The sequence below is a fragment of the Manis javanica genome, chromosome 9, assembly GCF_040802235.1.
Source record: "Manis javanica isolate MJ-LG chromosome 9, MJ_LKY, whole genome shotgun sequence".
Taxonomy (NCBI): domain Eukaryota; kingdom Metazoa; phylum Chordata; class Mammalia; order Pholidota; family Manidae; genus Manis; species Manis javanica.
In genome coordinates, this window is record NC_133164.1 from 75,562,579 (window position 1) to 75,627,289 (window position 64,711).

Sequence of the window (64,711 nt, forward strand, 5' to 3'; positions counted from 1 at the left end):
AATGTATGTGGTATTTAGGTAAAAAGATTTCACTCCAGTGCCATGTGGTTATAATATAAATAAAATTCAAAACATCTTTAACACATTTTTTTTTATCACTGGTTTTAAGCCATTCGATTAGAATGTGTGTTGGTATAATTTTTATTTCTTACACTTGTCTTTCATTGAGCTTCTTAGATCTGTGTTTATAGTTTTCATGAAATCTGGAAAATTTTGTCATTATTTTTTCAAATATTTTTTCTGTTATAGGGTCTTGAATTACATGTATATTAGAACACCTGAAGTTGTACCACAGCTCACTGTTGCTCTATTTATTTTTCAGTATTTTTTTCCTTCTGTGTTTTGTCATTTTGGACAGTATATTGTTGAGTCTTTGAATTTACTGATATTTTCTTCTGCAGTGTCTGATTTACTGTTTATCTAATTCAGTTTGTTTTTCATCTCAGACATTGCGTTTTTTCACTTAGAATTTCACTTGGGAATATTTTATCTTCTGTATCTATACTTACCATGCTCAATATTTCCTATACCTTCTGGAACATATGGAATATAGATATAATAACATTTTAATGTCTTTTACTGTTAATTATATTATTTACATCATTTCTTGTTCTGTTTGTATCGATGGATTGATACTCTCACTATGGATTGCATTTTCCTGATTTTTTGCAAGTCTTATAATATTTGACTGAGATGCCAAATTTACCTTATTGAGTGCTAGGCATTTTTATAATCTAATAGAAGTACTTGAGCGTTGTTCTAGAAAAAATTTGATCTTTTCAAGGCCCAGTTTTAAGCTTTCTGAGTAACATGCCCTTCCGTGTGTTCTATCTGAACCTCCATGAATTACAAAGTTTTACCCCCTGGCCGGGAGAACACGAGCTTCTCCGAGGCCCGTGCGGGTCCCGGGGATCACTCCCTCTGCTCCTCTGGCTTCCTCACCCAGGATGATGGCCTTGAACACAGCTGGAGACCCTCCGGGGAGTGTTCTGGGCTGCTCCCCACCTCCTGCTCTCTCGCAGTTACCCTGCTCCAGCTGCTCGGGTCAGGGGGATTCCTGGGTGATTTGAGGGGTGATACAGGACTTTTCCCAGGTGGACACTCTGGGCAGTCAAATGGGGCGATGTCGGGCTCCCCTCATTTGTTCTCCTCTGCCATCAGCCTGTCTGATGTCTGGTATATAAAAACTATTGTTTCATGTTTTTACCTGGTTTTTAGTTGTTTTATGTGGGAAAAAGTCTGGCCCCTGAGGTGCTGAAAAGAATGACGTTCTTAAGGAAAACTGCTTGTGTTAGTTTTAGAGGAAGCTCCGAGTCTCTCGCATAAATACCCACCCTCCTGATATTCTGCAGACACAATGTATATTTGGCATTTCATGTGATAAGCTTATAGAAAGGGAAAAAGACAGTATTTTTTGAACAGAATGACAGTATTTCAGTAAAGGAAAATGAAACTCCTCTTAAGACTAAATAACAGCATTGTGAAGGTATAGTTCTTTGTTAACATTGGAAAAATATAAGAACAAAATATAGATTAATTGTGGCCAGTTAGTTGGTTTTAACTTTACAGTATTCAGAATTCCCTTACTTGGGGAATTATTTTTCTATTTATGTATAATAACATTTATGCAATGAATTAATTTTCCTTGTATTATTTAGAGATCACCCAATGAAAATTCATACATGTTCCTGGAATGACTTAAAAAAGGGTTTTGTTGACATGGTAAAATGGGTAGCCTGCTAAAAGTAGAGGAACAAGTTTATTAGAAATACATTTATTATTTCTTAAATAGATAAAATCTGTCAGGGGCAATGGTAAATGGCTTCAATTTTCTATCTTTTTAATCCTGACTTGTCCGAAATTTCCAAATATTTAATATAAAGAAAATTAAAATTGTGGCCAAATGACATATGTCTACCACAAACTCCATTTTGACTGAACAACAGTACCATGAAAATGTTTATGTTTCTTTTTGTTTACTATACTCAGCTCTTCTTTTTCAAATACTTTAAAACAATCTGTGATGTTGGACCCAATCTCAGGCAACCTAGGAACTGTTTCAGTGCTGGTCATTATCAATATACTGCACAACTTGCAATATTTTGGCATTGTACAAGTACATTAAGATTTAGTGATTTGCTTCTGTATATTAACTTATGGTTTAGAATGAACCAGGTGGCTGTTTAATTCATTGCATAGAGATAAAGAATGAACCCTTTAGCAATTCAGGGTCATATTTTAAAAGAAGGGAATATTTTTTTACTTTATTTTGTGGAAATTCATTTCAAAGTGTTCCAAAACCACTTTCAATAAATTTTATTCCCTGGCTACTAAATGGAGAAATACCAAACAAATTTGTCATATGTTCCAATGTGTCATAATTTCTTACAAAGTTTATTACTGTTTGTTCTTTCTGTAGGAGAGGCGGGTAAGATATAAGATATTCACATATATAACATACAAAGGCATTTTTATTTTTAGAATGAAAATAACAGGAAGTTACCTCAAAGCAGCCTGCAACATGTGGAAATAAGTAAGGTTCTGTTTTTTAGTGTGGAGTCATTAAATGTATGTTGGCCTCTACATTTTTTGGCATATCATCTCTCTATTTCCTTAGCAGCCCCATCATATTCCCAATTAGACTTGGAATTGGACCCTGGTTACTGGTCTGGTTGTGAAGACAGAAGGTGGGGGCCGTCATGAGAGGGGACGAACATTGTCTCATAATGAAACTGCCTGGACCAGGGACTCTGCATGATCCTCAAACAAGGAAAGGTAACTTTGTAGCAAGAAGAAGTGGGCCACTTCTGCTAACCTAATGGTCTAAGAGAATCTGGGAACTCAAAATTTCTAATTGCCATTACCCATTCCAAGGTTCACTACTCCTCTCCTTCCCTATCGGAGCTCTGACAACAGTGTAGACCTCCCAAGCTGAGAATTTCACCCTCTGGAGCTTTGCTATATGTATGAAGCCTTGGGCTTGGTGCTTCACTGCCCTTCAGCTTCAGGAGATAAGGGTTTCATTATCTGCTAAGAAGGCCCTCTGACTTTCACATATTCCTTTCAGTTGCTCACTGAAAACCCTGTCTCGTTACTGTCTCTGTTCAGTGGCACTCCCGGCTCCCACGGAATTCCACATTGACTATTAGTTTCTTATAAAGTCTTTGTATGTCTAATAAATGGACTCACTAAGTGATGCTTCTGTTGATTCATTGTTCCTTTCAATGGGTCATAGTTTCCTGTTTCTTTGCATGCCTTGTGATTCTTTTGTTGCTGAAACTTAATATTCTCTGGTAGTCAGATTCTCCTCTTATCCTAAGGTTTGCTGTTTTATTTTTTGTTGTTTGTTTTTTTATTGTTGGAGGGTGTGTCTGTGCTAGGGATCTGCCTGAGGTGAAAGTTTAAGGTCTTGCAGTTCATTTCTGATCTTATACCTTTCCCAAGGCAATGGGTGGCTTTATAAATCTCCCATATAGTGAGTTGCTTTCAGATGTCCTAATCCTCAAATGTCTCACTCCAAAAAAGGGCAAAGGGCGGAAAAGGAGGGAAAATCATGTAATTCCTCTGTAAGTCCCCAGGAAAACAGTTTCAGTTCGTAAAATTTAAAACATTGGTGGTGAGAGGATTAAAGATGGTGGTGTGAGAGGAGAGACAGAGGCTTCCTCCTAAAATTGGATACAATTAGAAAAGGTAGTTGGCGCAACTAATCCTGAGAAACAGGAAAGAGGACGGCGTCAGACTGCACACACTTGGAGAAAAGAACAGACCTCACTTAATGGGGTAACATACCAGAGCTGGCTCCACGGGACCCAAGCCCCTCCCCCACCCCAGAGCAGGGAGGGAGTGGAAGGCTTGGGGCTGCTGAATACCTAGCTCCGGAGATCTGCGCTGGGAGCACAAACCTACATTTCATGGTGCTTTCATCATACTCTTCTGATTATGGGGTTGGAAAGCTGGGACAGGCAGAGTTCCTGGGGAGACTGCGATTCTGGCTGCATGTGGAAAGCAGGGACCCATATACGGCTGCTCTGGGACAAAAGCTTATATCTGTTTGATCTGCCCACTGGTTCAGGCAGTGGAGACAGGCACAGCAGCCAGGAGGCGGGGAATAGCTCTTTCCTCCTGGCAGGCACCAGTACCACTCCCCTGTGACCCCTGACATTGCTTCAGGGGCTGAGCAGCTCCAAAATAGAGCTTCTGGACACTAGAGGGTGCCATATACATATATGAAACACCAAAGAAACCTGGTCCAGAGTAAAATTATTAATACAAATCCCGAGAAAGATTTAAATGATATGGACCTCGTGACTCTTCCCAAAAAGGAGTTCAAAATAAAAATCATCAGCATGCTAATGGAGGTACAGAAAGACATCCAAGAACTCGGGAATGAATTCAGGTCAGAGATCCAATCGTTGAAGAACATGATGGAGAGTATTAAAAGCAGGTCGGATACGGTGGAGGAGACAATAAATGAAATAGAAACTAGAGAAGAGGAATACAAAGAAGCTGAGGCACAGAGAGATAAAAGGATCTCTAAGAATGAAAGAATACTGAGAGAACTGTGTGACCAATCCAAACGGAACAATATTCACATTATAGGGATACCAGAAGAAGAAGAGAGAGAAAGGGATAGAAAGTGTCTTTGAGGAGGTAGTTGCTAAAAACTTCCCCAATCTGGGGAAGGACATAGTCTTTCAGGCCATGGAGATTCATACATCTCCCAACACAAGGGACCCAAGGAAGACAACATCAAGACACATAGTAATTAAAATGGAAAAGATCAAGGATAAGGACAGACTGTTAAAAGCAGTCAGAGACAGATATAAGATCACATACAAAGGAAAGCCTATCAGGCTAACATCAGACTTCTCAGCAGAAACCTTACAGGCCAGAAGGGAGTGGCATGATGTATTCAATGCCATGAAGCAGAAGGGCCTGGAACCAAGATTACTTTATCTGGCAAGATTATCATTTAAATTTGAAGGAGAGATTAAACAATTTCCAGATAAGCAAAAGCTGAGAGAATTTACCTCCCACAAACCATCTCTACAGTCTATTTTGGAGGGACTACTATAGATGGAAGTGTTCCTAAGGTTGAAGAGTTGTCACCAGAGGTAATAAAGCCGCAGTAAAGAAAGTAGAACAGCTAATTATGAAGCAAATGCAAAATTAAATGAACTATCCCCAAAGTCAATCAAGGGATAGACAAAAAGTACAGAATATGATACCTAATATATAAAGAATGGAGGAGTAAGAAAAAGGAGGATAAAACAGAAAAGACCCTTTGGATTGTGTCTGTAACAGCATACTAAGTGAGTTAAGTTAGACTCTTAGATAGTAAGGAAATTAACATTGAACTTTTGGTAACCACGAATCTAAAGCCTGAAATGGCAATAAGTACATACCTATTGATAATCACCCTAAATGTAAATGGACTGAATGCACCCATCAAAAATCATACAGTCACTGAATGGATAAAAAAACAAGACCCATCTATATGCTGCTTACAAGAGACTCACCTCAAACCCAAAGACATGCACAGACTTAAAGTCAAGGGATGGAAAAAGATATTTCATGCAAACAACAGGGAGAAAAAAGCAGGTGTTGCAGTACTAGTATCAGACAAAATAGACTTCAAAACAAAGAAAGTAACAAGAGATAAAGAAGGACATTACATAATGATAAAGGGCTCAGTCCAACAAGAGGATATAACCATTCTAAATATATATGCACCCAACACAGGAGCACCAGGATATGTGAAATAAATACTAACAGAACTAAAGGAGGAAATAGAAAGCAATGCATTCATTTTAGGAGACTTCAACACATGATTCACTCCAAAGGACATATCCACCAGACAGAAAATAAGTAAGGACACAGAGGCACTGAACAACATACTAGAACACGTGGACCTAATAGACATCTATAGAACTCTACATCCAAAAGCAACAGGATACACATTCTTTTCAAGTGCACATGGAACATTCTCCAGAATTGACCACATACTAGGCCACAAAAAGAGCCTCAGTAAACTCAAAAAGATTGAAATTCTTCCAATCAACTTTTCATACCACAAAGGTATAAAACTAGAAATAAATTATACAAAGAAAGTAAAAAGTCTCACAAACACATGGAGGCTTAACAACATGCTCCTAAATAACAAATGGATCAATGACCAAATTAAAGTAGAGATCAAGCAGTATATGGAAATAAATGACAACAACAACACAAAGCCCCAACTTCTGTGGGACGCAGTGAAAACAGTCTTAAGAGGAAAGTATATAGCAATCCAGGCATATTTAAAGAAGGAAGAACAAACCCAAATGAAGAGTCTAAGGTCACAATTATCAAAATTGGTAAAGGAAGAACAAATGAGGCCTAAAGTCAGCAGAAGGAGGGACATGATAAAGATCAGAGAAGAAATAAATAAAATTGAGAAGAATAAAACAATAGAAAAAATCAATGAAACCAAGAGCTGGTTCTTTGAGAAAATAAACCAAATAGAAAAGCATCTAGCCAGATTTATTAAGAGAAAAAGAGAATCAACACACATCAACAGAATCAGAAACGAGAAAGGAAACATCACCATGAACCCCACAGAAATACAAAGAATTATTAGAGACTACTATGAAAACCTATATGCTAAGAAGTTGGAACACCTAGAAGACATGGGCAACTTCCTAGAAAAATACAACCTTCCAAAACTGACCAAGGAAGAAACACAAAATCTAAACAGACCAATTACGAGCAAAGAAATTGAAACAGTAATCAAAAAACTACCCAAGAACAAAACCCCTGGGCAAGAAGGATCTACCTCAGAATTTTATCAGACATACAGAGAAGACATAATACCTATTCTCCTTAACGTTTTCCAAAAAATAGAAGAGGGAATACTCCCAAACTCATTCTATGAAGCCAACATCACCATAATACCAAAACCAGGCCAAGACCCCACCAAAAAAGAAAATTACAGACCAATATCCCTGATGAACGTAGATGCAAAAATACTCAACAAAATATTAGCAATCCGAATTCAAAAATAGATCAAAAGGATCATACACCATGACCAAGTGGGATTCATCTCAGGGATGCAAGGACAGTATAACATTCGAAAATCCATCAACATCATCCACCACATCAACAAAAAGAAGGACAAAAACCACATGATCATCTCCATAGATGCTGAAAAAGCATTAGACTAAATTCAACATCCATTCATGATAAAAACTCTCAACAAAATGGGTATAGAGGGCAGTACCTCAACATAATAAAGGCCCTATATGATAAACCCACAGCTAACATCATACTGTACAGTTTGAAGCTGAAAGCTTTTCCTCTGATATGGGGAACAAGACAGGGATCCCCACTCTCCCCACTGTTATTCAACATAGTACTGGAGGTCCTAGCCATGGCAATTAGACAAAACAAAGAAATACAAGGAATCCAGATTGGTAAAGAAGAAGTTAAACTGTTACTATTTGCAGATGACATGATATTGTACATAGAAAACCCTAAAGACTCCACTCCAAAACTACTACAACTGATATCAGAATACAGCAAAGTTGCAGGATACAAAATTAACACACAGAAATCTGTGGCTTTCCTATACACTAAAAATGAACCAATAGAAAGAGAAATCAGGAAAACAATTCCATTCACAATTGCATCAAAAAGAATAAAATACTTAGGAATAAACCTAACCATGGAAGTGAAAGACCTATACAATGAAAACTATAAGATACTCTTAAGAGAAATTAAAGGGGACACTAACAAATGGAAACTCATCCCATGCTCCTGGCTAGGAAGAATTAATATCATCAAAATGGCCATCCTGCCCAAAGCAATATACAGATTTGATGCAATCCTTTATCAAATTACCAACAGCATTCTTCAACGAACTGGAACAAATGGTTCAAAAATTCATATGGAAACACCGAAGACCCCGAATAGCCAAAGCAATCCTGAGAAGGAAGAATAAAGTCGAGGGGATCTCGCTCCCCAACTTCAAGCTCTACTACAAAGCCACAGTAATCAAGACAGTTTGGTACTGACACAAGGACAGAGCCACAGACCAGTGGAACAGATTAGAGACTCCAGACATTAACCCAAACATATATGGTCAATTAATATTTGATAAAGGAGCCATGGACATACAATGGGGAAATGACAGTTCCTTCAACAGATGGTACTGGCAAAACTGGACAGCTACATGTAAGAGAATGAAACTGGATCACTGTCTAACCCCATACACAAAAGTGAACACAAAATGGATCAAAGACCTGAATGTAAGTCATGAACCATTAAACTCTTAGAAAAAAACATAGGCAAAAATCTCTTGGACATAAACAAGAGCAACTTCTTCATGAACATATCTCCCTGGACAAGGGAAACAAAAGCAAAAAAAATAAAATATTGGTGGCGAGTCTCTATACCTGCCCTCAGCATTCAAAAACAGCAATCAGCATTCAGATCACAGAACCCAAATATTTGGGAGAAAAGTCCTTATTTTTCGCTGTGGCTCCAAAAAGCTGCACTAGGAACTGATGAACAACTGCCTACTTTAAGGTTGGGTAGCTTACTTACTAAAGGATGAAATTAACCATAGTTTACTGGCTAGTATTTCCCCTGGAAGCTATAAGCCTTCAAATGGACATAAGAGTTTCAAAACAGTTACTTTAGACACTACCTGTACAATTATTGTCTGGTTGGAGAGAGGGATTCCCGGCATTTCCTACTCTATCATCTTCCCTGTTCAGTACATTTTCTTTTTAATTATTAAAAAAATACTATTAGGCGGAGCCAAGATGGCGGCGTGAGTAGAGCAGTGGAAATCTCCTCCCAAAAACACATAGAGCTATGAAAATATAACAAAGAAAAATCTTCCTAAAATAGAGACCACAGGACACAGGACAACATCCAGACCACATCCACACCTGCAAGAACCCAGCGCCTTGTGAAGGGGGTAAGATACAAGCCCCAGCCCGGCGGGACCCGAGCGCCCCTCCCCCCGGCTCCCGGCGGGTGGAGAGAAACCGGAGCGGTTTTTCTTTTTTTTTTTTTGGCGAGCACTTTTTGGAAGCCTTAGAGGGACGGGCCCCCGTTGCTGGGGAGGCAGGGTGGCGGGACCTCTTTCTTTCTGTTCCCTCTCTCATTGTTGCTGTTGTTGTTTTGGTTTGGAGAGTGCTTTTTGGAAATCTTAAAGGGGCAGGACAGGTCACTTAGACCAGAAGCAGGGAATCTGGGGATCTCTGGGCACTCTAACCCCCTGGGCAGCAGGGAGCACAGAGGCCCCTTACGGAGATAAATAGTCTCCTGGCTGCTCCCCCTCCAACGGGGCTCCACCATTTTGGAGGAACAGCCCCAGCCAGGCCAAGCCCACAGCAACAGCGGAGATAAACCCCAAAGCAACTGGGCAGGAAGCAGAAGCCCTGTCTGCGCACAGCTGCCCAGCACAAGCCACTAGAGGTCGCTATTCTCCCAGGAAAAGGCTACAAACCAACAAGAAGGGAAGCTCTTCCAGCGGTCACTTGTACCAGCTCTGCAAACTATCTCTATCACCATGAAAAGGCAAAACTACAGGCAGACAAAGATCACAGAGACAACACCTGAGAAGGAGACAGACCTAACTAGTCCTCCTGAAAAAGAATTCAAAATAAAAATCATGAACATGCTGACAGAGATGCAGAAAAAAATGCAAGAGCAATGGGATGAGATGCAGAGAAAAATGCAAGAGCAGTGGGATGAAGTCCGGAAGGAGATCACAGATGTCAGGAAAGAGATCACAGAAGTGAAACAATCCCTGGAAGGATTTATAAGCAGAATGGATAAGATGCAAGAGGCCATTGAAGGAATAGAAGCCAGAGAACAGGAACGTATAGAAGCTGACATAGAGAGAGATAAAAGGATCTCCAGGAATGAAACAACACTAAGAGAAATATGTGACCAATACAAAAGGAAAAACATTCGTATTATAGGGATACCAGAAGAGGAAGAAAGAGGAAAAGGGATAGAAAGTGTCTTTGAAGAAATAATTGCTGAAAACTTCCCAAAACTGGGGGAGGAAATAATCGAACAGACCATGGAATTATACAGAACCCCCAACAGAAAGGATCCAAGGAGGACAACACCAAGACACATAATAATTAAAATGGCAAGGATCAAGGACAAGGAAAGAGTTTTAAAGGCAGCTAGAGAGAAAAAGTCACCTATAAAGGAAAACCAATCAGGCTAACATCAGACTTCTCGAAAGAAACCCTACAGGCCAGAAGAGAATGGCATGATATACTTAATGCAATGAAACAGAAGGGCCTTGAACCAAGGATACTGTATCCAGCACGACTATCATTTAAATATGATGGTGGGATCAAACAATTCCCAGAGAAGCAAAAGCTGAGGGAATTTGCTTCCCACAAACCACCTCTACAGGGCATCCTACAGGGACTGCTCTAGATGGGAGCACCCCTAAAAAGAGCACAGAACAAAACACACAACATATGAAGAATGGAGGAGGAGGAATAAGAAGGGAGAGAAGAAAAGACTCTCCAGACAGTGTATATAACAGCTCAATAAGCGAGCTAAGTTAGGCAGTAAGATACTAAAGAAGCTAACCTTGAACCTTTGGTAACCACGAATCTAAAGCCTGCAATGGAAATAAGTACATATCTTTCAATAGTCACCCTAAATGTAAATGGACTTAATGCACCAATCAAAAGACATAGAGTAATAGAATGGATAAAAAAGTAAGACCCATCTATATGCTGCTTACAAGAAACTCACCTTAAACCCAAAGATAAGCATAGACTAAAAGTCAAGGGATGGAAAAACATATTTCAGGCAAACAACAGTGAGAAGAAAGCAGGGGTTGCAGTACTAATATCAGACAAAATAGACTTCAAAACAAAGAAAGTAACAAGAGATAAAGAAGGCCACTACATAATGATAAAGGGCTTAGTCCAACAAGAGGATATAACCATTCTAAATATATATGCACCCAATACAGGAGCACCAGCATATGTGAAGCAAATACTAACAGAACTAAAGAGGGAAATAGACTGCAATGCATTCATTGTAGGAGACTTCAACACACCACTCACCCCAAAGGATAGATCCACCGGGCAGAAAATAAGTAAAGACACACAGGCACTGAACAACACACTAGAACAGATGGACCTAATAGACATCTATAGAACTTTACATCCAAAAGCAACAGGATATACATTCTTCTCAAGTGCACATGGAACATTCTCCAAAATAGACCACATACTAGCTCACAAAAAGAGTCTCAGTAAATTCCACAATATTGAAATTCTACCAACCAATTTTTCAGACCACAAAGGTATGAAAGTAGAAATAAATTCTACAAAGAAAACAAAAAGGCTCACAAACACATGGAGGCTTAACAACATGCTACTAAATAATCAATGGATCAATGAACAAATCAAAATAGAGATCAAGGAATATATAGAAACAAATGACAACAACAACAATAAGCCCCAACTTCTGTGGGATGCAGCGAAAGCAGTCTTAAGAGGAAAGTATATAGCAATCCAGGCACACTTGAAGAAGGAAGAACAATCCCAAATGAATAGTCTAACATCACAATTATTAAAACTGGAAAAAGAAGAACAAATGAGGCCTAAAGTCAGCAGAAGGAGGGACATAATAAAGATCAGAGAAGAAATAAACAAAATTGAGAAGAATAAAACAGTAGCAAAAATCAACGAAACCAAGAGCTGGTTCTTTGAAAAAATAAACAAAATAGATAAGCCTCTAGCCCAACTTATTAAGAGAAAAAGAGAGTCAACACAAATCAACATAATCAGAAATGAGAATGGAAAAATCACGACAGACTCCACAGAAATACAAAGAATTATTAAAGACTACTATGAAAACCTATATGCCAACAAGCTGGAAAACCTAGAAGAAATGGACAACTTCCTAGAAAAATACAACCTCCCAAGACTGACCAAGGAAGAAACACAAAAGTTAAACAAACCAATTACAAGCAAAGAAATTGAAACAGTAATCAAAAAACTACCCAAGAACAAAACCCCGGGGCCGGACGGATTTACCTCGGAATTTTATCAGACACACAGAGAAGACATAATACCCATTCTCCTTAAAGTGTTCCACAAAATAGAAGAAGAGGGAATACTCCCAAACTCATTCTATGAAGCCAACATCACCCTAATACCAAAACCAGGAAAAGACCCCACCAAAAAAGAAAATTACAGACCAATATCCCTGATGAATGTAGATGCAAAAATACTCAATAAAATATTAGCAAACAGAATTCAACAGTATATCAAAAGGATCATACACCATGACCAAGTGGGGTTCATCCCAGGGATGCAAGGATGGTACAACATTCGAAAATCCATCAACGTCATCCACCACATCAACAAAAAGAAAGACAAAAACCACATGATCATCTCCATAGATGCTGAAAAAGCATTTGACAAAATTCAACATCCATTCATGATAAAAACTCTCAGCAAAATGGAAATAGAGGGCAAGTACCTCAACATAATAAAGGCCATATATGATAAACACACAGCCAGCATTATACTGAACAGCGAGAAGCTGAAAGCATTTCCACTGAGATCGGGAACCAGACAGGGATGCCCACTCTCCCCACTGTTATTTAACATAGTACTGGAGGTCCTAGCCACGGCAATCAGACAAAACAAAGTAATACAAGGAATCCAGATTGGTAAAGAAGAAGTTAAACTGTCACTATTTGCAGATGATATGATACTGTACATAAAAAACCCTAAAGACTCCACTCCAAAACTACTAGAACTGATATCGGAATACAGCAAAGTTGCAGGATACAAAATCAACACACAGAAATCTGTAGCTTTCCTATACACTAACAACGAATCAATAGAAAGAGAAATCAGGAAAACAATTCCATTCACCATTGCATCAAAAAGAATAAAATACCTAGGAATAAACCTAACCAAGGAAGTGAAAGACTTATACTCTGAAAACTACAAGTCACTCTTAAGAGAAATTAAAGGGGACACTAATAAATGGAAACTCATCCCATGCTCATGGCTAGGAAGAATTAATATCGTCAAAATGGCCATCCTGCCGAAAGCAATATACAAATTTGATGCAATCCCTCTCAAATTACCAGCAACATTCTTCAATGAATTGGAACAAATAATTCAAAAATTCATATGGAAACACCAAAGACCCCGAATAGCCAAAGCAATCCTGAAAAAGAAGAATAAAGTAGGGGGGATCTCACTCCCCAACTTCAAGCTCTACTACAAAGCCATAGTAATCAAGACAATTTGGTACTGGCACAAGAACAGAGCCACAGACCAGTGGAACAGATTAGAGACCCCAGAAATTAACCCAAACATATATGGTCAATTAATATTTGATAAAGAAGCCATGGACATACAATGGCAAAATGACAGTCTCTTCAACAGATGGTGCTGGCAAAACTGGACAGCTACATGCAGGAGAATGAAATTGGACCATTGTCTAACCCCATATACAAAGGTAAACTCAAAATGGATCAAAGACCTGAATGTAAGTCACGAAACCATTAAACTCTTGGAAAAAAACATAGGCAAAAACCTCTTAGACATAAACATGAGTGATCTCTTCTTGAACATATCTCCCCGGGCAAGGAAAACAACAGCAAAAATGAGCAAGTGGGACTACATTAAGCTGAAAAGCTTCTGTACAGCGAAAGACACCATCAATAGAACAAAAAGGAACCCTACAGTATGGGAGAATATATTTGAAAATGACAGATCTGATAAAGCTTGACGTCCAGAATATATAAAGAGCTCACACGCCTCAACAAACAAAAAACAAATAACCCAATTAAAAAATGGGCAGAGGAACTGAACAGACAGTTCTCCAAAAAAGAAATACAGATGGCCAAGAGACACATGAAAAGATGCTCCACATCGCTAATTATCAGAGAAATGCAAATTAAAACTACAATGAGGTATCACCTCACACCAGTAAGGATAGCTGCCATCCAAAAGACAAACAACAACAAATGTTGGCGAGGCTGTGGAGAAAGGGGAACCCTCCTACACTGCTGGTGGGAATGTAAATTAGTTCAACCATTGTGGAAAGCAGTACGGAGGTGCATCAAAATGCTCAAAACAGACCTACCATTTGACCCAGGAATTCCACTCCTAGGAATTTACCCTAAGAACGCAGCAATCAACTTTGAGAAAGACAGATGCACTCCTATGTTTATCGCAGCACTATTTACAATAGCCAAGAATTGGAAGCAACCTAAATGTCCATCTGGAGATGAATGGATAAAGAAGATGTGGTACATATACACAATGGAATACTACTCAGCCATAAGAAGTGGAAAAATCCAACCATTTGCAGCAACATGGATGGAGCTGGAGAGTATTATGCTCAGTGAAATAAGCCAAGTGGAGAAAGAGAAATACCAAATGATTTCACTCATCTGAGGAGTATAGGAACAAAGGAAAAACTGAAGGAACAAAACAGCAGCAGAATTACAGAACCCAAAAATGGACTAACAGGTACCAAAGGGAAAGGAACTGGGGAGGATGGGTGGGCAGGGAGGGATAAGGGGGGGGAAGAAGAAGGGGGGTATTAAGATTAGCATGCATGGGGGGGAGGGAGAAAGGAGAGGGTGGGCTGCACAACACAGAGAGGACAAGTAGTGACTCTACCACATTTTGCTAAGCTGATGGACAGTAACCGTAATGTGGTTGTTAGGGGGGACCTGATATAGGGGAGAGCATAGTAAACATAGTATTCTTCAGGTAAGTGTAGATTAAAAATTTAAAAAAAAAATAGAAAGAAAGAAAGAAAAGGGGGATTACTCCTTAACAGGATAAAACTATTGGTAAATCAAAGATCAACGCATGCTTTAAATATCCTTAATGTTGATCACTTAAAGGGTGTCAGATGATCAGCTATGGAGGTACTCTTTTCTGATAATATTCCTTTCTCTTAATTAAAAAAAAAAAAAAAAAGCAGTTACTGTGTGCTGACCTCCAATGAGTTCTGCACAGTGGTATAGAGGGCATGTCAAAGTGTGGGCAAAGGGTCTGTTTGTTTCTACGCAGAAGATCAAGGCCTAGCTTGGATACCCAGAAAATGAACTAAGATACGATATGAGGAGGAGCTTCCGGCATCAGCACTCTCTGGAGGACTCGTGCCGGGGGATGATCATCAAAAAGCCTCCACAGGGATCCGGACGATGCTGCGGTTGTGGCTGCATCCAGCCCACCGTCTCCTGGACTTGCCATAAGAAGGAGGAGGGAGATGTCTAGGCTGGCATGTGCATACAGTGAGACAACGAATTTGACTGGATCTGTACTGTTGGAACTCAACCAGGAGTTGGGAGGGGTGCAAGTTGTAGCACCCCAAAATCTCATGACTATAGACTATCTATGGTTAAAAGAACATATGGGATGTGAACAGATCCCAGAAATGGGCTGCTTTAATTTGTCTGATGGTTCAAGTACAGTTGGAAAATATCCATCATATCATAGATAAATTTTCACAAATGCCTAGGGTGCCTAAATGGTTTTCTTGGCTTCACTGGAGATGGCTGGTAATTATAGATTTGCTTTGTTTATGTCACCGTATTCCTATTATGTTAATATGTGTGTGCAAATTAGTTAGTAGTTTAAAACCTATACATACTTAAGGTACTATACAAGAAGATATGTCAAAGAAATAATCAATCCTCCCAAGTTTCCTTCATATGCTACATCTATAGCTTTTCTTCTTCCTTCCTAATTACAAACCTTAAATAGAATTTGTGCCTCATATCGAATTTACCGAGTATCATAATTCCTCCAGGTGGTAAAGATACCTCGAGACAAGTGCTGGGCATAGAAGCCACAGGGCATAAATCTGCAAAGAAGTAAAAAGCTAACCTTTGCAAACAATATGGCTTCTCTCTCATTTACCAACTTTACATTTCCCTGTATGGCCCCGGAAGATGACTGGTTAGCCAGAGACGGGTAAGATTCCTCAAGGGAGGAACAACCTAAGACAGGCACAGTCGCAGGGGGGCCATCAGGTGAGAATTTGGGGATCAACAGAGGTGAGGCTCAGAACCTCACACCCCCTGCTTTGAGAGAAATCTTCTGCATCCATGGATGTCTTGCTGCCCTTGTCTAGCCTGGATTAATACTTAGTCCATAGGCACACACCTGATCATCTGATCATCTACATTTGCCTTCTTACAGCACTAAACTATGTTTTCTACCTTTATCTTGCATCTACCTACCACTTCAGCATTTTATTAAAAATAAAAATAATAATAATAATAGGAGAAATGTGGGATCAACATATAAATCAAGTACAAAAATCAAATGAATATTCATATTTGACCTGATGGTTTATAGGTCATATTGCATGATCAAAACCGAAAGTTTCTGTGATGAATGCCCTTGTACTGTTCACCATGTAAGAATTTATTCACTCTGTAAGAATTCGTTCACCATGTAAGAACTTGTTCGTTATGCTTCAGAAGATTGGAGACTGACGAGAATTAGGCTTGAGATGGATTAATGATTGTACATTGAGCATTGACCCCCCTATACTGAATTTTATTGTTGTTAACAACCATTTGATCAATAAATATGAGAGATGCCCTCTCAAAAAAAAAAAAAAAAAAGTTAAAAGCAAAGAATAAAGCATAAAAAAAGAAAAAAAAATACTATTAACTATGTAGGCAACACTAAATTCTCTAAAATTCTCACCAACTGCAGAAGTTTTAGAGCAAATGACAAAAGCATCTGTGTTAAACAATAACTATTATATCTAATAGCTCTATGATCCTTGCTGTTAACAATCCAAGGTTTATATTCCAATAAAGTTTTTTCATTTAATTTTTTTCTCATACATATATACACACTTGTATGCATGATTTCTCATACCATCTAGTCCTTATAAATGCAGCTTAATTTATCTTCTGCTTTTGATTATTTACAATTTTTCTGAAAAAAAGAATCATTTAACAAATCAACAATCAAAAATGACTCCTTGCATTATTAAAAATCTATCAAAGCTGCTAAATTTGAAAGGGAGATTTCTAAGAACACTCTTGTCATAATTAATACAAGCAGGTAAAAGTGATTTTATCTTATGCTCAACAGAGCATTTTAGGTTAGGTTAGTAACAAGTGGTAAATTCATCTCAGTTGGCATGCAGGTGGGCATGGTTAAAACTGATAAGCTCAGCTGGGTCTCTTTCTTTTTATAGTCTTTGCTTTACAGTATCACACATCTGTGAGACAAGAAAAGCTGACCTAGAGCTTAATATCCCCTAATCTTGTATTATCAGTTAAACAACAATTACATTTTTGCTATGTGTGTGGTTTTAGAATTATTCATGCAAACATTCTATATCCCCTCCTATTTAATTAATTCCAGAGATTGAGCTTATACCTATGTAATGTCAATTTATTATTTATTCTTAAAGGCATTAAAGAAAGCATGAATATTCTTCATCTTGTTTCAACACAAAATACTTTACAAAAAAAGTGAAGGCCATTTAATTTAACTAGGGCCAACTAAAATTTATGAGGAAAATGCAAACTATTGCCTAAAAATTTTTGAAGAACCAAACGTTTTTCTCCCTGATTATCTGAAAATAGTAGGGCTTTCTTTAGTCTCCAACATCCTCATCTCTATCTCTACTAAACACAGAAAATGAAAATTTAAGACTAATAAAGCTGACCCAAGCAGCCGATACCATTAGACAGAGTAATGGAGAAACTACTAGAGTCCTTTCATTGTCTCCAGAGGTAAAGGACCATCTGGTCAGAAATCCACAACTGTTATGGGATAGATCCCTGTAACAAAGTAGTCTATAAGTATATTACTGTGAAAATTACAGTTAAGAAGTGTGGCCATTTTTCATCAAGTGAATCATTAAAGGAATAAAATGTCAAGGAATTACCAAAAGCAGTGGAACTTTAACAGGCTTGTTCTTAAATCCTGGAACAAAAATGCTCTAAATGGGCAATGACAACCTTTGGATTCTTTGAGCCATTCTCCTGGAGTGCTGTGTCAATGGAGTTAGATAGAAATCCTATTAACGTGAATGATTACCAAAGTACTATCAATATCACTAGTAGAGAGTATAACAACCTCTGTCAAGTTGGGTCAGATACAGTTGTTTCTGTAATGAGGCTCAACATCACTTTAGCCATTGCTGTTAGGATAGGCTCCCAGCCTGAGCAGCGAACTGCCCTTGTGACTGAACGTTTGGCAGCTATTACAATTGAGATAGGAGTAGAACCAAGAAAAAGGTATCAACTAACATGTAGTAACAGGTTTTGAGACAGGAGTCCAGGTGACTTATCCAAGATAATCTATATTTAGAATTATAGTGTTGCCCAAACTATCTATGTACAGTGACATTTTCAGGACTTACACCATTCTTTGAAATAGTGATGACCCCAACCATTGTTATTCTCTGCAGAACAGATGCAGTGAATGCAGTTGCTGCTCTGCGAGATCACAGAAGTGTGAATGGCCAATATCGTATTTTCCTCTGGAATCCAGCCAATATAATTGCTGCTACACCTGTAGGAAAAACACCTACTGTTGCTTAATCCTGCCTTAAACTAAATTGCCAGTTATAAGGTTCTACTTTTCACTGGCTGAATCCATCTTTGCAACATTTCCTGCAGTGTATAATTGGAAATATAATGTCACTTCTGAGTTCCTCTTGAGGCCAAGAAGTGCAGGACTAAAAAACAAACAAACAAAAAGCCTTCCATTACTTTTTTTTCATACTTCTGTATTTGTTTCTTAATATTGTTCCTGTAATAAATTACCACAAATGCAGTAGCTTAAAGCAACACATATTTATAATCTTATGGTTCTCAACAGTGAAAGGGCAAGCTCCCAGATTCTATTTCAGCCAACTGGGACCCGGATCCTACCTCAGCCAATCAGGACCTGGATCCTATTTCACCCAATCGGAGCTTGGTCTCTCTCCTCTCCAGTCAGCAAAGAGCTCACCCACCACCCTTAGACCCTGCCAATTGACCAGAGCCATGATCTATCACCCCACCAACTACCCCTAGATCCAGCCAATCAGCCAGAGCCACAACCATCACCCCACCAACTGCCCTAGAACCCCATAAAACCTTTGTGGTATTGAAACTCGCTCTCTTTCTCTGGCATCTTGCCACTGTGTTGGTGTAGATGAGAAATTGAGCTCGAGCTAGCTCAAATAAAGGCTCTTTGCTTTTGCATCGGTGTTGGCTCCTTGGTGATCTTCTGGGATTCGTGACTTTGGGCACAACATTTGGGGGCTCGTCTGGGATCCCAGAGACCCCCAGGACTCCCGACCTGGAGGGTCCTGTGCTGGCTGGTGAGTGCACTCAGTTATTTGTCTGTCCTTGTCTACCTGTGTCTCACTCTGTCTTTATCTGTGTCTCACTGTTTCTGTTCACGAGCAAGCCTGTATAAGCCTGTAGGAGCTCCAATCTGTATCTGGGTCGGCATTGACTTATGCGGACGCGCTGGCAGGTCGCAGACCAGGGGTTCTGGGAGACGTCCCTTGCCCCCGTCTGGAGGACGAGGTCCTCATCTGTGAGGAAAGTCAGCTGCCGCTGCAGTCCAACAGGCCCTCAACTTACTTTCAGTTTTGCCTCTGCGGCCGTGGCAGATTCTTCTCTGTAGGCGCCTGTTTGTTGTTTGTCATGTTTGTCTTAGTCTTGTTGACAGAAGAAATGGGACAGACGCAGACAACCCCCTTGTCTCTCATGACAGACCATTTTTCTCAGATGTTAGGGAGAGAACTCACAATTTGAGCATGGACATCAAGAAGAGAAAATTTCGTGTTTTCTGCACCTCAAGTGGCCATCCTTTAACGTTGGCTGGCTGCTGGAGGGAACATTCAATCCAACCACTCTTTTACAACCTCAGTGTGGAAGTTCAGAAGGGTCGGTGGCAGACATTTTGTTCTAGTGAGTAGCCAGTTTTCAATGTTGGATGGCTGCCAGAGGGAACCTTATCATTATGTCTCAGTCTGTATGTTTGTGTGTCTAAGTGTGTAAATGAAAATATCTTTCTACCTCCAGATGGTATTAATGAAATTGATTTAAAGACAAGCGCTTGTGAAAATTGGGCATTCTAAAACTTCCAGAAAATCTGATAAAAAAATGTTAAGCATTAATGCTAATTTGGGTATGCCTGAGGAGGGCATGTCCTTGTAGTTATCAGCTGCCTCAATTTACCTAAGGTCATTTAAGTCATGTTATCTGCTAAATCTTTTAAGAATAAAATGCTTAAAGGCTTGGCTTTTTCTAATATTCAGTAAAGGTCTTGTAAGTAATCTAGCAGAGTTGTTACAAATGAATGAACTAAATGAGTGTGGCAAGTGAACACCTCTTTAATTGTGTGTTACAGTGTGTGTATACCTACCTGCAGCCTGAGAATCTTTGTAGTAACCTAAAATCTTAAAGTTTTGCTAAGTTGATATACTTTATGTTTAGTGAGAGATTGTGCTGTAAAGCTCATAGTTACAGAAATTATAAAATGTTCATAAATTTGTCAATCTAAAGAATGCTAGTGTAGCCTGCTTCTCAGTGTTCACTAGAAATTAAGGTACCTAATTGTTTTAAGTTCTAATTAAAACTACTTAAAGTAATAATGAAAACAGTTCTGCATGCTAAAGAACGTGTCTTTTGATAAAAGAAAGTAACTTTATTGAAAAGTACAGCTGTTTATTTAGAAAGAGAAATCTAAATATAAGGAGAAGGTTGTAGAAAGCTTTGGAAGAATTTTATATGGTCATGCTATATAAAATTAAAACAAATGAATCTCAGTATCAAGTACACAGCAAAATTAGAATTTTGTTTTCAGTTAAAAAGACAAAGTTTTCTTAAACTGTTAGTCTGCTTTTAATGTTGAAAGATTGAAAAAGGCTTTCTAATTGTTTTATCAAAGAAGTTTCTCATGCTTAAAGTCTCAATGAGTTGTCTGAGTATTTAAGAAAATGACATCTTAGTATTAAAAAGACTAAAAGCTAAAGTTTGCTAACAACTGTGTAAACTTCTTTATTTGCCTGTGAGATATTTTGTCATTCTGGTTAAATAGATAAGTATTGCTTCATAGCAACCTATAATACTATTTAAGCAAGTGCCAAATAAACTTTCTTCTGACAGCTTTCCAAAATCAAATTCAAAAAGGTACTTTTACCTCTAGTTAACTCTGATATTTTCCAGAGGGCCCCTGGAACATGTCAGAGGAATTTTTTTTTCTCATTGGAGAAAGTTTTTGACTAATTTGGCTTATTTATCTGATATATACTTACCTGCTTAATTACCTGGAAAGCACTGTCAAAGGGAATGATGTTAAACTTTGTTACTGAATGTTTTTTTGTTACAGAAATATCTGAATTTCCTTATGTCTACTGTCTTGCAGTAAGCTCTCATCAGATCTTTTTCCATTGTCATTTCTAAGTCTTTTGCCACTTATAGTCACTGTTTTATTACTCCTATACTAGTAAAGAACTAGATTTCAGCAGAACAGGTATTGGTTACATAGGATTAAGTGAACTAAGGAAGATGGTTTTGTGACTTTGTTTCAGATATTGCTGATAAAGTGTTTTAAGCTTTTTCTCTTAAGCTGACAACAGTTTCATGAATGACAATACCTTTATAAGCAGAATTGAAACATTTATCTTTCTACCTGACCCCTCAAGAATTTAAAAGCTTTCAGTATTTTTATGTTTCATGGCAGTATGTTTATTTGCATAAGTTCAATAAGAACCTGCATTCCTTGTAAGAGGACCAATTAAAAATACAGGTTATATTACCAAGGCTTTGACTGGAATGTCATACCTGAGAGACACGTGCATAAACTCAGATATGAACAGCTTTAAGGAACTAAGGTTGACTTTATAAAGCCAACAAAGCCCCTGGTACCTTGCTTACAGGGTTCCCAGCAGCCTTACCAGGTGAGTAAGGAAGGTCACTTCCTGGCAGGTGCAGGAACCTGAAGAAGAGATGAATTCACCCAAATCTATAGGTACTGCAGGCAAAACCTGACGGCAAGTCTGGCTTGGCTGTCTGGCCTCAAGAGGCCTTTAAAAGTTCAATCGGAAATTCCTTACAAAAAGTTTCAGCAAGGCACATTTAAAAGAGCCTATGTAATCAATTGCTCTTCTTGCTGCATTTATGCAAATAATCAAGCCAACTCTTTATTGTTTTCTTAATCTGGCTAATTCTAATAAAAATAAGGGTGATTTTAGAGAAAAGTGTTGTTTCAATAATGCTGTCTTATCTATACTAAATCCTAATATCCAGAATTCTAGTTTCCCCATAATACCTGACTATGATTCTTAATTAGAGTCTTCATATTTCTAGTTCTCATATTCAGCCATGCATTCTTAATCTCCTCAAGTTTGTCCTTCCAGAATAGAAAATCCAACTCCAGATGTTGCTACTTAACCTAATAACACAATTTGTTTTATCTTGCCTAGAAGCCACAAAACTGCAAATAGTAATAGAAATGAAACCCAGAATAGAAGTGCCAACTTTCTGAGGCCCTCTCAACTGACCAGTGATGGAGACCTAGCTGCACCCTTTACTGCGCCCCCTATCAGCACGAAGCAGCCAGAGCGGTCATTGCCCCCTTTCCCTAGCAGCAGCTAGGGTCTCCATCTGTAGAGGGGAGAATGAGACAGGGACCATAGTCTTAGACAGAATGAGGTGAGAGAGAGCCTCTGGAGAAAGCAAGGCAGGATATTTGCAATCAGAGCAACGTAACTACATGCTGGAACCCCACCCCCCTACTAAAACTATGTTGAACATTAAGCTCTAGAATCATTCTTCAGTGAGATCAGTTAATGTTCCCCAGATAAAGAAGAGTACCACATGTTTTATTATGCTAATCATTTGTAATGGTGTATAAGATTCACTTTAGCATACTAAAAGGCCCAGGCCTATGTGCTGTCTTCCCTCCTTCAGATCTGACGAGGTAATTTTGCAAGCTCAGCAATTGACTTAGCATGCAGACCCAGCTGTAGATGGCATAGTAAAAGGCAGGTTTCTTCAGCAAATAGACAATATCTCAGCCAACCTTAGAGGCTGGGCACGCAGTCTTTTGATGTGCGCCCAAACCAAGGTGCCAGTGTCCCAGAGAGAAATCAAGGCAGGAAATTATCTTTAATATTCAAGGACCCCTTGCCATCCTACTCCTTTTACTAACCATTGGGCCCTGTATCATCAACAGGGTGGTCCAGATTCTCAGAGACCACGTGGGGGCCGTCCAACTGATAGTCCTCTGTGCTCAATACAAGCCCCTAGTAATCTTATTACCTTTAGACCATGTATCCTCAATAAACTGATAACTTTTATTAAATATAGAATTAATACAGTCCAGCTAATGGTGCTAAGACAACAGTATTAGCCTTTACCTCCTTACAACTGCAAAACCTTATTAGACCCATGATTGGGTCCCTTCGTAGGATCCAGAGAAAGGGGGGAATGAAAGGGCAAGCTCCCAGATTCTATTTCAGCCAATTGGGACCTGGATCCTACCTCAGTAAATCAGGACCTGAATCCTATTTCACCCAATCAGAGCTTGGTCTCTCTCCTCTCCAGTCACCAAACAGCTCACCCACCACCCTTAGACCCTGCCAATTGACCAGAGCCATGATCTATCACCCCACCAACTACCCCTAGATCCAGCCAATCAGCCAGAGCCACAACCATCACCCCACCAACTGCCCTAGAACCCCATAAAACCTTTGTGGTATTGAAACTCGCTCTCTTTCTCTGGCATCTTGCCACTGTGTTGGTGTAGATGAGAAATTGAGCTCGAGCTAGCTTGAATAAAGGCTCTTTGCTTTTGCATCGGTGTTGGCTCCTTGGTGGTCTTCTGGGATTCATGACTTTGGGCACAACAAACAGAAGTCCTAAAATCAAGGTGTCAGCAGGGTTACATTCTTTCTGGAGATTCTAGGAGAAGATCTGTTCTTTGCCTTTTCCAGCTTCTAGGGGCTGGAATGTCTCCGTGGAGCCATTATTCTGTCTACGTGGTCCATCCTGTGGCACCCAAACATCCATGTTTATCCCACATGTAAAATGTATTCACTCTATCCCAACAACTCCAAAAATCTCAAACCATTAAAATTTCTCAGTCCCATACTATATCCCCAAACATGCCAACTGAAAGTGTTCGAAAACCAGCTCGCAAAGACAGCACCAGAATTTGCAATGTGTTAAACGTTAAATTGCCACTGGAGTCCTTTTATAATTTTTAAGTTTGCTTCTACAATGATATCTTCCTTTCAATCACTAGGAATACTTTCATCTTTTGACATGGCAGTAGTTTTAGAAGCCTCCCTTCCAACAGTACAATTTCAACAATATTTACAAATTGGCATAGACATCCTACATTTGGCTATAGCTTGAAAGTACTTGGCCAATTTTACCATGAAAAGACTGCTCTGGGAAACTGATATTCCATATGTTCTGATCTGTTACAAAAGGTCTGCACTCCAGTTGATAATCCATTTGCCAAATGCTATTTGTGTGTGTGTTTTTAAAATTCCTGCCCTTCTGACTGGAACCATTCTCAGCAGTAAGTTTAAAAATTTATCAGATTGAAATGTGTTAAATGTAAATCCAATCTGCAAAACGTCTTCCACTGCCTGGACCACTACTTGTGTTAGTAATAGATTTTTTTTTGCTGTTAGTCATTTTGTCATTGCAACAGACCATTTACTCCTTATGTCTCAAGCTTCATGTGGAACCATAATAGTTGAATCAGAACTAAACAAACATTGGTTTTAAATTAGATGCTGATTCAATGTGCAGAAAAGAATAGTGTTTCCACTAAGAAATTGTGTTCAGCTGCTGCAGGGATTGGCTCTAAGAGCACTGAACACGGCACCCTGTCAAACCCAAGACTCTCGCCCCTGTCACGTGCCCCTGTGAAGAGAGGGAGGGGGACACCACAGGGGTGGAACAAAAGGCCTGCTTGCTTTATTCCCAAGCATCTGAGGCTCCGGCCTGTGGCCCTTGCCTGCTTGCCCCCTTCTCACACCATCATTCGTCACCCCTTTTTCATGATTAAATGTGGACAGGATTCATTGTCCACCTTCACATGGATGTTCCACAAAGTTAAGCCATATCTCTAGGAAGGTTGCAGAGAATTATTTTGACATTAAATCAACAAGACTTTTGGAATCTTTGTGGTTCTTGTAGCCCACCAGACTTCTCCACTGAGCCAGCCAGTCCTTGAAACTAACAAGAGAAATTTGAGTTTTCAGACTGTGCAGCACAGTACCTGTCCTTTGTCACCTTTGTCAACATCCTACTGTCCCCAAGGTTGCATCAAAGTTATAAATGTTGTCGAGATGCCAGGTGATCAATCTATTGATTTGCAGGAGGCTGAGCCCCCTTTCAAGCACACTAGGATTTGCTGCCCCTTCACTTTGCCCTTCATGTGTACACAGCCATAAAATCCCAGACCTTTGCCTGGGGTCCTTGTCTTTGTCCACTTTTCTCCGTGAATTTCATATTATTTATTCTGATAATAATATGTTTATATCTTTGACAAATTTTGACAGCATTCCAGATTTGTATAGGCAACTGTGTATTTGACCTCTCTTTGAATTTCTTGTAGGTGCCTGAAACCAAACATGTCCAAGACAGGATTTTCCTCTTCCCACCTCCACCCGGATCCCTGATCTGCTCCCTCTGCATCCTCCATTCTTCAGATTTTAGTAAGTCACACACATGTTCAAACTATAAACTAGATATTTATTCCTTAGAGTTATTTTCATTCTATAACCCCTTTTACTTACTGCCTGAAGCTTAACACAAATCTTCTAGAAATATATTTTTTCATTATTATTTGCTGTGGTAATCACAGAGTTGTCAAATGCAATGGAAAGGTAATTAGATTATTAACATACTTTCTCATGTTGTGGATTGTCTATAAGCCTGATATTACCATGCTAACACCAAATAACAGATTCCTAGGTTGTGAGTACTTCTGTAGCTATTTAAGTTCAAGAATCCTTTCAACTTGTCCTTCAGATGAAAATGACCTCTTCATCTTTTCTTAAGATGAAACCAGTGGCTTGAAGGGGAAGTAATCCTTTTGCAGCCACATCCTGTCCCCTGGCTTTCTCTTTATGCCACAAATGCATGCTTTTATTTATTCTTTGATTCTGAATCACAACTGAGTTTAAATTCCTTCCCTTTGCCTGGGGTTCTGGATGCACTATTTTAGATGAGATTTGATTAACAGAATGGGTACCACCAGGTAAAAATGTTTTAGTTTGGCTTTGCAATTATTTTACACACACACACACACACACACACACACACACACACACACACACACACACACACATTTTGCCATAGGCTGTTAGAATTTGTTTTTGTTTTTAGACATTTGGTATTTGGAGCTAGAGGGCATAGACTCCTTTTAGAATGTTCCAGTCCTCAAATGTCAGAGAAGGACAGAGACATAGCTGGTTCCTGAATTTATTTTAGGAAGGGAGATTACCTGCAGGTTATGGCATTTGGAAACATGGGCAGTATTAGCCTTAGATGAAGGCAGAGAAGCTGGTCACCAGGTGGATGGAGACTCACTAGGAATGCTTGCTCTTCATGAAAACCATATCCTTTTTCTGCTTGATAATACTGGAAATGCCACAGTTAGGGATATATTTTTTTGTTGTAAGTCCCATGTCTTCTGTTAAAATACAAATACCCAGGGAAGCTATCACACTAAGCTTACCAATCAATATGACATTATAGTTAATTAGCTTGTTTCCCAAAACAGGTTTTTGAAGAGTAATATAGGATAGACAATAGGAGAACATAGGAAAAATAAACTCCCATGGGAGTGAGCAGAGGATGGAAATGAAAAAGGTGGACTGGGGATGGTGAGAGAGGATCTATATTAATTGCTAGAAAGCATCAGGTGGACAAAACTGGGGGCAGGGAAGCAGATAAAGCCAAAAATCATTCGGTATGAACACAAGTGTTTCTGCATCCCCAGCTTTTGGGTAAAATTGCTCCCATCATCTGGCAGTTTGTCCTGGAAGTTCTCTACTACATTATTGGTCACAATCCTTAGTTTGATGACACTGCCAATCTCCTGTGTCTTCCTGATCTTCCTGATTTCATCCTGAATCTTCCTGATCGTTCTTGAACTGGTATATAATGGCTGTCCCCCTTATTGTTCCTTGGCCAACTCAAATGTCAGAGAAGGACAGAGACATAGCTGGTTCCTGAATTTATTTTAGGAAGGGAGATTACCTGCAGATAATGGCATTTGGAAACATGGACAGCATCAGCCTTGAAAAAATTTTGAAAAATAACTTTATTTCTACCTTCTCCTTTTATTAAATTTCCTGGACATTTAGTTAAATGGTAGAAATGCAGGTATATATGTTCATGAGTGGTATATGTGTGTTGACATATTTTCTCATCTCTAAATATGAGATGCGCATTTTTTCAATGTGTATCAAGGAAATGGATGAGAGCAATTGTTTCTTGTTTGAGATGGGTCAGAAAGCGGGCACTTTGGTAAAGGAGCAACAGCCATCAGGCATGAGGAATGAAGCTGTGTTCTGTGTCTGGTCACAGTCATCAGTCTAGTATTGCTGATGCATGAAGTGAAAGGTGGGAAGTCAAATATTTTATATAGGCAGACCCTCTCATTTATGGTCAATTGAGCTTTGACAAGAATGTCAATGTTATTTGGCATGTGTTGGAGGAAAATATAGCCTTTTCAACAAATGCTGCCGAGACAACTAGATGTTTACATGCAAAAGAGTAAAGTTAGATCCCTATTTCACATCAGATGAAAAATTAACTACTAATAAATCAAATACCTAAATGGAAGAGTGAAAACTATAAAACTCTTAGGAGGAAACAGGTAGTTTCCATGACCTTGGAATATGCAATCACTACTTAGCTATGATGTCCAAAGCACAACCAAACGAATAAGAATGGATGTGCTTCATCATAATTTAAAGTTTTTGTGTACTGAATGATTCTATCATGAATATGTAGTGACAAATCACAGAATGCAAGAAAGTATTTGTAAATCATATATCTGATAAGGGTTTTACTACTCAGAATCTGTAAAGAGCTCTTATAATTCAAGAACAAAAGGACAAATAATCCAATTAAAAATGTGCAAAAGGCACAGGCATAAAAGGGAAAATAGAATAAAAATAGATAAATTGGGTTACATCAAAATTAAAAACCTCTATTCACAGCAGAGTGAAAAGGCAATGCACAGAATTGGAGGAAACATGTAAAAATCATATATCCATTAAGAGGTGAGTTAATATTGAGGATATATAAAGAACATCTTCAACTCTACAAGAAAAACAAAAACAACCCAATTAAAAGATGGGCAAAGGACTTGAACAGACATTTCTCTAAAGAAGACATACAAATGGCCAATAAACACACGAAAGAATGCTCCTCACTAATTGTTAGGGATGTGAAAATCAAAACCACAAGCTGTCACCTCACACTCTTTAGGATGGCTACTATAAACAAGCAATCAAACACAGAAAAGAACAAGTATTAATGAGGATGTGGAGAAATTGTAACCCTTGTGCACTGTTTATGGGAATGTAAAATGGTACCACTGCTACGGAAACAGTATAGTGGTTCCTCAAAAATGTTAAAAATACAATAATCATGTGATCTAGCAATTCCACTTCTGTGTATGTACACACCCATGTTCAAAGCAGCATTATTCACAGTAGCCAAAATGTGGAAGGAAATCAAGTGTCCCTCAACAAATGAATGGATAAAAAAAATGTGATCCACTTGCCAGAGGTTGGGAAGAAAGAGGAAAGCGAAATATTTAGTGGGTACAGAGTTTTGACTTTGCAAGATGAAAAGAGCTGCATAGCTCAATAATGGTGATGGTAGCACAATGTGGGTGCACTTAATAGCACAAAATTGAACTCTTAAATATGGTTAAGTTGGTAAATTTTATGTCACTATGTGTTTTACCACATTAAAATCTAAAAATGTACGAAGTACTTGACTGGACCTTCTTCCAAAAAAAGATATACAAATGGCCAATAAACACATGAAAATATGCTCAATGTTAGTTATTAGGGAAAAGCAAATAAGCACCACAATGAAGTACCAGTTCACATCTAGTAGGATAGCTACAATTAAAAACCCAAACAAAAAAAAGCCCACAAAAAATAACAGTTGTTGAGGAGGATGTGGAGATATTGGACCCTGGTGGGAGTACAAAATGGTGCCATCAGTTTGGTGACAGGTTGATGGTTCTTTGATATTAAATATAGAGCTACCATACAACCCAGCAATTCCACTCCTAGATACATTCTCAGAAATTGAAAACATATGTTCACACAGAAACTTGAACATGAACATTCATGACGGCATTATTCATAATCATCCAAGTGTGAGAACAATCCAAAGATCCATCAGCTAATGAATAGATAAATGGATAAAAAAATATATCCATACAATGGAATTTTATTTTTCAAATAAAAAGAAATGAAACATTGATAGATGCTACAACATGAACTTTGAAAATATATGCTAAATGATAGAAGACAAACATAAAAAGCCACATGTTATATAATCCATTTATATAAAACGTCTACCAAGAACAAATCCATGGAGGCAGAAATAAGATTAGTGGGTGGCAGGGGATGGGAGAGGGAAGAATGGGGAGTGACTGCTAATGATTTCTCTTTGGGATGATGAAAATAATCTGGAATTAGATACTGGTAATAGTTGCACAATGTTGTGAAACAAAAAATACTGAATTGCACTGTTTAAAATGGGTATATTTTATCACCATATAAACTAATAAAATAGAAAAATGCAAGCAATAGAGAAGTATAAAGAAAAAAAACAAAAAAGGCCCTTTCTACACCACCAATCCTTCTTTTTCCCCACATCCCAGGTAGAAGTTGTCAACAGTTTAATGTGTGCTTTTTTCTGGATTTTTATGCACTTACATGTTTTACGTGTGTGTGTGTGTGTGTGTGTGTGTGTGTGTGTGTGTGTATGATTATACTGAATGGTTGTTTCTATAATTTGCTTCTTTTTAATATACTACTAGTATCTTTCCATGTTCTGACACTTACATATCTTATTATTTTTTTCACAATATATTATTTGAAGTATATCAATATTTACTTAATCAGTTCTACTTTATAGCATTTAATTACTTTCAACTTTTCATTGATTAACAATGTTTCACTGAAACGACATGTATCTTTTTTAAATTAAGATATCATTGATATACAATCTTATGAAGGTTTCACATGAGCAACATTGTGGTTCTAACACTCAACCATATTACCAAGTCCCTCAGTTTAGTAAGATGCTATAGAGTCATTACTTGTCTTTCTCATGCTACACTGCCTTCCCTGTGACCCACCTACGTTATGTGTGCTAATCATAATGCCCCTAATGCCCTTCTCCCTCCCTCCTTTCCCCCCCTCCCCAACCCCTTCCCCAACTCCAAGAAGGTAAACACTAGTTTCTTCTTGGAGTCTGTGAGTCTACTGCTGTTTTGTTTCTTCAGTTTTGCTTTGTTGTTATACTCCACAAATGAGGGAAATCATTTGGCACTTGGAAATGACATGTATCTTTACATCTTGGAGATAATATTTGGGTAAGTTACAACTCTAGATACGATAATTTTGTGCCATAAATATGGGTGAAGCATTTAATTTTGGGTAGATACAACCAACTTACACTACAGCACACTAATGTAATCCAATGTTTTTAAATAACATTTGGAAGTTTCTGTCCATGCAGTTTCATAAACACTATTCATTATCAAATTCTGTGAGTTTGTGCTAACAAATGATGTGACAAAAATTGTATTTTCTAGGCTTTGTCCATTTTCATATGTTTGCCTTTTTCTTAATTATTTTTAAGGATTCTTTTTATAAGAATTAAACTTTGCTTTGTCAAATATTAAGTTCCCAGTGTCTTTTTTTGTCATTTTAACCGTTAACTTTAAGATACAAAATCTTTACATTTTAAAATATTCAAATCTTATTTCTTTTTAAGATTTTCAGGTTATATAGCTTATTTAGGAAAAGCTTTTCTACTTTATGATAAATCAAATATTTTCCAATATTTTCTGCTAGTGTTTTTTAGTTTAGTTTTTCTCATGTAACTATATAATGCATCTAAAGTTTCTTTTTTTGTATGATGTGAGGTAGGAATCAAAATGTACTATTTTTCCAATTGGACATCCATTAAAACCACTTTTCTTTTATAATATTTCATAATGATTAGGTGAAATGTTGCCATTATTATGTATTACATTCCCATATATATATGCGTGTGTTTGGACTTCAGCCTGTTCTATTGACTGTTTATTCCTGTTTCAATTACAAACTCTTATCTCTTGAATTGCTTGAATAATGTGCTTGAATTGTATTTTATGACTAATAAATTAAACTTGTGGCCTGAGCAATAACAACCTTTGTTTAATCACTTACTTGTTTTTTTTAAATCATTTGCTTGATATACATTTGTCTATAACCCCCAGCCTCCACTTTCAGTTGTGTGCTCATCTCCTCTCTCACCTGTGAGATCAAGAGTTATCTGCTCACTCAAGTGTCTTCCAGAAATAATGTGACCTTAATCATTCATATCTCCTCAAGTTCCTGTATGAGTAATTTTCTTCTATTGTATCACTGAATCAAGTTAAAAACAAAACTGGAAAAGATTTCCTGCCTTTGAAGTAGTTTAAGACTAAAACTGGAAACCCTTTTTGTTCTTGGCCATTTTTGTTTATTCTAGCAATTTAGTGGCTACATGGGCATGTTTATATCTGATGGATCCAATACATAGTTTATCCTACTTTTAAAAAGATCATCTCTTTTTCCCTTGAGGCAATAATATATGAGTCACTTCTTTTCAAATAATACCAGCTTCTTTCTTAATTAAATTTTAAAATGTTAATCATAAAACTTCTCAAGAAAACATAGGAAGCAAACTCTTGGACACTGGCCATAGCAATTTTTTCTGGATATGTCTCCCCAGGCAAGAGAAACAAAAGCAGAAATAAGCAAGTTGGACAACATCATACAAAAAAGCTTCTGCTCCACAAAGGAAATCATCAACAAATGAAAAGGCCACCTACTAAATCAGAGAATATGATATACATTTGCAAATGATAGATATCTGATAAGGGCTGATACCCAATACATATAAAGAACTCAAATAACACCAAAAACTCCCCAAACAAACCAAAAACCCAAACAAAGAATCCAATTAAAAAAGGCCACAGGACCTGAATAGACATTTTTCCAAAGAAGACATACAGATGGGCAACAGACATGCAAATAGATGCTCCACATCATTAATTATCAGAGAAATGCAAATCAAAACTACAAAGAGGTATCACCTCACACCAGTCAGAATATGACTAGTATCAAAAAGGCAAGAAATAAAAAGTGCTGGTTAGGCTGTAGAGAAAAAGGAACCCTTGTGCACTGTTGGTGGCAATGTAAATTGGTGAAGCCACTGTGGAAACCAGTACGGAGGTTCCTTGAAAAATTAAAATTAAAAATATCATATGACCCAGTAATTCCACTTCTTGGCATTTGCCTGAAGAAAACAAAAACACTACTTTGAAAAGATATGCACACTCCTGTGTTTGTTGCAGTTTATTATAATGGCCAAAATATGGAAACAACCTAAGTGTTCATCAATAGATGAATGGATAAAAAAGATATATGGAATATTACTCAGTGATAAAAAAGAATGAAATTTTGCCATTTGCAAGAGGTATTATGCTAAGGGACATAAGTCAGACAGAGAAAGACAAATACCATGTGATTCCACTTATATGTGAAATCTAAAAAATAAACAAAACAGAAATGGATTCTTAAATACAGAGAACAAACTAGTGGTTGCCACAGGGGAGGGGCTGGGAGCAGGGGTAATATTAGGTGAAAGGGATAAAGAGTTACAAACTTCCAAAATTAAAAAGTTTTTTCTCAGACTAATAAGGAACTTCTGGGATTTGAGCATATCAACTCCAATTCCAGACATGGCTATGTCCCTTTTAATTTTATGGGGATATATATTAAAGTTGGCAAAATGTGGTATCTTTATTAACTTTATATTTTCACCTGTGGAGATGTATCTATAGCGGGATTAACTGTAGAAGCTCAATTCCAACTCCCCAGTTTCTGGCCCTTATTCAGAATCTGTCCGTCATATTACCCTGAAAGCCAAGTTTGACAGGTACCACCTTTTTAGAAGCAAGGAAATTGCTTCTAATGGGATCCAATAGTAATCCACTACTTTTAAGTTTGATTTTTTAAGATGTAAATGTTTAAATATTTAACATTTCAATAAAATTTTTAAAAAGCTCTTTTGAATGACTTCATTATGCAAAAAGGACAATAGCAAAAGGCGTTCTTTCAAATGAAGATAAAATAGATATGAGTTCTATGTCATCAGTTAGGTTTTCAGAGTCAGTTGAGAATATCAAATTACATATTTTTGTTAGACATCTGCCAACATTTTATTGCATTTGAGTTAACAAACTTAGTTGTCCAGACATACACTTTGCAACTATTTTATCTTGGTAAGCACATCAGGAAGTTTATTGCTTAGTATTGAATATTCTAGGAAGGATTTATTGATTTTTTTTCCCTCAATTACAGGGTGGTGCTGGACTAGTCTTGATTTTGATCTCCGGTTGTTTTTGTTAACCTTAGAAGAAATGGCTTTCTGGAATTTGTTGGCAGAGTGATTTTAGGGTTGTTGACATGCTATCCAGGCTTCAGGGGCCACTGTGGAGAAGCCATAGACCAGTGGCGTGTGGCTGCCCTGCCTCAATGGTAGCAGCCACCTTAATTGTTTTGGTGTGTATTAGGTATTCACACAGGATTTTATTTGAATAAAGGATTTAATTGCTGTAACCACCTTGGAAGCACTGCTTTATGACCCAGAATTTTAGGGACTAGACAACCCTTTCAGAGTGTTGTAATAATGGACCTAAATTGTTTCTGAAGGATGTTGTGGCTTGGCATAAGCTGCCCCTTGGTGCAGGTCTGCAGAGAGAGGGGAGTGGCTCTGTGCTCAGGTGCCCTTCTGTCACAATGCTCAGACTTCACAGGTCACACCTCACACCTCAAATCAGCTGATGAGATGGCTTTGTGTTTGAACAACATGGTTCCATACAATATCCTCTTCTCCAGCTATCTTTCAGAGTACAAAGCTGAACCACTGTCTTTCTGCCTAACAAAAGCTGTCTGATGAGAAATATTTATAGGTAATTGGAGAACTGCCAATCAATGCATTTTTCTAGATACCATAAAATCTATTCTTGGGTTATGTTGACTCAGTAAATCTGCATTGGAATTGCTAATGGCAATTCCAATTATACATCTCATGAACATAAAAGACCTCAAGGCATGGGACTGGGTACTCTCTTTAGTGCTGCTTCTCTCTCTTTATTGGTTCCTCTCCTGTGATTTCCTCATTACTTTATTTTAAATTTTGTTACAATGTGTATTTACACAAGCTACCTTCTTTCTCTTTATGTTTATAAGGAAAGCAATAATCAATAAAAATTACAATCCATATATAATGTAGGATACATTTAGATCAGCATATGTCCACTCTCAAGGACAGTGACTTATTACAGCTTACTTCTAATGACTGAATGAAAAGCTATACCTCACACTTACACTTAGCCTCAGACTCCATGGTTTTGGTGCCAACCTCTGGCGGAGACATTCTGTCAGACCCTGCCCTGCTATCCTCCCTTTGGCCGCATCTCCTGGTTTTCAAACTATTGACTTGAGGGAGCAGTGATGATGGAGAGCCTCTTATGTGTGTGGAGGCAGGTGTCTGTATTTGAATGTAGATGGTATTGACTCTTTCTTAAGTTAAATAAAGGAAACACATGTTCCATTATGTGTTCATCAGGATCCTGGAAAGAAAAGTCTAATGTGATTTCCAAAAATATTATTTTACAAGTTCAGAAATCAGAGATTCTACTGTGGGACTATGTGCATGTACCAACCATTGAAAGCAGATGTGTGGGGTCATGCATCTCAAAAATTTTAGCATCTCATAATACCTTTCCTCAAATATTTTCATCTATTAACCTCAACTATATTATATGTCTTCACAGTTCAAGAATCATGGTCACTATGTGCTGTGTGAAGTGTGAATTTAGAATTTGGTGAGGAGTGAAAGTCTATTATTTAACCTGATTTTTAAACAAAACCTTTTATTTAGGATATTTTTGCAGACACTCCTGGGTATACCACATGGCCCATACTTGTCCATATGTTTTTATTGATTTTGTACATTTATATTTTCAATTCAAAGCTATACATCCTACAATAATATTTTAATTTCAATGCATAGCTAGTTTTTTTGAAACTTGCTGTTCAAATTGTGGTGCAAAGACCAAGGACATTGACGGCACATGGGAGTGTTGTAAACAACAGAGGTTCATTTCTTACATATATGTCTCCCATGAGTTAGCAGGAGGCTCCTCTCATTACAATCACTCAGAGATCCAGGCTGGCAAAGCCACTACCATGTTAAACATTTCTGGTTGCTGTACCAAAAGGGAAAAGAAGGCTATTCAAATGGCCATAAACAGTATTCAATAAGCAGTTGCTGAATGGAGTAATGCACACTGTATGCCTTTTCATTGTCTCAAGTTTTCTTTTTTTGTTTGTCTCAGAAGCATTTACTTTCTCTTTGTGTGAATCATGACATATCTTGTTGAGTTTATTCCTAGGTATTTTATCTTTTCATATTGTCATTAGTGGAGTCTCTATCACTATTGTGTCTTCTAATAATTGTTGTTACTATACATGAGGTATACCACTTTCTGTATATTCACTTTGTATCTAGGCACTTTAGTGAATTACTGTATCATTCTAACACATATTATAATTTTGGATCTTCCAGGAATATAATCTTTAAAATATAAATATGATAATTTACCTTCTCCTTTCAAATCATTATGACAAAATAATCTTTTATCTTATATAATTGCATTAGCTAGGACCTCCAAAATAACATTACATAATTGTTATGTGCATAACACATACATAATTAAGCATTATGTAATTGGATGGTGTATAGTTATGACATTAACATATTTTATAAAATATTTTTCCCATTAGGTATGAAACCAACATTTAGGGTGAGATTGATTGATATTTGAGCATGTAAAAGAAATATACTTCTATTTCTGTCTTAGTATGTGGTTAAAATAAGAAAGCTTGTTAAATCACACTAAATATATTTTCTGAATCTATGAGCTGTGTTTTTTCTCCTTACATCTGTAAAAATGGTAAAATACATGAATAGCTTCCCTGGTATGAAATATCTTTAAAAAAATTTTTATATTTATTTTTTATTTTGAATGCACTCATTTATTAATTTTTAATGCACTCCTGGATTCTGTTTTTTCATATTTTATTTAAGAATTTTGTGTGTGCTGGATGAAATGATGTGTGTGTGTGTGTGTGTGTGTGTGTGTGTGTGTGTGTGTGTGCACATACGTGGTCTTTTGTTAGGTTTAAGGCTCATCTTGTGCTCCTTAATCAAAATGATCTGGTAGTTTTTTCTTTTCTGTGCTTTATAATTATATTACAGTTACATGATCTTTACAGGTTTGGTAGAAATCCCCTGTGAAGCCATTTGGGTCTTGTTATTTAGTTTGTTTTTGGTTTTGCTTTGTTTTTTTTTTTTTATAAGGGAGAACTTTCAGAAAACTTTATGCATTTTGTAATTAGTCTGATTAGATTTCAGAGTTAATTTTGACATATTGAGTTTTCTTATGGAAGTATATATTTTATCCAAAATTCAAATTTATTTATATAGAGTAAAGTAAAATTGTATTTTAATTAACTATTTTAATTTAATTATGTCTGTGGTAATTTTCTTTTCATCCCTTTTCACTGTATGTATGAGAATTTTTAAGCTAAAAGTTTAGTTTTTCAAAAAGCAAGCTCTTTTCATTTTTTTATTTCTGTAATATTTGTTTTCTGATGATTGAATCCAATTTTGTACTTATTCATTCCTTCTGTCTGCTCTGCTTTGTGATCTAATTTGACACTCTTTTAATGGATAAGTTTAACTCATTTACCTTTATACAGAGGGGAACTAGGCTTCCTTACTTATTCTTTTTTCATCCCCATTTCTCTTCTTCATCCGCTTAGGCTTTTTGGTGACCCAGTGTCAGTATTCATGTTTATGCTACTGTAGGGAATCATGCCTCTACTCCTTGAGTTTACTCAGTAATATATTTTAACCCTCAACTATTAAAGATAAGGAAACCAGTGAACAGACACTATCTCCCACCTCCCACTCTGATAACAAATCCCATACAAGAAAAGCTTTCCTCCAGGTTCTACTTGTAGAGCACAAGGCGATCTCCACCTACGTTCTGCTCAATGCAGCCTCTCCCTTTCCTCTGCATCCACAGGGGAAATGGCACAGGCTTATTTTCTAGAAATGAACTAGTCCATACTATTTGTTTACAGGATATAGGAGACACATTTGCAAAGAAAGCAGGAATCAATGTGGAGTCACTGAAATTAGCTTGCATAAAGTTTTCAGCACTGTAGAATTCAAAGTGCTTGCTGTTTTGAAGATTTTTCCTATCTTCCTATTTCTTTTACTTCTTGTTCATGTGTTCAACATAGCAGGCATAAAGGGCTAACATGCCTTTCTGAAGTGAAATGCTGGACAGAGAGAGTGGCTTCCTTGCAGTCAGTCCTATGGAAGAACTGAAGGCGTTACAGACGTGGCTTTGGCCCATATACGACTGGGCAGAAAGCTCCATGAATAAAGGAGGAAAGTATACAGTTGCTAACATCTACTAGGCAAACAGCACAGACACTATTTCATGAATTCTAAATCATGAATATTTTCACATTTAATACCTCTGAAATCAATGTGCACCTTTCAATCGATGGCTCTTACAGTTACAATTGAGCATATTGTTTTTCTTACAGGTACATAAAATAAGGGTGCACATGGCAGTCAATGTGTCTTAGATGTGATGAATGACAGTAGCTGTTAAATAAATGAAGATAGGGAGGAAGGCCGTGAATTAACCATGAGACATTCCAATTTACATTCAATGATCTCTTGTTTGGTTTAGAAATCAGCATTTACCTTGCTGCGTGATTTGTGAGTAAGAAACTCAATTTCAAAATCCACAAAGGCTTTGATAAGGATAACAGCATGCTGAGAACTCCTCACAGAAGTCTGCATGGGATGTTCCTACACCACAAAGCAAGATGGAAGGTTATTTGCAGTGGAGACAGTGGTATATGTAAACAACCCATGTATGTTAGACATGTCCTCCCCTCCCAGTTTCTAAACGTCAGTTTATCGGCGTGTTTGCTTTTAGCCTGTAGGACACATCTGTGCATCTTGCCTCTCCTCCTTTCTGTTTTTCTCACACATGATTTAAGACTCACCTTCTTTGGCCAGGTGGTCTGGCAGCAGCAAGCTTTGAAACAACACCACATTGTTCCTTCCCATGTGTCCCGTCTGTGTACACCAAACTGCATGCTGACCTCAGCAGGAAGCATTCACCGCTAGCACGTAACAGGAAGCCTGCCGGTGCACAAGAAGCCTCCGTGGCCTCCTCTCTCTTTTCTGTTAGGCTCAGCACGGGGGGCAGCCACACACACACTTTCCTACACCACAGTCTCTGAATTTCACCAGAGGTCTGCATCTCCTGCTCATGTGTCCCAGGTGCTATAATAAATATTAGGAAAGCAAAACAAACAGAGGCTTTTTCTCTCTGCATATTTGGGACTGATAAAGATACACACGTGGATTTATAAAACATCCCTGCCCAGTACTTCAGGGTGAAGTCTTGGGACCCTCCATAGGAGAGAGATATGTAAACTTTTACTTTGCAAATGCCTTTATGTTAATTTCCTGTATGACATTTATAGAATGTAATACACATGGTGTATTTCTACTGTACATACAATATAAGCATTCATTACAGAGCCAGCATCTTTCACAGATGGTGTTAACTCTGCAATGTCTTGGTGCAAACTATGTGACATGTTGCTACATGCAATAATGCTCCCATTGGGGACTTTGCACAGGTGTATGTATTTTTTACAAATGCAATGTGTAGAAAGCATTAGAGTATTTGTTTAAAAAGGGACTGTGGCCTTTCTGCAGAAAGTGAGGGAGAACATTCAGCAGCTTGTAGTACTATTGTAAAAGAAATCTTGTGGGAAGATTTGTTTAATGTTATCCATGTGTCTGTCAGGATATGTAGCTAGATCTACAATGATTAGCTCTTGCAGCTTTGTAAATGATTGCCAAGATTATTACAAATCTATTAAGCTTCCTCTGAATCACCAAATAATCATTCTTGTTTGTTTTTTTAAACAAACAATATAACAGTTACATATAACACAATTGATCACAGTTACATATAACACAGCTGTGGGTTCTTGAACAATTGATCACAGCCTTATCGATTTTAAAAGCAGGGCTGTGTAAAATGTGGGTACAGAAGCTTTATATTCAAGCCAGGTTGGCTGGGAGGTTCTCTGACATTTATAAACAGGCCAAATATTGAAGAAATCAGGGCTGAGGTTTGGTTTGGACCGGGGCCAATGAATTCATAGTTTAGAATGGAAACAACATAGAATGTGATAGATTTACATGGTTTCCAGCCAGAACAAGGTAAGACTTCAAACGGCAGACCACCAGGAGCCAAATCAAAGAGAAGACTTCATAAAACTATGGTGCAGCTTGGCACACCTCCCATGGAAGTTGAACAGTGTGCCTGTCAGTGGGGGCGGGGGGAGACTACCACATCCAGAAGGTGTAGAGCTTTCTGTCTCTTTCATACCTGCACAGGGTTTCAGCCAGGAAGCAGGAAAGGTCTCTCTGAGCATCTACCTTGCAATTTACCAAAGGCATTGTCTTCCCAATTGGTTTCAGCCCCCAGGCAAGTTCGCTATGGATTCAATGTTTCCAAAGAAATTGACAACAAAACATTCTTTGTGGTGAAAAGGGTTTATTATCCAGCTTGTTCTCCTGGCAGTAGGTGGAGCATGTTAGTGTCTCTGCCTCTGCCCAGAGCACTGGGCAGAGCTCTCTACATATTGCAATAATAGCTTATTGCCTATGGATGTGGAAGTGGCAGCTCAGCAACAGGCCATTTACATAATCAGGTGGTTTAAGTTCAGTGAAGATCCTGGCCATAGGAGTCCCAATTTCCCCACACTCCACCCCTCCAGGATTTTCGCCTTACAATCTACATGCTTTCAATCTTCCACAATGGTCCCTGTGCGAGAAAGCTGGAGCACTGTACCCAGATTCCAACAGCAATAGAGGATAGCAACAACTTAGAGATAATGACATAAATTAAGATACAGGAAACAAAACTTATAATAATGCTCAAACCAGAGGAAGTTCCCAATCCACAAAGACCTTAGGGGTGATAAGACACATGTTTTAATGACACCAACATAGGCAAATCTTGTCCATCAGGTAGAATGCATGCAAGAGAGTGGTCCTGTGATAGGCCTGTAGCAGGAAGGTGGGGCCCTTCCAGGTCTAGTATACCATACTTTTACCGAAGGGTCTATATGTAGTGCTACTGGAGGTGCATGCACTGGCCATAATGATAAAACAGAGCTCCCTGGTAAGATGCTCCTACCCTCTGGCCATTCAGAATATACTACTGTGATCTTTAGGGGCTACTCTGCTGTTATTTCAGGAATACACAGGAGGCCAGCTTCCAGGCCTTATCCTCAAGGTGCCAGGAGAGCCAGCCATCATTGGTCCATGTGTCAAAAGGTCCAAGGCAAAGTCCACTCAATGGAGTCTCTGGGGTTCAGTGCAGTTGGTGCTGGCAGCAAGATATTATTTTGGTGGCCAAACCTCGGCTTCAGTGATTCTTCCTTGGTTTGTACTTGCAGTTGTATAGGGGAGGCAGCCATATATGTTAAGGCTCCCTTTCAGGGTCTCTCATTCAAATGCTGTAGCACGGTCCATAAGTGGACTGACCATCCCCACAGACTATGGTATCTGACTTTAGTCCAGATTTTAACAAGCCATTGTGCCTCTCTATCATGCCTGCTGTGGTAGGATTGTATGGCACATGAAACTTCCAATTGATTCCCAGCTGTTGCACCCATTCTTGCAGTGCATGTCCAGTAAAATGGGTGCTCTGATCACTCTCAATTACCTGTGGTCGGCCATAGGCAGCAAAGGGACGCTCCAGGCCTCTTTTGATCATCTGCTTGTCTGCACAACAGGTAGAAAAAGCAACTAACAGTCCGGTGGCTGTGTCCACACAAATCATGGAATACCAATATCCTTCTGACACAGATAGAGGCCCAATATAGTCTATCTGCCACCTGATGAGGGGTATAGGCCCCTTAGCTATTCTGCCATGTTGCTGTGGAACTCGGTGTAAGTTCCTTTTGGAGCTCATGACACACTCCTGCCAGGCTCTACTAATTTCTTCAAAGGTCAAAGGCAAGCCCCACCGATGGGCTGCAGCCCACATTGTCTTTTGCCCTGCATGCAAAACAAACTCTGATGTAACCATTGGGCTACATCAGACGCAGGCTTTCCTTCTAACCAATGTATCTGGACCACTTTATATACTTCATCATTTCCTGGGGATACCAGTGGCAAATGACCTGTTACATGGTATACTGCAATTATTTTAGTCTGACCACAGGCCCTTAAGTCTTGCCATAATTCTTGCCCCAAAGGGGTCAGTGACCAACCAGCCAGTTGGCATGGTACCAGGTTGGTAGCCACAGAGTCAAGCTCTGATAGACAGCCCAGCAGTCAGTGCAGACAACTATAGGGGAGGGCTCCTGGCTGATCAGAAGCCACAGGGCCCACAATTCTGCCCATTGGCTGCTCTTCCCCTCACCATCTTCCATCCATATTATCTCAGTCTTAGGATGGAAAGCTATGGCCCTCCATTTTGTGGCTACTCATGGCTGGAGCCATCTGTGTACCATGCATCTTCAGGTAGAAGGGCTCTTCCCTCCCAATAGGGACTCTCTGCTACTAATGGTTCAAAAGCAAGTTCTTCCTGCTTTTCACTAGTAAATGTCACCAGCCCCAATAAGCATTGGAGTTCTTCACTCAAGGGGTTACTAGAGAGGGCACTATGCCGCTGTAGGTAAGCACCCAGCTGGGCCAGTGTGGGCATTTGTGCCACACCACTCCTTGGCTTTTGGGTCCAGTCTTGTACCCACTGCAAGATGGGATAGGTGGTTATTACCTTTATCAGGGCCATTTCAGTGATGGGTTCTGTAGCCAGCAAGGTGTGATACATGGCAGCCAGTTGCTTTTCTATCAAAGTGTATTGTACCTCTGCCCTTTTCCAGAGTTGTGATGACCAGAATGCAATAGGTTGGCAAGTTCGTTTAAGCTGATGCCAGAGACTCCAGCCATAACCGTCTTCAGTGACATGAACATCCAGCTCACAGGGCCTTGATGGGTCTATCATACTCAAGACATGCATGGCATTGACTGCCCGTTTTGCTGTAGTAAAGGCAGATGTAGATGTCTCATGCCAGTCCCACCTGACACCCTTTCATACCAACCAGTATAAGGGCTTCAGAATTTGTGCCAACTGCAGGATAAACACTCTCCAGCAGCCTAGAAAAGCCCAAAACTACTATAGCAATGCTGCAGTTGGAGGGGTAGAAAAGGCCTGGGCTTTGTCTATAACTGCTTCTGGTATAACTTTGGCCTTACCCAACCAGACAACCTCCAAGAATTTGACAGACAAACCAGGTCCCTGAACCTTGGTACTGTTCACAGCCCCACCTTTCTCCTGTAAATGTTGCAGCAGTCTAGGTGCTGCACCTTCTAGAACTGAAAGAGAATAATGGTATAGCTGCTCCATTAGTGGTTTCTCCCATGTAGTCAAGTCCTGGGCTACAAGTCCATGATAGATTGTGGGGCTGTGGAGGAATCCCTGTGGAAGGATGGTGAAAGGCCATTGCCATTCTTCCCAAGTGAAAGCAAACTGTTCCTGCTCAGTGTCAATGGAAAAGAAGGCATTAGCAAGATCCACCACATAATGGTATGTTCCTAGTTCATGGCTGAGGGTATGCATCAGGCCTGTAATAGAGGAGACAGAAGCATGCACAGGGGGTATGATTTTATTCAATTCTCTATAATCCACAGTCATATGCCAGGAGCTATCTGGCTTTTTTACTGGCCACACTGAGGAATCGAAAGGACTATGGGTGGGCTTTAAAATACCCACCTTTTTCAGCTCCTGGAGAGTTTCTCCAATCTCTTTATGCCCTCCCAGCAGTTTGTATTTTTTGGTATTAGTCACCGGGCGAGTCACAGGCAAAGCTATGAGTGGGTGCCTAGCATGTCCTCTCAGAACTGCCTTCATCACATGTACTCTCAGTCTGCATTCACCTGCAGTGGTCTGCAACCATAGACCCTGAAGACCCTGAAGGATATCAATCCCCAAAATATACTCAGGGATAGGAGATATATACACATATCCTCTTTTGGGGGTGGATGCCCTATTCCCAAAGGGATTTGGGCTTGTTTCACTCTGATAGCCTTACCCCCATATCCATCTATGATAGTGAGGGTCCAGAAGAACCACTCAGGTTTACAATGAATCAGTGAACATTCAGCCCCTGTGTCCACCAGAGCCAGGACACATTGTATGTTCATTGGGGACCAATGGATAGTTATTTCAACATGTGGCTTCCGGTCCACCCTGGTCCCTCAGGGCAGATACCTTGACTTCCCCTCAGTCAAACTGTGTTACCCAGTCATCTTCCTGTGTGGGCTCAAGTGAGGTTGTTTCACTCTCTAGCAGGAAGTCTTGTGAACACACAGGCCGGACTTGTGGCTCTGTCTCTGACCTCTACTTCTTTGGTCTTAATGGCTGGAACTGCTGTTCTGGTTTCAGTTGTTGCCATAGCTCTAGTAAGATCCTATTTGACTTCCCATCTAATTTCCTTCCATTTGCTCCTGCCTATATTAAATCAACCCACATCTGGGTTGTCGTAACCTTCATGGGGCCCTTTAAATTCTTCTTGTGAGTAGCGGACCTTATTTCTTTCTATGTTCTTATTGCTTCAGCCTCTCCTAAGTCTGCTACTGTATGTGTCACCTCACTTATGGGATGCCCTAAGTGAGGGGAAAGAATGGCCACTAAAGACCCAAAGAGGGATGTAGGAGCTGTTTGAAGCACAATATTTCTCATTGCAGTAGTGAAAATCTCTTCATCTGGGCCATTAATCTGTGGACTATAGATGGCATTTCTTATGCCTCTCATAACACCTGTTGGAGCTCAGCATACGTCTGCCATCTAACAGGAGAGGATGGTAGATCACCTGGATTGGGCCACACAGCATGAAGTGCAGCCATAAGTCAATTGAAGAGGGAATGACTCCCTGGGGTCTGATGTGTATTTTGTAATTGCTGCCTCAAGGTGAGCTGCACTGTCAGGGAAGCCAGCTTTCCCATCTCTGAACCCAAAAGAACAATTCCATCCACCCCTAAGTCCCACAGTCATAGGTGCCAAGCTGATATTGACTCTGAGGGCTACTGCCTAAACCAAGAGCCCAAGTCCACCAGCTCAGCCTGAATATAGGGGCGGACCATAGAGTGCTCCACTACCTGGGGAGGGGGTTGCTCTTCTCCTTGGGAACTTTCAGCTGCTGGGTCTTTATTTTCTTTACAACCACTGGGTGTCCTTTCAATACAGGAGGGCTCAGTGCCCCTGGCACCACCCCTTCATCCTTCCCCAGCTCCTCCATTTCCAGGTTTGATGGCACCTTTCTCTCCACTCCCCCGAGTGCCTCCTCTGTTACAACCTTTACCTTTTCTACTGTGCCTTGCAGCAATGCCAGCTCAGTCTTCAGCAGCTCTCTTACCTTCAGCTCAATGTTTTGCAGCTGGCTTTCTCGTGCCACCTCCACCTGTGCTTCCCTCAGGAACTTGTTTTTTCCTTGATGGTCTTTTCCTCCTTCATAGCCCCTGGCAGCACTGGCATCTCATTCTATAAGGAGTATTTTACCTCTTTAATGGCACCTCACTGCCGGCGTTCTTGTGCTGTCTCCTCTCACATCAATGCCATTTCCTTCTTCAGGGAATCCACAGAAGTTTGCAGCTCATGTTCTCGTGCCACCATTTCTTGAGTCTTTTTCAGGAACATGTCCTTCTCTTCTGTAAACTTTTTTAATACTGTGAGAAGTAGCCAACCCACAGTCCCTACTGCCTCATGGGCACTCTGTCTCTCAAAAGACCTACTAACTATACCAAGGGCTATTCCTACTGCCTCAGGTATCACCTCCACTTGCCTCTAGTTCTGGGGTGGGGCCCTGTCCTCTAGGAGGCAAGCCACCTCAGTCCACATACCCCCTGGGGGACAATCCACTGTCTCCCCATTCACAGGGGCAGCCCGCTGAAGCACCCCTCCCATAAGGGCAGCCTGTCTATTTCCTTGGTCATCAATGAACCCTGCGGACTTCACCAATTGTCTTGCCAATGAGTTTCAGCCTGGGTCAAGTTTGCTGTGGATTCAATGTGACCAAAGAAATTGACAGCAAAACATTCTTTTGGGTGAAAAGGGCTTATTACCTGGCTTGTTCTCCCAGTGATAGGTCTTGCACTAGCATCTCTGCCTCTGCCCATAGCACTGGGCCAAGCTCTCTATAGGCTGCAATAATAGCTATTGCCTACTTGTCCATCCAGGGTGAGTGAGAACTATATGGGGTTATGGGTGCTGAGAAGAGAGTGAGAATGAGCTTTGGGGCCCTTCACCTGTGCGGACCTGCAGCTCAGCTATGGTGTTCAGAGAGCTCATGGGCATGATACTGCCCAAGATGTCCTAACATATCAGAGGAACTAACAGAGGGAGGGAGGTTCTCCTGTCTTGGGAACTACTGTTCATTTTATAGTTAATAGAGGGCATGACAACTCTTTCTGAAATCTCTACTTCCAAAAACAGGAACATACACCACTGTGGAACTGCTCGCTATGCCTGCTCTCCAGGGTCTGTGGTCTTTGCACCCAGTATGTCTTGTTACCTGCCCACATTTCCTGCCTCACTGTGACCCTTCTCCCTCTTACCAGCCTGTGAGCTTGTTTTCACTTTTCAACTTCCCTCAGGGCCTTTGCTTAACTCCTGTGCCTTGTGTATTGACTTCCATTCTTCCTTCTGATTTTGGGACTATTCCTTACAGAAGCTCCCCAGGGCCCCAGACTGCATTCGACCCCTTGTTAAATACATTATAGCTCCTACATTCCCGTTGGTACCCCTTGGTACCATTCACAGTTTATATTCTGGAATATATGATTAATGTTTGTTTTTTTAATGAAAATAAAGTAAGGAATAGAGTAAAAAAGGACTTTGTTTGCAAAATATTTTATTCCTTTGATAGACCTCTTGAGGACATAATTTGCCTTCTATTTCTGAGGAACTAGAGTGATATTTACTGGCCCAGTGAATCATCCCCCTCTTCTGGGAGGAGATGGGGCCCCACAGCCAAGAGAACAGTCATGTCCACAGAGCACCGCTGATGTCACACAAGCCTACGACTGGATCCAAAACATCTAGGAATATCTCAGAACAGCCTTCCTCTCTTCACATGGCCTGAGATTTCCCTTACTGCCCTTCAGGCCCAGTGGTACTTCCTGATGACCACTCAGGCACATTGCATCCATTGTGGAGATGATCTGTTGGAGATAGGATGTTATTTGGGTCCAAATTAGAATGGCAGGTGGGAGATGGTGGTGGCCTTTCTACTATATAAAGGCTAAAATCCTCCATGAGCTTGTTTCACTGTGCTGTTTATCTGGCTATAAAATGTCAAGTGGGCAAATTACTACATAATTGTTGGTGTAGATTTTCCATTATTCTGGACTTCTTGAAGTGCACTTTGAATGGTTACTTCTCAAAGAGAGCTCAATCCCCATGGGACCCATTTGTGAGTCCTTGGTCTAAAGATGTCTGGATATAAAGAGGCAAGTTTGTGTTCCTGTGGTTTTGTGCTTACTCTCAACTCCTCTTCACATGGCACTTTTGACCTGTGACATGAAATGATCCTTCCCTTAGGTTCCCAAAGGCCTCCATGTATATAAGCTGAGGACTAACTTTCACTTGAGAATTTACTGAAAAATAACTCAGTGACTGAGAGGAGATGGCCTCCCCAGAGACATGGTGCAGCTACATTAAGTACAAAATTTAAAGATAGCCATTGTGGCCAAGAAGCTTAACCCAATGCTGTTCTACTTTTATTGAATTTGTAACCAGGTAATTTCATTTCTTAACCTGTATTTTCTCATCAGCAGGAAAACTTTTCAGTTTTTTCTGCTCCACAGTGAACCACATTGCTGTGCCTAAAGAAAGGTCTGACTGCATGTTCTCCTGGACTGTAGAGACCAGTTGACTTCTGTTCTTTTTGGAAAAAACAGGGAGATACCAACACCACAATTCCATGTACATGAGAATTCCAGAACTGTGAAGATAGTAACAGAATAGAATGATTTACGTGCTAACTGCCTTTAGTCATAGAGAGAACACTTGCAGGTAATGTCAATGTACAGAGTCCACAAATTACCACGTCAAGCAGTGATGACCTGCCATCATCCGTGATCAGGAAAACTCACCATAGCAACTCCACTATGAACCACATGCTCCATGCTGTCTTGGATTCTAAGAGTGCCCTTGGCTGACTCCTCAGACCATCATCACTGCTGCAGTAGATGGTAGATGCAGTTGGTGTCCCCACAGTACATCTCCCCAACCTGCTGGAAGTGCTGGTTCCTAGCAGCTCACTGCTGTGGTTGTCTGGAGAATAGTCCCTCAGCCAATGAAAACCATGCTTCCCAGGGGGCAGTAGTGCATCCTGCAAGCCGTCCTGCAGGCTAGACCACTTGCTTCATTGGAGGCAACCCACCCACCTCCCCTGCCAAAGCTCAGGTCAAGGACAGGCTTTATCTAAGACCACACCTTGCTTAGCCCATTTTCTCCACCTTATCCTGCTTCCCTTATCCCTTCACAGGGGTTTTCTGGACAGATTTTTCTGAATAAATCAGACACACCTGAAACCCTGCCCCAGCCTGTATTTCCAGGGAGCTCTGCCCAGGACACTGCTGGAGCATTCCCAGGTCCCCTGCCAAGTCTGTGCTGGAGACTTTTCCCTCTCAGGGTGTCCACCCTCTTCATTCCCACATCTTGGATCTGTGCCTTGCTTTTCACCAAGAACTGGTCCTTCCTTCAAAGGAAGGAGTCGTATCAGCCCACCTTTCTGGGAACCATCACTAACCCTACCACCTGAAGAGCATTCCAGAGCTGCTGGCACAGGGTAGCTCAACAGAACCTGCTTCACAGACTCAGTGAAGACTGGCTGCACTGAGTTCCTGTTCTGAAAGCAGGGGGCTTGGGCATTTGGGTGGCAGCTTTCAATAGAAATCAGTACTTAAGTAGCAGTTAGATACTATAATAGTCCAGGTTAGCCCATATTCTGGGCTATTTATTTATTTAGTAATTACCAGAAGAAAATGGACTTTTCATTCCAGCATTTACCAGTGTATTGGAATCCTTTATATGTGCGATACATTCTCTGACCATATGTGGCTCCCCAAATGAGGAACACTGTCAAAACTGAAAGGTTTGGGATTTTATCCTACTTGCAAGCTAACAATTTAGCTAGTCACCATTTCATGGATGTGGACAGAAGACCCAGGATTGCTGGGTCAGACAAAGGACTTGATTACAGTTATGGAAACACCCAGAAGATCTGCATTTTCCTGCACTGGTTTCCTGAGGCCCAAGCTCCTCGGTGGCAGACAATGCATAACAATCTTCAGTAGGAGAGAAAATGAGCCAGGTTGCTGGGGTGGCTGGAGACACTCCATTAAACAAAAAAAATTGCTCTAAAGGCCTTTTGTTACATGAAATAATTTTTCCTCTTTAAAAGCCCTTAGAAGTAAAACTTCTATAATTTATGACCAAAATTAGCCTAAATGATGTGTTTGTCATCCAAATAATATGGAAAAGTACAAGGCACGAGAGGCAAACCTGAATTAAGGAGTCAGCTTTACCTGACAGGATCTGGGGTCTCTGGTGGTGTCCCAAACCCTGGACCTTCTGCCTCTCAGGTCCCCTCAAGCCTCCGCCATACCTGCAAGTGCCACGGGGAAGTTCGTTCCAGCAAAGGCATCACTGACTGAAGCAGCATCTTTCACAGGCTCTGTATATCAAGTGAAATATTTGCTTCTCCGTTGTCGTCAGTAAAATCACAACTTAATGGCTGTTCTTCAACTACTGCCCATTTTTATTACCGTCTAACTTGTGGGTTGAATAAATGACGTCTGCCATAGCAGGAATAGACCTAGCTGGTCGGTGAGGTCCCTACCTGAAACTTCACGAAGCCACTTCTCTGCATTTCCTCACCAGCACCACCCGAGTCCTGAGCCCCAGCCACCCTCCGGACCGCAGCCTGCCGGGCGCCCTGCCCTCCCCGCTGGGCTTTCAGGGGAGTCTTCCCAGGGCAGCTGGAACATGCTTCTCAATCGCTTGCTCACATCTCTTTTCTGGCTTTCCATTGCTGCTCTTGGGGTAAAAATAAAAATTCTTAATAAGGTTTGCAGGGCCCTCCCTAAACGTGCTTCTGCTAACCCTTCGGCTTCATTTCTCACCACACCTGACCCGCAGACTTCGCGTCTCAGACTCCCTGAAGGAGAGCCTCTCGGTTCCTCGGGTGCTCCGTTCGTTTACCCTCTCACTTTCTGCCTGTGCTGGGACACCGCTCTCCTTGCCTTCGCTTAGCTCGGCCCTCAGGCTCCAGTTCAGAAGGCGTTTCTTTCAGGTCTACAACTCTGCCCTCGCTATTTACTTCCATCTCCCTTCTCTCTTCTATGATAGCCCAAGTCATACAGTATCATTGGTATTTTTTGTCTGTCTTACCTGCTAGGCTGTAAGCCTAGTACATAGCTGTCTATTGGCCACCATTAATAATACTTTAAAAAATCATGGTCATAACAACAATATTTTAGTGCTTATTGAGCATTCACCATGTGCTAAGTATTGTTCTAGCTGCATGCATCTCTCTCATTAATTCTCTCAATGAGAGGTAGATATGGTAATACCCTTATTTTATAGATGAGGGAACCAGAGCACAGAGAAGTTAAGTAATTTGCTAAAGGTAGCACAGCCAGGAAGGAGAGCTAGGGCACCCATGGGAAAATGTCAATTACTTTTTGAATGAATGCGACTCTGAGGTTTCCAAGGTGGGTATTATTCTTATCCATATTTTGCAGATAAACATACTAAGGCAGTAGTAGTTATCCAAGCTGAGATGAATAAGAAAAGGCTGCAGAGTTGGTCTCAGACCTTAGGTGTGACTGACCAGGGAGGCTTTGCCATCCTCCCTCCTGCAATGAATGGTTCTATCAATGGGGATCCTTATGTGTTACAACTTTTTGTCCTGCATGTCATTTTGTTCTGCTACCATTGTCAAAAAAAAAAGAAAAAAAACTATCCCTCAAAAGAAAGAAGGTCATGTAGGAAGGAATCAGTCAGAGAAACAGACTCATTTCATTGTCCCTCTTTCATGGGATGTTCCCTGTAGGACATTTAGGCACACAGGTTGTAATTAGGTACTGGAGTTCAATTAAACATATTTTAGGATTATCTCCTCAAATTATTTAACAACTGAACCTTCTGAAAACATATTCTTATATTTCAAATTCTTTAAAAACTATAGTTTAAACTGTGAGAAAGATCAGATTATAAGGTATGCCACAAAGTTTGTCAAAATTGACACATTCTTACAAATACATTTCTTTCTGTGTTTAAAGGGTTAAAAAAAATACCAAACCCCTTACTTAGGATGTTTTTAATTGCCTGAGTCTGTTGCTTGTTGGAGATAAATTGCCTGATTTAGTGATTCTGTGGTATTTAACATGGACTATTTCTCTTAAAAAAATAATAACTTCCTTGCAAAGCATTCCAGAGAAACATTTGATACTAGCCAGAAGTCAATTCAAATTGATTCATTAAGCTGAAGTGAATGGGGACTTCTCAAATGTGGATTAAATAAGAGGAGACAGGTTTTCATGTTTTTTGATCAATTTAATTTCTCATAGAAACTAGCAGTGGGAGTTGATACTCCAGGTAGTTTATTTCATACTTCACAACTTTTTGTTTTGTGTATATGAGTTCCTAAGAATAACTGCATTTAGCTGAGCAAAACAAGATAAGGTAACTGTTTAAGAAGGTCAAATTCTTAATTTCAAGATTTTCCTTGATTTTGAATTCTCATTTACTAGCAAGGAATATTTAAATTGTTCTTAATGCAAGATTTGAAGGACAGAGAAATATATTAATTTTGCAATAATCTGAAACACATCTGAACAGTAAAAGAAAAAGAAAATTGTAAAGTAACAAAACCAAAGGTCCTACTGAAAGCCCATGTGCAATTCTTTAGGGCAATATTGGTTCTCTTTCTTTTAATTACTACAGGAAAATTTTGCACTAACCTAGAAGTTCATAGTAAACAAATTCAGACCTTTATAATATTCTAGGAAAATTAGTAATACATATTTTGGAAATCAATCCATGAGGAAATTTGGTTTGATTGTTCTAAAACAAGCAATTAGATGTAGAAATTATGCAGCCAGGAGGTGGCCTGAAAACAGGAAAGCCTGTGAGGCTCTGTTCACATTGTTGGTCCAAGCTCGTTATGACTGTGCTTCCTTCTTGGTGAGAACAAATCTGTGGAAAGATCTCTGACCAAGGGTAAATGTCAATGGGTGTGGATGCAGTAAAGGTTCTCACCTGGCCCTGGTGGGCTATAGCTCACTACACAGATGTGGGCAATACATTGTTTTTGACTCTATATAAAAGAGTCCTGCCCTGTGCTCCAGGCAACATGGTGGCACGGTACAGGAGAGCAGAGGCCGGAGTGGTGGCAGCCCCAAGGACAGAGACAGGGTCGGCTGCGCAAGCAGAGAGGCTCAGACGCAGAGATGGGCTTGCTGCATGCAGACTTGCTCTGAGTGGACGGGATTCTAGTGACTGACCAGCCACCGTGGGAATAAAGTTGGATATAAACCCTTTCGCCCCAAGAACATTCCATTGTCTTTGCTCGGTCTCACTGAATTCATAGTGAACTTGCCCGGGGCTGAAGCCCATTGGCAAGACAGTGGGAAATTTTAAAACTTACAAACATTTTTGGTCTTCTAATAAGGATTTAGACCAATGTTGTTACCTTATGAAGCAGAACAATTCAAAGAGCCTCCAAAAATCAATTCAAGGTGTTTCTGGTAATGAAGAAGTTCATGATTAACAGACAAAAGGCATGAATAAATGATATGAGGATAGAGAAGTGCTAGATCCAGAGTCTACTTACTTTACAAAGAAAAGGTCACTGAATATACAGCCAGGCTCATTTATTTGCATGTTTCTCTGGCTGCTCTCGCACTACTATGGCAGAGCAGGACAGCTGCCATCGCATGGTCTGCAAAGCCTAAAATTCTTATCTTTACAGAAGAAAATGTGCCCACCTCTGGACTAGATAATCAGTGACCAGAACAGAGTATGGCAGAGTAATCTTCTCTACAAATGATCCAACACCACAGCATGGGCTTTCTATGGAGGAACATATTTCCTCACCATTGATAACTATTAATTTTTTTTAACTGAAGTGCAGTTGATATACTGCATTATATTGGTTTCAAGTATATAACAGTGATTTGACAATTACCTACATTATGAAATGCTTACTCTGATAAGTGTAACTACTATCTGTCAACACAGAAAGCTACTATAGTATTATTGACTATATTCTTTATGCTGTACTTTCATTTCCATGATTAATTTATATTGTAATTGATAACTGTTCAATTTTTAAGTCATCTTCTTTGCCTTTTGGATTTAGAGTTTATATTTGAGATTTTTCATCTCTGTTTCTAGGCTTATATATACTATGTTTTGTTTTCCAAGTTTCTTTCTGTTTTAAAATCTGAATTCAAAGTCATGAAGACTTGCATTCAAGTGATGTGTGTGTGTGTGTGTGTGTGTGTGTGTGTGTGTGTGTGTGTGTGTTAGAGAGGGGGGCACTCCCAGAGGCAGCAAGGCTGGACTGAACCCAACATCCCCTAATGTAGCCATGAGGTCACTGTTAAAATAAAGAAATGCTCTGTTCTCCAGGTGTCTGGGTGGCTTAATTGATAAGTCCCCTGTAGTGTTTTCTACATTTCAGTCAAAGTGAGATAAAAATGTGTGAAAAAAACCTTTGTTTTGTAAAGTCAAAGTGCTGCTTTAACTAAATAAGGACTTCTGGAATCAAAACATGGAATATGTTCAGAAGACAAAACCAAATTAACAGATATTAATTGGGAATCTTTCATGAGACAGGAAAAAGAGCCCTACTCTTATGCTGAGGTGAGTAGAAGGTCACGCATCATTACCGTGCTGCCTGTTGACCTGGGCCAGTGGGGTGGTGGCGTCCCGTGAGGGTCCTGAGCCAAGTAGGCATGTCTATCCTTCACTGCAATCTGTCTTTCTGAACTTCCTGAACTTTAGTGAACTTGGAGTTTCCAACTTGGCTTCCCCCCAAACATGACCTTAGCTGCATGCAAACCTAAGGAGTAGTGCCTCCAAACTTGTCACTGAGCACATAACTTAATGTGCTGCAGCCGAGCCTGACTTGGCAGGGAAACACAGTTAAGCAGAAACTCTCTGCTGTGAACACTGGGCTATCAGAAGCAATTTGTAATGATGTGTCCACATTTTTAAATTTTAAATGGTGAAGTTGATTACAAGACAATCGTGGTCTTTAGCAATTCATCATTCCATGGATTTAGCCTGCTTCTCCTTTGAAACTTAGTGACAACTTTGCAGTCTGCAGAATTACACTGCTATTGGTTATTTTTGCAAGTTTTTCTTACTAAATGCTCAATAGTATTAAAATGTTCTCTGGGGAAGCTTTTCTTTTTTAAAAGCAGTCTTATTTCAGACAAGTTGCCAACTTTTCTACTCTTTCAATTTCTTTGAAATTCAATGGGATAAACACTCAGTTTCCAAGGATTATGAAAAAAATGCAAATTTAAGGATTATTCTTTTGGTGTTTTTACAGTGGATACTTGGATATTGGTGAAAACATGTTGTTATTAAGTTACTGTGTAAATAGACACTTAGCACATAAATTAATCTGCTTCTATGGGGAAAGAGGGGCAAATAGAACAATGGAATGATTTGACCAGTTCATTTTAATTTTAATTTCTTTATGCTATTATTTGTTTGAATTAAACACGATGACATCCAATACTGTTTGCTAATCCCCAGAGGCATTCTTTTGCAATTACAGCATTCTTCTAGAACTCTTACTTACTGGCTGTTTTCCTCTTAAGTTAATGCAATAGGAGGAATTTTTTAATTCAACCTTCATCTCTGACATGTTTCACGTACCCACCTAGAGGCTTCTCTTCAGTCTTCCAATTGCTCTGCCTCTTCCTAGCAATTGGGCCAACACCCCTCTGTAATGTGTTTCTATTCTCAGCTTATCTTTTCCCACAGTGTTGACTTTAGCTGCTGAACTCTGCCTTCCATCTCACTGCTTGCATGTAGTCCTCTGTCTCTTGCTGCTAGTTGGGCATATGCATTCAGATGCCTTCTGATGATCTCACCCCAGTGTATCCTAGGAGGGATCTTTTGTGACCCTTCTTTTCTTCTTACTAGCATCCTGTCACAGAGATTCCTGCTTTCTCATGCCTCTTTTCTTAGTAAGATACATCATCCTTCCCACTACTGAATCTAAAAGCTGTAGCCATTGTCTATTCCTCTCTGCCCTTCATTCCTCTATCCAATCACTATATTCTACTGATACTCTTGCTAAGTGTCCTATCCTGTCTTTTCTTCAATAATCTCCACTGGAGCAGCTCAAGATCACACCTACTTGGCTTCCCTCATAAACCACTCCCTTGCTCCCATCTCCACCACTCCCTGGCCGCTTTCTCATGGGGCATCAGGTCTTTCTTCCCAGGGCTAAATCCACAGCATTCCTCTCTTCTCACCAGCCCTTAAAGCCTAAGAATAAGTTTAACTTCAGTCTCAGAACCAAGACCCGCTTTAATACCAGGCCAAACTAACTTTTGTCCCTTATTTCCTATAGCACTTCATTCTTGAGCTTTTCTGAGCATCTGAACACAACTTTTCTGAACGTGTACAGTTGACCCTCAAACAATACAGGTTTGAATTGTGCAGGTCTACATATACACAGATTTTTTTCAGTAAGTGTATAGGAAATGTTTTTGGAGATTTGTGATAGTTGGAAAAAGCATTTTCTTTTCTCTAGATTACTTTATTGTAAAAATATGGTATATAATACACATAACAGAAAATATGTGTTAATCGACTGTTTATATTATTGGTAAGGCTTCCACTCAACAGTAGGCTATTAGTAGTTAAGTTTTGGGAGAATCAAAAGTTATACAGTGGATTTTCAACTGCACAGCAGATTGGTGCCCCTAACCACCATGTTGTTCAAGAGTCAAAACTTCTTTGCTTTTTAGCCTCTTGATCTCTGCTCAGATTGTTTCCTCCATTTGTTATGCACTATTTGTCTCATGCTACAAATTCTTCAAAATCATGTCAATCTTCATGGGCCAGTATAAATATTACCTTCTCCACTGATATCCTTTGATTCATTATCCAACCCTTCCCCGCCCAAGCCCAAGTGAAACGCTGAAATTATTCTCTCTCCCACTCTATCCAGGGGCACTGGACTTGTCTGTTTATTCTACTCAGCACATCCTGATTTGACTAGAATCATTTTTTCATCAACCTTTTAAATTCAACAAATTCAACTCAGGGTCTGTGAATATAACATCAGAATATTCCTCTCATTTTTTTTTAACATTTTAATCTTCTTCCAACCTCCCTGCTTTATCCTTTTATCCCAATATGAGCAAGATATTTGGGGGCAATGATCTTGCAACCATACAGAACTCTGTTTCACATGTTAGATAAATGTCTGTTGAATTGACTTAATAGTTATGAATATAATTTATTGTGGAAGGATATTTCAGGGACTATCTAGGCTCTAATAGTTCAATTAACCTGAGTCATGAAGTCAGACGGTGTTGATCTGAATTCATGCTACATTACTTACTGTGCTATGTAACAACTGTGGCTTCAAATTCTTGCCTATAAAATCTAACAATACATACTTGTCATGAGGAGAATTGGTGGCAAGGTTATTTAAGGAGGAGAGCCACCCTTCCCCAGTTCTTACCCTTTTCTGGGATTTGTAAAGAGTCTTATACATTTAGCTGCTTGACACGTGTTCCTTAATTTAATCTCCAAAACATTCTTAAGGTAGATGTTTTGTTATAATACCTACTTTAAAAATGAGGAAGTAAGCCACAGTGAGAGAGGTCATACAGATAGTAAGTGACAACTGGCATTTTTTCTCAGGGCCTGTTTTCCTGTCTTTTTGTGATTATATAATGTAAATAAATACATATTGTATGGCACTTTCCATATAGAAAATATTTAGTAAACAGGAGCAAGCAGTACGATATCTCTAAGGACTATGATTTAATGAACCACATCAGTCTTTCAGATCATAGAGATTCTATGTTTAGAAGTAACTTGGTAAAAATCTCTTTAACTTTTAGAAACAGATGTAATATTATTTAGTGCAGAAGATCTGCACAGTAAGAAGGAAATGTGCACAGATGTCAAAGTATCCTCTCAGGTATTTTATTGCATGGTTTCTTGTGCTTTTTGTTTTCATTCGAGCCCACTGTCAGTGTCCCCATGCTTAGCTATTGAAAAGTAAAGGATATATACCAGGAGGTGGGCATCTTCCCCAGTGCGGGTGGCATTCTCTCACTCTCCCATCACTGTGCCCTCAGGAGGTCTGTAACTTCTTACCTTTCTATCTCTAAGCAGGGGCTCCAGCAGAGTCTGTTGAATAAATGAATGAATGGCCATGGTGCAAATATGAAAGTATAAGGTATCAATGCAAGAGAAAGTAGGAAGTGAATTGGAAAGGCAAGGAAATCAAAAGAGAGCTAAGGAAGATAAGCTCTGACTGGGGTACCCAGGCCATGGCTCATTACGAGGGAATAGCTATTTTAATAATACTAATAATAACAATACCTTGTGCTTGTGTAGTTCCTTATCTTTTTAGAATATTTTCACAGCTGAAAAACTCATAAACTAAGGTTTATTTCTTTAAAATACTGTTTTATTTTATCCTATAAATAATGCTGTGGATTTTATAGGGTAGGTATTGTTCTACCCATTTGAAAGATGAAGAAATTAAGGCTTGGAGACATTAAGTACTTTGTTTTGGATCATACCTGGGCTAACTCAGGCTTGAGACCAAAAGAACTCTTATCCCAAATTAGTAGGCTTTATGTGGAATCTCCATCATGACTCGGGGTGTATTGAACATGCCTGAATTGCTTTCATTCATTCAACTAATATTTAGCAAGCCTCTGTTTTCAGAGTTGTGAATGTAGCAACGAGTAAAAAGAGGTAAAAATCCTTACCTTCTTTGTGCTTACATTCTACTGGGGGGAAATAGTAAACAAGGTCATTTAACAGCTAATGCCTTCAGTTTGATTTTAGAGTTTAGGAAACCCATGAAACTTTAATTTCTTCCTGCGCTTCAGAAAGGCAGGATAAAGTCAGCAATAGTACTATCTATACCACTTCACTGTTTCTATAGTCCATTATGATCATTAATGTCCTTCCCCTACTGCCTGACCCTAAAATCATAATTAATTTACATGGTTGGGAAGTTGAATGAAGAAAGTTTAAGAATAAAAATGAAAGCATTGATAGAGTAGCTGAAATACCCCTGGACAATGACACTGTGCATTGCTTCTTCCCCTGGTCAGGGACTGAGTCAATCCATAAAGTATTTCCACAGGTCTCCAGGAAGGGAAGCTTTCTCCATTCCTTCATTTCTAGCTAAAAATTCCAGAACAATAGAGTAGAAAAATCACAAAAGATAACCTTGAACAAGTATTTGCTTCTCAGTATTCCTGGCAAGATTCGTGTTTCAGGGAACAGAGGCTGACAGATGGTGGATTGCTTGTGCAGCTCAGTGAAAGCCATCACTCTGCCTGGCCCAGCAGACGGCATGTATCAGTGATGGCTGGTGGTAGTGTGGTGAACAATACAGTTGATATTTTTGCCTCACATCCAGGCCTGTTTCAATGCGTACTCATCCAGCTTGACTGCCCAGATACCTTAAATTGACAGAGGGGTTGGCTTATTACTGAACAATGTGTAAATGCATATATAGCTTGTCACTGAGATGCTTCCCTTCCCTTCCATGTGATTAACTGCACAAGGCTCAGCTCGTGTGATTGCACCTATTGCTCCTAAAAGGCTGAGGAGATAAACTGACTGTGCTGCTTAGGATGTGGCTCCTGAGTTTAGGAATATCATTTGGTGTCTAAATCCCAGGGCTCCACAGCTCCCTGCTGGGGGATGGCAGAGAGCAAAGGAGCAACTCAACCACTTGGAAAGAACCCCAACATTTCAAAGACTTACAGGTCAGACAGCCCTCTCTGACAAGAGTTAAATTATTAAAATAACAGGAGTTGAAGAAAGATTAACCTGTGTTTGTGGGTTGATTTGGCCAATGGTCAAAAACCTTTCCCTGGGAACAAGTTTATTTTGCGAGTGTGCCCAGGGACAAGGATGATCACAGAAACAAACCGTATGAGTTGCACAGGTCAAATGGTACAGGCTGACACGTGAGCCAATTTACAAAAGGATGGGTCTATAAGAAGAGTCCGGAGGGTCTCCCCTCCCCTTCCTCAGTGATGCTGGCCGAGGATCTGAGTCTGGGTACCTCTATGTGACAGCGTCTCTTCTCATTTTCACAGAGCCCAAGAACTCACTTATTCAGCTCAAAGTAGTGATTGCAACAGAGAATTGTGACGTGTATTTGTGATGCCTTCCTGGTCATCTCCCTCCGTGGTCCTTGCTTCCTGGAATTTCCCTCCTGCCTATCTTTTCATCATCCCAACACAAGCACTGTCCCTGCTTTAAGGATATACAGTAATGACTTGAGGTATGAAGAAGATATTATTATCAAAACAACCTTAATTATGTGTTATATACTTTGTTTAATGAGACAGGGGATTGAATGATAAGACAATATGATTGACAGTTGCCTCTCATTTGTTTCCCCATCAGTTAATCAGAAGACAGCATGCTGCATTCCTTGAGGCCACACAAGCTTTGCTGTACTTGGCACACACACAAATGGCTGTTTTATTTTGCAGATAATTCATAGGTTTGTTTTTAGTCACTAATTCCTTCAAAGTGACAATGCATTACATCATTTCAGATATTGTCCACAAGACAGAACCATGTGATTCAACACAGGTGATGTATTAAAAGTAAAAAAATGAGGATGGTTACAAAGCACGATGGTTTGGTTTTCACATAGTAACAATAGAGACCCTATTCATCCAAGTCGTCTCATGCCACTCTTGTGCTTAAAGCCTGCTGGTGGCTTCCCATCTCACTTGGAATAAAAACCAGGGTCCTACTGTGGCCCCTCTCGCCCTATTCTTTTGCCCCAGTGGCCATGGGTGTCAGCTTCCTTGTAGCTGCCAGGCACCCACTGACCTCCTGGAGCCGTTGCGTTTTCTGTTTCCTCTCCCTGGAATTCTCTTCCACAGATTTGGGCCAGGATTACCCCTTAGTTTCCCAGTCTGTTTTGCTTCCTGTTTTGTCTCTAGTACCTAAACAGTGCCCCTCACCTGATATACACAATATTTATGAGTAGATGGATGATTTTGATTAATGAAATACAAAAGAAAGAAAGAAAAAGTAAGGAAGTGAGGGAGGGAGGAAAGGAAGAAGGAAGAAACATTTTCTAGGTTGTTCTATTTAGGATAGTTCTATCTGATATTTTTCAGTTAATCAATGGCTTCTATTTTGCATATTATTATCATATTGGATCCATGAAATTTCCAAAGTACAACAATGTAAAATTAATCAATATTACTTGCAACAATCTTTTCCAAATCTTCCAGAAAACATTAAACATACTGTGACAAATGGTTCATTGGCTATTCATAAGATAGGGATGGAGAGTTAGTGCTCTGTGTGATTTTTGGTTGAGAATGGCGGGGAGTCACTAGACCAGGGTCACGAACACTAGACTTGTCACAGGACCTTCTCTTGAGAGAAATCTGTAGCCAGATACTTTTTCCTAACTTGCTATTCAATCATTAGCAACAGGCCTGACACTTGGTACATTAGGCAGGGAGGCTTGCCTTGTCTTAAAACAGGTCTTAGAAGTCAATCCAAGGCTAGCAGAGCCCTAGCTTCTCACAAACATGGAACATTCAACGAGTGGCACAGTGAGATGACAGTTGCATTACACATTCTTCTAGAACACTCCCTTTCAGGGAAGCAGCAATCTCCTTAGCATCCTCTGGAGTAAAAAATAATTGCCATAACAAATCGATTAAAAGGAACGTGCACAAACAGATACAGCTTCCCCTTTTTTCAAGAGAACAATGAAATATTAAATGAATGTGGAGAGGAGTTGAACTGAAAGCTTGGGAGGGGACAGCTAGAACCTTGGCAGGACTCACAGCAGGGGAGGCCGCGACCAGAGCAGCCACCAGGAAACTGCATTCTTGGTGTGCTTCATACTGCAGGGGCATGGTGAAAATCTCCCAGTGCACACTCTGCTTCTAATTAGTGTTAACCTTTCTCAAGACTACCAGCTAGAAACCACCCTCGCTCTAAATTTCTTCTGTGGGACTTTATCTTTAATTAGGTATTGCTGTCTCTTGTTTTCTTTCTACTCAGTAGATATCAAATTCCCATGTAACTGCAATTGAAATGCCTACTAGTTATGGTTTCTTTCTTTACTCATTAGATTCTATCCCACTTGCATCATTTTGGTACATGTAAGTTCCTTTTCTTTGCATTCCATTGTATGGCATCTATCTACCACTTCATATCATTGCAGATAATTATATTTGCTTTTATTTTATTTCCAAAATTTCAAGGGGAAGGTGTTTATATGCTGGTGGAGGAAAATGGTATGTTGGTGTGAGTGGATATGGGGAAGAAAGAGAGGTGAAAGGAGAGCAGGACACAGCACAGCAGGCATGTGAATGGGAGAGCAATTTGAGGTAGGTAATTGCTACACTGCAAATAGCCAAGAACCCCAGGCATAACGTTGCGTGCTGGAGTGGGAGAAAGCAGCAGCACAGTGGCTCTGGGCCTTACCAACCCTTACTGGGAAGGCACCTACTGGGTCTCCCACAGGATGTCCCAAACATATGCACTGGAGACATGCTCCAGATACCCATGTGGGAGAGCAATGAGCACAGCTATCTCCATCCATGAGATAGAGACAGACTTCTAAGTCTCAGTAACCAGAGCACAGAAGATTCTGGAAAGGCTCAGGAAGCAAGGGCCTCAGATGCCACATGGGGAGATGGGAGGGCAAAGACATGCACACACCAAGGAAGGGAGGAAGGAACATGGATAGAAGAGGAAGATGCTAGAGATGTGCTTTCTAATACGCTGCCTCACTTGTGCCTGAGAAATAGCTGAAGGTAACAAACTGTTTTCCACTATCACTTCTACTTCAGAACAGCCCTGGAGAGCCTATGAATAAGCCCTGGTGTGCTGGGCACACCCACAGCATTGGTTCAAACTGCTCTGACAGGCATACATGGGTTTTAAGAAGGCTTTTAAAACAATTCCAAAGCCTTGAATCTCAATATTTCAAAAGACATTTAATATTATAATTAAGGATTAGGAAAAAAGCTCCAAGAATTTCTTAAAAAGCTCAGTATTTCAAAAGGTATTTTTATAGTGTAATAAAGGATCAGAATAAAAAAAAAACTGTTTCATTGAGTATATACCCATAGTACATAAGAAATAAAGTTCCCTTACAGCCTTCTGCTTCTTATCAATATATAGTCAACTATCCTTCTGATTCTTGCATCCCCAGAGGTGCCTCTAGCACATGGACTAATCTACACACCGGCACCTTTATAACTATCCTTATAGCTCGGACTGAGGGATTTAAAGGAGCGGTAAGTGAACTCAAGCTTACCCTGGCTGTAGAAATGACCACTGCAGGATGGGCTGGTGACTCTGAACGGTGATGCCACCTTGCACACCCCTTTTCAAAAGAGCCATGCTTCATCTTAGATTAATTTGCTTCATCTTAGAACTCATTACATTACCTCTAAATAGACACCTCAGTTGAAATAATGTTTTCATCATGAAGGTGGTGATGCTGCATTGTGATACAGCATGGTTATCTATTGTCTGTCTTATAACTTAGCATCAGAATTGGTTAAATCCAAATTCTGTTTGTTGCAACCATAAACTGTAAAGATGTTATAACTGGTAACACCTAAAAGGCGGTCAGCCAGGCATCATTTCTGGACATGTTGTGGCCACTTTGTGGACATGGCATGATTGAATAACATTTTGATATTCTTTCTAGAGACATGAACCTATGATGAAAATCAGGGTTTAAGTTTGTTACTAGAGTGAGTCAGATCAAATAAATCAACAAAGAACAAGACTGTGACTGTTACCAAACTCACATAATTTTTTCATTTTAGCATTTAAAAAGTGAGGAAGTGCACAGAGAGAAAAAAAGATCTCTAAAAATGAAAGAATATTGAGAGAACTGTGTGACCAATCAAAATGGAGCAATATACCAATATAGGGATAACATAAGAAGAAAGAGGAAAAGGGATAGAAAATGTCTTTGAACAGGTAATTGCTGAAAACTTCCCCAATCTGGGAGAGGAGATAGTCTCTCAAGCCATGGAGGGGCACAAATCTCCCAACACAAGGGACCCAAGGAAGACAACACTAAGACATATGAAAATGGCTATGACCAAGGAGGAGAGATTTTTAAAAGCAGCTAGAGAGAGAAAAAGATCACATACAAAGGAAACACACCAGGCTATCATCAGACTTCTCAATAGAAACCTTACAGGCCACAAGGGAGTGGAATGATATACTTAATGAATGAAGCAGAAGGGCCATGAACCAAGAATATTCTATCAGGCAAGATTATCATTTAAATTTGGAGAAATTAAACAATTTCCAAATAAGCAAAAGTTGAGAGAATTTACATCCCACAAACCATCTCTAGAGTGCATTTTGGAGGGACTGCTATAGATGGAAGTATTCCTAAGGCTAAATAGCTGTCACTAGGAGAAATAAAACCACAGCAAAGAAAGAACAATTAATTACTAAGAAGATGCAAAAACAAATCAACTACCCCCAAAGTCAATCAAGGGATAGACAAAGAGTACAGAATATGATACCTAATATATGAAGAATGGAGGAGAAAGAAAAAGGAGGAAAGAAAAGAATCTTTAGGTTATGTTTTTAATAACATAATAAGTGAGCTAAATTAGACTCCTAGATACTAATTACCCTTGAACCTTTGGTAACCATGACTCTAAAGCCTGCAATGGCAATAAGAACATACCTATCAATAATCACCCAAAAATGTAAATTGTCTCAATGCACCAGTCAAAAGACATAGAGTCACTGAATGAATAAAAAGCAAGATCCATCTATATGCTGCCTACACGAGACTTACTTCAAACCCAAGGACATACACAGACTGAAAGTAAAGGGATAGAAAAACATATATGATGTGACTAATAGGGAGAAAAAGGCAGAAGTTGCAGTACTTGTATCAGGCAAAATAGACTTTAAAACAGAGAAAGTAACAAGACACAAAGAAAGACATTACATAATGATAAAGGGGTCAGTCCAACAAGAGGATATAACTATTATAAATATCTATGCACCCAATACAGGGTCACCTACATATGTGAAACAAATACTAACAGACTTAAAGGGGGAAATAGAATGCAATGCATTCATTTTAGGAGACTTCAACACATGACCCACTTCAAAAGACAGATCAACCAGATAGAAAATAAGTAAGGAGACAGAGGCACTGAACAACATATTAGAACAGATGGACATAATGGACATCTACGGAACATTCCATCCAAAAGCAACAGAATACACATTCTTCTCAAGTGCACATGGAACATTTTCAAGAATAGATCATATACTAGGCCACAAAAAGAGCCTCAGTAAATTCAAAAAGATTGAAATTGTACCTAAAAGCTTCTCAGACCAAAGAGTCTAGAAATAAATTACCCAAAGAAAAAAGAAAAGCCCACAAACACATGGAGGCTTAATAACATGCTCCTAAATAATCAATGGATCAATGACCAAATAAAAACAGATCAAGCAATATATGAACACAAATGACAAAAATAATTCAACACTGGAAAGTCTGTGGGATGCAGTGAAGGTCATGCTAAGAGGCAAGTATATTGCAGTACAGGTATACCTCAGGGAAAAAGAACAATCCCATATGAACAGTCTAAAAACACAGTTAACAAAACTAGAAAAAGAACAAATGAGGCCCAAAGTCAGTAGAAAGAAGGACATAATAAAGATTAGTGCATAAATAAATAAAATTGAGAAGAATTAAAAGAATCAATGAAAGCCAGAGGTGCTTCTTTGAGAAAATAAACAAAATAGATAAACCACTAGCCAGACTTACAAAAGAAGAGAGATACACACATAAACATAATCAGAAATGAGAACAGAAAAATCACTACTGACAGCACAGATATAGAAAGAATTAT

The 64,711-nt window shown here is 39.5% G+C and overlaps 1 long non-coding RNA gene and 2 pseudogenes across 1 annotated transcript; 1 reads left to right on the forward strand and 2 right to left on the reverse strand.

Annotated features, from left to right (window-relative positions):
• Positions 1 to 18,133: 18,133 nt before the first annotated feature.
• Positions 18,134 to 18,849, reverse strand: LOC118968849 (solute carrier family 41 member 2-like; annotated as a pseudogene).
• Positions 18,850 to 19,010: 161 nt separating this feature from the next.
• On the forward strand, positions 19,011 to 60,513 carry LOC108390641 (uncharacterized). Its single transcript, XR_001851559.3, has 4 exons — positions 19,011 to 19,362; positions 25,632 to 25,731; positions 58,910 to 59,097; positions 59,223 to 60,513. It is a non-coding gene; the product is annotated as an uncharacterized lncRNA (long non-coding RNA).
• Positions 24,138 to 24,703, reverse strand: LOC140843567 (solute carrier family 41 member 2-like; annotated as a pseudogene).
• Positions 60,514 to 64,711: the final 4,198 nt, after the last annotated feature.